The sequence below is a fragment of the Neofelis nebulosa genome, chromosome 1 (assembly GCF_028018385.1).
Source record: "Neofelis nebulosa isolate mNeoNeb1 chromosome 1, mNeoNeb1.pri, whole genome shotgun sequence".
NCBI lineage: Eukaryota > Metazoa > Chordata > Mammalia > Carnivora > Felidae > Neofelis > Neofelis nebulosa.
In genome coordinates this window covers 75,382,087-75,454,175 of record NC_080782.1, presented here as the reverse complement: position 1 = coordinate 75,454,175, position 72,089 = coordinate 75,382,087, and positions in this window count along the sequence as shown.

Below are 72,089 nucleotides of genomic sequence, written 5' to 3'. Positions count from 1 at the left end.
CATTGTGATTTATTTAAATTTGTGTCTACTGAACAAGCACAATTTCTGGTGCATGGCCGGGACTCAAGAATGCCTTGTTGAATGGATAAAATATCTAAAATGTATACATATTTACAAGGGGGAAACTTATGAGAAAGAGAATTGGTCATCCAAAACCCAAATTTAGACAGATAACTAAAACAAATCTATTAGCAAAAAGAGTTGCTGGGGAATCAGTAGAATTGGTATATTTAGTTTACATATGTAAACTATGTATGTATATGTGTGTTGGGGGGGCGGCTGTCAGCATGACAGGGTCAAGGACAGTGGAGGATGAGCATCCCATTGGGTCTGAGACATTTAAGGTAGACTTAACTTAGCAACATCATCCTAAAAATTTGTTGACTCATTCAACAAATATTTATTGAGTTTGCTTGCTGTTTGTACTGTTTTAAATTGCAAGGATGCAGCAGTAGATAAAGCAGGGCCTCTACTCAGCTCACTCTTTAGTCAATGAAAAAAAAAGTTTTGAAGGATAAAGAGGGTTCATTTGTTACAGAGACAACAGGAAGATATTTTTGCCATTGAAAGGACAACATTTTAGATCATCTCTGAAAAAAGAGATGCTTAGAGAAGAGTTTTCAGGATTTCCACCTAATTCTCTGAATGCTGGACAGATTTACCTGGAAAGAAATTATTCCTATTGTCTGACCAAACCCCCACACACTGCATTTTTAGCCAGTTTCTTCAGTCTATCCATAATGGGTATGAAGGTAAAGGGAAGATAAATGCTAGGATGGAATAAGGAATAGGAAAGGACTGTTTAACACAAAAGAAGAAATAGGAATAAACGAATATTACATTATATTTAGATTTTATTTCCAGAGCAAGTAGAAATGAGAAAAAAGAATTTATGAGAACAACATCCTGCTTGGCTAAGATCCCATGTGATTATATTCAAACCAAAGTATTAATTTTACACCCTCATATTTCTTTAGAATATTTTACTCAATGTGGTGAGCAAATATTTTTAATCTACCTTCTTATTTACTTCTCTGTAAAATTCAACATATTATAATTTTCTTTACCACTTAAGTGCAGATCTCCTTTACCATCTTTTGTAATTTTTATCTATTTTTCTTTTATATATGTGATCCCCAAAATATACTATGATTATCAATTTTGTGGAAAATTGTTATGTTTCTATTATTTTGTTTCTAATATTATGTTTCTAATATTTTCTAATATTAATAATATTTCTATTATTAAAAATAATCTTTCTCTTTTAAACATTAGAAATCACATATTTTTATATTAGAGAAGCCCTGAGATTTCTTTGGAGGGATGCTTGAAGCTGTCTCTTTATTAAAACTCTATCTTGACCTATTATTGAAGAAGAGACATATTCCCATATCAAAACTAGTGAGGTAATGGAGAATGTAGGAGACTTACTTCTTCCCCTGTTGAAGCCACTAATATATACCACATCTCTCAGTAACGTACGTTACTTTACCACCTTGATCACTCTACTTTCCATATCATTCAACATGGTGCAAAAAATAGTCATTTTCCTGTGCCACTTATAATTTTATTGCTTTGGTTTTCTAATTTTTTTATTTTGCATAAATGTATTTTAATAAGTTAATACAGCCTAAGACAAAATATCATTCTAAGACAAGGTAAAAATATGTAGATAATCTCTATGACCATTTTTTTTTCTTTTTGTACTTCCAAATTCACCAATTGGTTTTCATGTACTCTGCATTGAAATTAAAATCTTGCTACTGCCTATAAACCCAGTCTTCCTTCTGCATAGTCTAGTTTTATAAGGACAGACACATTTTTGTAGGTAGATTCATCAATTCACTGAAAATTGTGTAATTTAACAGCCTCCAGGCTGTGCAAATTTAGAGACTTAGGTATTCTTCAACTCAAGTGCAGTTGATTAACCTAAGGATTTAGTAGTTAATACAAGTTACACATTTGCACAGTCACTCCTAATGTTTATAAAGGTGTAAGGTTTGCATAACATTTGCATTGTTATCCTTGTCAATCAGCTTTAGCCATTCTTAGCTTGATAAGACTAGACAGGTGGTTGAGATATGTAGAGAAGCATGAGGCTGAGGAAAGCAGTTAATGTATTTGGTCACATAAGATAAAGTCAAATGCAGGATCAAGAATGGGTTCCTTAGTGACCACCAAATTTATTGGACATCATTTTTCATTTTAAAGTATTTGGACTATTAGTCTGACTCTTCATTTTCTCTTAACTGCAGTATTTTCACTAGTTGTGGTCCTACTTTGCCCTTTTCAAAAGTTACCTTCCTATGTGGTTGCTCTTTTCCTTTTCTAATGATAGCACACAAGAAAATCATTTAAGCCATAACCTCTAAAGCCACTTAATCAAATCTTACCTATAAAATGGAGTGTGTATTCTCACCACAGTACATTCACTTTGGCATTAGAAAAGTAAAATCTTAATTTTTAGAGTGACAGAGTTGAAAGGATTCTACCACAAAATGTGCATGATGACATTTACACAGCCTCAATGACACAACACTTGAGAATGAGAGCTCCAAGTCTCTTGACTGTGGCCCACCTGCAAGTCATTATAGACTATAAAATGTTTCTCAAGTCCTGACCATATTATTTATAGAGCTTGACCAGCCTGTCAGAGAATAATAACGGCATTTTATACTTCTGCTGTGCCCTACATCTCAATGTTCCTTACCAACATGAGTAAATTCTTGTATCACTTCTGTGCGGTATTGGATAAATATTATGACATCAAGTTTTACAGATGGGGAAGTAGAAAATGAAGTACAGATGTTAAACAATTTTATCCAATCCCAAGTCACTATGTAGCACTTTTCTACTGGCCATATAAATAATATCAAGGATCAACACTGATGTGTAGGAAAGTAAGGATGGGTGGAGGGAAGTGGGGCTCATTTAAGTAAATTGAATATAGAAAAGCCACAGTGGGAGTAGTTAAGCTAAGAAGATGATTAAAGAAAAAAAGAGGGATTAAGTCACTATGATTTATTTATAGTCTCTATCCTACTAACTTCCATAAAGGATTTGAAATTGGAGAATTAGGATGTCTCTTCTCCCCTAGGGTATTTCTGCAGGAAAAAGCAATGAGAATAGATACCAGGGAGAAAATTGTGAAGATTACTGATGAGGGATTATTGTTCAGTTGGTCTGATTATATTTTGTAAGAGTGAGTTTGTAAGATGGACTAAGGAGAGTTGATTGAGAATTCATATTTATTATATCTTCAGCACTAGCACTCTCATCTCCATACTTTTCTTTTTTTTTTTTTTTTTAGATTATTTATTTTGAGACAGAGAGAGAGAGAGCACGAGTGGGGGAGGAATAGAGAGAGAGAGGGAGAGAGGAATCTCAAGCAGGCTCAGCACTGTCAGCTCAGAGCCTGACATGGGGCTTGATCCCACAAACCATAAGATCATCACCTGAGCTGAAATCAAGAGTCAGACACTTAACCAACTGAGCCACCAGGTGCCCCGTCATCTTTAGTCTTTTCTTCCCCTTAATCTTTATTCACATCTACTCATAGCTGGTCACTTCCCCACTGTGTTTTATATCTATATTTATACATAGATATACATATATATTTAATAGTATATAATTAAATATTAATATACAATATAAGTAACATAAAGTTAACATTTATATAACTATATATTATACATATATAATGCATACATAGTATATATTATATATCTATATACTACTATTTTGTCTTAATATTTTTATTTTCTCAGAAACTCAGATTAAACTAAGATTCACTCCACATGCAGATTCCATGTGACGTAGTAACTATTTGGATAATTATGTCTTTATTATCTATCTCCGACAATGGACTTCATGACAGGAGTAACCATATGTCAAGTTTCCACCTCTACTTCTTTCTCTGGTACCACAGGGTCTGTCATATGATAGGTGCCTAATAAAAGTTAAAAAAAATGTTTTTTCTATTGTTTATTTATTGTTGAGAGAGAGAGAGAGACAGAGTGTGAGTGGGGGAGGGGCAGAGAGAGAGAGGGAGACACAGAATCTGAAGCAGGCTCCAATCTCTGAGCTGTCAGCCCAGAGCCCGCCCTGGGGCTTGAGCTCACAAACTGCGAGTTCATGCATGACCTGCACTGAAGTCGGAGGTGTAACAGACTGAGCCACCCAGGTGCCCCTCACAATAAAAGTTTTGTGAAAGAGTCTTTCACAGGGATAGAGTATACTGTGCCAGTGGAATATACAAGACATTCGTGGAAAGTAACTTTAGAATAGAGAGTAAAAGGGCTTTAAATTTTTTTTTTTTACCTATGGAGAAGCTGGGCTTCAAGTGAATAATATAAACAGTATGAATGAAACATTTGAAAGAAAGCTCTAAAATCAAATTAATATGGAGTTTATTATCATCCTGAGAACAAATTAAACGAGGATTCAGTTATTCATTTTTCTAGTGAATAGAGGATTAAGTGGGAATAGTTACTGCACAACAAAAAATGCACTGAAAAGAATTTGGTTCTATTTAAATACTACAGATAGTTTCTTGATTACTCTGAAGTATCATGGATATTTCCTTGATTGCTTTGTTTTCGGCAGTAGAAATTGACTGGCAGTCAAGATGCTGAACTTCGTGGAAGTTACATTTAACCATATGGAACCAGACATTACATACATAAACAAGCAATATAAATATGGTCATTTTGGATGATAGTATTACAAAGAAAATAATATAGTGTTGTATTAAGGAGTGACTAGAATAAAGATGGAGACAGCATTTTTAATATGATTGCTTGAGTCAGTTTCTCTAAGGACACTGCATGTGAACTGAATCTAGAAGGATAAAAAAGGAATTAGACACATTAAGAGCTGGGGGCAGGGGCGCCTGGGTGGCTCAGTCGGTTAAGCATCCGACTTCAGCTCAGGTCACGATCTCGTGGTCCGTGAGTTCGAGCCCCGTGTCGGGCTCTGGGCTGATGGCTCAGAGCCTGGAGCCTGTTTCAGATTCTGTGTCTCCCTCTCTCTGACCCTCTCCTGTTCATGCTCTGTCTCTCTCTGTCTCAAAAATAAATAAACGTGAAAAAAAATTAAAAAAAAAAAAAAGAGCTGGGGGCAGAACATCCTAGGGTGAGGGTGGGGTGGCAGCTGTCAGCACCAAATGCAGAGGACCTGAGGTGGGTAAGCTGTCACTGGCACGTCCATGTCATTGTAGACATAGTTGTAGAGAGGACCATTATAAAAGGAGGCTAGAGACATAGGCAGGAACTTTTCTTTGGCCTTGCTACTAAAAAAGTGTGGTCCACAGAAAGCTTTTAAATAGTGAATTTACGTGGTAGTGAGTTTATGTGGTCTAATTTACTTTTTTTAAAGGATAGCTCTGGATCTTATGATAAGAATGGAATGTATAATAACCACAGAGGAGGTGGAGAGAGGTAAGAATTTCTTGCAGAAATCTGGGTGACATTGTGGTGACTGGGAGTAGGAAGGTGGCATTACAGGCGGAGATGTATAGAAGTGAATATCAGTAGAACTGAGCAAGTACTGATGGGCTGGTTGTGCAAGAAAAATATTTAAACTAAAATATGTTTCATGGATACTTGGTGTAAGCAATGGATTAATGGTGGTATCATCCACTAAGATGGGTGAAAGTCTAAGAGAGGAACAGATATGGGAGTTATAACAAGGAGTTTGAATTGAACATTAAAAATATCCAGTTGGCCTTTGTTAAGTCAGGCTTTCCTAGTAGATAACTGTACTGCAAATATATGTTATGTAAGGTCACTGGACTGTGTAAGAATACCTAGAGGTGAAATGTAAGGAATATGTCAGACTTAGGCCCTGAAATATTCTAGCATATAAAGATATTATAAATACCTGTTACTTAAAATATGTTCCATGGGCCTACAGCATCAGCATCACATGAAATATTACTAAAATTATAGAATTGCCAGACTTACTTATAATCTGAATTTTTCAGGAAGTTATACTGTACAGCATTATATTATAATCAACAAAGAAGACTAAATTGGTATAATGATTGAAGTAGAAGGAATAACTAGGAACATGTAGTCCCAGAGATAGCAAAATAAGAAAAGGTTTTAGGCATGAAGAAGTGGTGAAAATTACGAAATGCCCCTCATAGGTCAGATAAGGTAAGAACAGAGACTGTTTTTTTGAATTTTATCCCAGTTTACTTTCTTGCAGAATCAGTTTAAAATTTTGCACATTATTATTAATTAGCATAAAGCATACTCCATTGGCTCTCATTAGTTCCTTTATATTGTTCTGCCTCTAGTACTAACTCATTATTCTCCTTCTTTCTTCAGAAAAACCTATCAAAAGAACTGATAAAATTATTGTCTCTGTGTCTTCATTTCTTATTTCCTCTTCAATGAATTTCAATCTGGTTTCTCTCCTTATCCTCCAGTTATGGAGGATAGAATAATTTTACAGCTGGACTGGTAAAGTTTAATGCTTCTTTTGGGAATCTTAGATATTTTCTTTGAATATGAAAAATATTAAAAAAATACTTTTAAATAAGTATTGCTAAATAGGCCAATTTTATGTTCATTATGGATATAACTTCCATCTCCACATAGCAATCATATCTGGGATTGAATGGCGCATCTATATACAAGCGTAGCATAAAAATGAGTTTAAATAATCACCTTCATGGTAAAGTGGATAAAATTAATACTGCACCAAGGGATCTGTCAAGATAAATAGAAAGAGGAAATTGAAGATGTTGACAGCTATATCTATCTGGGTCATGTGTTGATGGGGAATTTAGCAGAAGAAAAAAGCTAGAGTGTATAAAAAATAGTCTACATCATTAGGTGAAGAGCTGCTAAAAATAAGAAGAAAGGGAAAAAATAAAAAAAAAAGCTATATAATTCTACCATCCTGTCTCCTGCTGTGCAAGTACCACATGTCTGAAAGATGCCACTAAATGTTGGTTGAGAGCTCTAGCAAAAGGATGTAATCTTTAAGTAACTCAAGGTGCAGTGGAACAGAAAATGCACTCAGCCCTACTGATGTATTGTGCTTGGGCTGAGTTATAGTGTGGCAGTTATAGTTATAGGGAAGGTAATTAATAATTCAATTGTTTAATTTTTTTCCTTAAGTTATAGAGCTAAACACTGTTCTAAATATCAAGATTTGTAAGTCTATCACATAGCATTTAATGGCAAAGGAAAGGTATGTTTATCAACATGTTACTGGAGACAGCAGCAAATGCAAATTCCCAAAGTACAGGTGAAGTGTTGTGTGCATTGAGGAATGAGGAAAGGAATAATCATATTAAGTTTTGGGGATGAGAAGAGATCTCCTGAATAAGAAACCTGTAACAGTATGTGCTATATTAAGCAGAAGGAATATCCAGATATTGCCTAGAGGGTGATATTCAGAAACTATTAAGATTGAGAACACTCAGCTAGGCAGAGGAACAAACGCTTGGAGAACAGAAATTAGATATTAGAGAAAATAGGCAGGTCTAAAGTTCTGGAATCCATCAGAATATAAGAATTAAAAGATAAGGAGAAAACGTGGTAAAACAGACACGAAAAGAAGGAGCTCGATATTAAAGACAACCACTTTATTTCCCCACTTGTCTGAATAACTGCAGGGACAAGAACACTTATGTATCCGTAACTGGTTGAGCTTCTTATTGGAAGCGCATAGCCGAGATAATGGGGGTAGAGGCATATATGTTGATCTTACCCAGATCTCTGCCAGGTATTCTACCAAGTCTGAATCTCCACTTTTTATAGTCCCTGAGGATAAAATAGGTAACTCATAGTGAATGAAATTAGGAAGAATTATCCAGGTGGTATGGTAGGCCAGAATGATAACCCCCAAAGAGGTCCACATCTTAATCTCCAGAACCTGTGAATATTTTACCCTACACAGCAAAGGGACTTTGTAGATGTCATTTAATGTTAGGTATTTGAGAGTGGGAGATTATCCTGTATTATCTGGTGGGCTCAATCTGTTGACATGTATGAGGCTCTAAGAGCAAAGAACCTTTCCTGACTGTGGTCAGAGAAATGGATGAGACAAAGGAAGAAAGAGTCCGAGAGATGTGACTTTTCTGGCTTTGATGGTGGACAACAAGCCCACCAGCCAAGGAATGTGGGTGGCATCTAGAAGTTAGAGAAGACAAGGAAATGTATTTTCACCTAGAGTCAACTGAAAGGAATATAGCTCAGCCCAAACCTTGATTCTTTCCTGGTAGAATGCATGTTGGACTCATGGAAACAGATGATAAATTCATCTTGTTTTAAGCTAGTAAGTTTGTTAAAACAGCAATGAAAAATTTATACTAAGATTGGTTCACAGAGTATGGAACTTGGAGATTTTAGATAAAAAATAAAATACAACAGATAATCCCAGCTCTCTTGGAAGAAAAAATTGATAAGGGCAAATGCCTATCAAGAAAGATCTTATACCAGGTGAAAAAAAAAGCTGATAAAAAGACAAATCAATAGGTCAATTGTCATATCTGCCAATTAACCAACTATACAAAAGGTCAATAACTTATGCATCAAAAGTTTGGTATTATTCAGAAACTCAAGAATATTCACTTGTTTGGCATATGTGGGATATGACAGTGATATAGATGGAGAGAAGGAACTTACAGTTTATAGATGAGCAAGGCTCACTGCTGCCACCTGAAGTCACCAAAAACATGCCCTCTCCTACTCATTTTTGTGTGCTCTTACCTGTTGCATAGCATATCTGTTTATATTTCTTAATTGCCACTGCTAGAGGTGAACAAGCCCTTTAGTATATCATTCCCAGCAGTGGAACTGAGGTTAGTGTTGGCAATGATTATAGAGATTCTGATTTTGAACACATGATTTTAATATAGATTTTCATTTTGATCACACCATTTTGATGTTCTCAAGAATTGTCGAGAATTTAACTCTGCCTTCTACTTTAGATGAAAAATAAAATATTCTGACACTTGTTCTGCCCATTTCAAGAGGAGTAGCTGGAGGAATCTCTATATACTATGGGGAATGGTTTTCAGATAAGAACACATAGGTTCTTTGTAGTGAAGCAATGTCAGGAGAGACTGTAGATTTGGAGAATGAGATTCTTCTCTCATTTAGGGCTAGAGAACAAGAAGGTCTTCACACTTAAAAACAGAAAAGTATAAGATATGTTAACAAAAGAAATCCGTGTATACAATTCCTTTCTATAGGTCATAACCCAATTTGAAAAGCAGTTATACCAAAAGAGAAAGAGTTTTGAAACTTTTTGTGAAAGCATTCAGTATTTTAAAAAAATTGGTGCTCTATTTTGTGATGAGTGTGCATTAAAAAAACAGAAGTCAGCTGGATAATTCAATGAATGTAGATTTTTCCCCCACATTGTCGTGTTTCAATACAATTCACAGCTGTATAAATAATGCCATTCATAAGCAGAACTCAGGCAAATTCAATTCTGTTTCTATTAATGTGGAATGTGCTAAAATTTTCCACTTTTGTTTGCTTAAAGAACATGTATGTCTTGGCACACAAAAGCTCTCTTGTGTTCATATAATTGTAAAAAAAAGTTAAACACCCACCTCAAAATCCTAAGGGCACTAAGCAGTCATCCTTCCAAAGAGGTCTATATTTTCAGACATGACGTGTATTACTGATTGTGGAACAAAATCCACTGTATAATTTCTGTGGTCGTCTAAAACAGACAAAGCAGCTGGGAGAAAAATCTTACTGGTTACTATTTCCCCAGATTTTCTTTCATCTCCCTCTGAGGAATTTGTTTGCAGAGCATACACAACACCATCCAAAAAGGGAGGCTTTTTTGAATGAAACATGTTCTGTCTTAAGCGAGTTCTAAAGTGCTCTAAATGTGAAGCTTTAGAATCCGATGATACCTACTCCATGGAGGCCTGACAGTAAGTCATGTAATACATCGATGAGTTTATGGGTTTCTCGGTTAGTAGTTCCAGATGGTGTATCTGTGCTCTGGCTGTGCACTCTGTGTAAATCATCTCACTCACAATCAACAGATATCCAGAAGCACTTTAATTGGAAACATTTATTTTTACCAGTTATTTATAACTTTCAATAGAATCTCATTCAAGGACATGGAGCCCCTTGTTTTTCATATTAGCTGAGCTCTTTTTTTGGAGGGCAGGTTTTGACAGGATCTGTACTGCCTGAAATGATGTTTTCCTGAGATTTCTGTATGCTCAATATATTTGTGGTTTAGTCTTAAGAAATGCTGCTATCGAAGCTTCTGCCCCTCTCCACACCACCTTCTTGCCAACTCTTATTTTGGACTAGAGAGTATTCAAGTGAAAAGCATGTTTGCCATAGTTGAAAAATGATTGCTGTTAATGCCAGGGTTTTGGTATCAGCCCTTCAAACCACCATCATTAATCTTAATTAGAAAACTAAAGCAAAGGTTTTTACCATTTGCAATTAATATGGGACCTAATTTGGATTCAGATTCCAAACTGAACTCACTGTCTGCCTGTGTTGGAAAACGTGTTTTATACCTGCCAGTACCAATATTGTTTTAGTAACCAAGGAAAGAGCAGTGCCTTGACTGACATCAGAATAATCTGTGTCGACCATAAACATTAATCTTGTTTAGAAAGTCAAGCTGAACTTTGTCAAAGAAGAAAGGTCTAGGGGAAAAAAAAAAAAAAAGCAAGTTTACTTCAAGGCCCTACATAGTATCAAAAACACTGAGCTACATCTTCGAGTTTCTCCCACTCTACAGGCGGTGGATTTCGCCATTTGTAACGAAGGCCCTGTCCTCTGCTCTTATATTGTTCTACATTGTTTGGAGAAAACATATGACATCTGAGCTCTTCATCAGAAAGTTGGGAGACGTATTTATGATGCCCCTATGTTGAAATGATGCAAAAATTCAAATAAAATAGTAATTAAGAGAAAATACCTCTAAAGTGTCAGAGACATCACTTCCAACTTGGTATTTTAGGTTGGTTTTAATTTTAATTGAATTTGTACGAATTTACTAAATACAGAAATATCTCTGAAGAGATATTGGCTAAACTGTTTATTATACTAGAACTATCATTTATTTCACCTTCAAAGTGAACCTCTTAACACTGATGGTCTATTTTTTTTTTTTTTCCCTTAAAGTCTGTGTGTGGGGTTGTAAGGGCTTTCAGGAATGTTGAAAACTGAGATGCAGTGTTTGAAAGCTAAATGAAAATTAACTGATGTTCAGAAGATTTTATTTTCAAAAATGTACCAACTGCTATAGGAAACAGGTATTTGTATCCAGATATGTAAAACACACATATCTTGGTATTTATATGTGTATAAATATCAGCTTATTAAAGCACATATGTATGTGTGTGCATATATACATAATATATACATACACATATATTTTACTTGTGTTTTATAAATTTTTCAAATGTGAAAAAAGAAGGTTTAAAAAAGGTATACAGTAGTAGTCAAGTCAGGACCAAAATTCTAGTATCTAATTTTTCGTAAATCGATAACTTGCCTTTCAGTTTTAACACACCCAAATGAACAAAGCTAATGCTTGGTATTGAAGTGTTTTATCTAGTTTTATTTGGTTGGGGGAGAGGAGTGTGACTGCTAAACATTCTCCTAAAAAGGCTTAGAAATTTCTGATGCTGTTCTCATATTATTTCTATTTAACTAAACTTTTTGCATCTTGATCCTAATAAATAAAGAATACAAAGCGTAACATGTTTGAAGATGGATATTGCATATGTGTAAATTTATTATAGTAATTTATGTAAGTTTTAACCATATTTGAAAAGATTGATAATAAGACATTAAAAAAACATTAACATGGTCAATAAGTACTGATTGACAAGAATTAATTAAATTAATGGAAACTCAAACATGACATGTGATTCTCTGGACTTCAAAATATATCCCAAATATAAACCTTTCTTCAAAGCACATCCTTCTTACCACTCTCTTGAACCCAGAAACTTGCTGAATTCAGCCAAACATAGCTGAATTTTACTCATCACTAAACACCTTGGTAATATCAACATTAAGGGGGGTTGGCAACTGTTAAGAATTTGGCTCTTTCAAAGAGTATTCACTTTTGCCTTGTCAATTTCATTATGGGAATGGTGTTTCTCACAGTTTTATATAACACGGTTTTATGTGTGTATACAAATGACTTTTCAATGTTAGACATTCACCATCAGAATTCTATTAAAATAGTGCTATTCTGGCTCTGAAGGATGTTAGATGAATTAACATGGGGATCATTTATGTAGACAATATTCATTATTCTTATTTAGAAAGTCATATTTTCTGATGGCCATGAAAGGGTTTTATTTTGTTTCTGAATTCTCAGTTGGCAACTAAATCAAAAACCCATTTCCAATAACTGCCAGTACATAGCTCACATATTCCTATGCTTCATTTTCTTCAGCTATCTTATAAAGTGTAAGTGTGATAAAGCTACAGAATAATCTTCTCTTGCAAAGGGCATCAGTAGACACCTAGTTTGTATTTTCTTATCACTCTATGTTTCTCACTAAATACAGCATTGTCTTTATCTTCTAATCTCTAGTTGTAAACTCCTTCATTATAATCTGAGGGGAATTGTGTAGTAAACATGATGAATTGGGAAATGTCTTTAAAATCTGTAGTCTAGTGAATAACTCCAGCAGCAGGCTAATACTGGTAATAAATTTGAAAATACTTAACTGTGGAGTATATTACTGTCTGCTTTCAGTGGTTTTTTTTTTTTTTAGACTTTCAATCTGTAAGATTTTAAAATAGAAACAAAGAACGTCTCAGAAGAGATCTTGGCACTCCCAAAGGCAATCCCTGTTCTGCGTGTAGTACCATATGTTGAAAAACACTAGTGCCAAATTGCCTATTGTGGCAAGTTGTACATTTTTCTTTTTGTTGAGGTCTCCTTTTGAATCAATACTATTTTTTTGTCAGAGTAGGGTAGAGATCCAATTGATTAAAATATAGAATGTAATTGAAATAGTAGTACATTTTGAAGACATTGATGAGCTAGTCTAATATTTCTTGAAGAACACATTAGTAAATTAGCTCACAATTCAGTTAAGCATAATTATTCTTTCATTTAGGGTATTTTAAAATACAGTGACTCTGAATAAAGATACAGTTTTTCATATTAAACAAGCAAACTTACATTTGTTTTGATATCTATAAGCTTATTAATTCCAACAGATCTAGTGTTATGATGTGTAAATGCTTCAGAAATTTTGGGGAAAACCAGGTCATGTTGAAAATATACATTTTAAGTTAAATTAATTAAAAATCAAATTTGGGTTAAAAATAAAATGCTTGTAACACTCCTAAGCAAATTTGAATAATTTGATTCCACTCCTTTGAAAAATAATTGCTACTAATTTGGGGAAAATATCTTCTTGTAACATCTAAATATTGATGCTGACCTCTGGGGAAAAGGTAAGAAACAGCATGAAGAAAAAATAGAATAATTATTTCCATATTATTTTCCTATAAATATATGTCTAGAAATAACAGCAGCTTTGGAACAAGCGGGACCAAAATCTAAAACTGTTAAATAAGAGCATTGTATTGAGTGAAAATCATGCATATGTAATTGTTTTAAGTTAAAATAATACTCAGCATTTTTTAGAGTTCTCAATCCCAGGAGACAGCAGTGTGAAGTCTTGCAATATTTTCATTGTATGTTTTTTCCAGACACCACTAGAGGCCCCACAACTCCAAAAATAAATGAATGATTACATGGACTGCTAATCAAAGCATAAAATAAAATAGAAAGTTAAATGGAAAGATTACCACTGTCTACCTGGCAAGGTTTTATATTCAGGGATTTTCCTGTAAGAGTTTAGATGGCCTTTGTGAAGCTATCTAAGATTTGTGCCTTTTACTTCCTTCTCTGTCTGCAACATACTGATATGTTGCACACCCTTCACACAAACCCTCACGCACAGAATATATGACGTGTGTAAGTGCTGTGTGCACTCATCTATGGAGATTGTACACAGAGCCTTGAAAAAATATACCTCTGAACCTAATGAATTATCTATTAAGAAATTGAATTAGAAAAAAAGTACTGTATTATAATTTAGACTGCTAAAAATTTGCTTGCGTTCTTTTTATATCAGATTAAATAAGTGTTTACATTTGTGACAAAAATATGCCATTCTCTGTGTCAGACTTTACATTATGCCACAAACATATTTTTATAATAATTAGGTAAAGACCCACGGAGACGAGCTGCCTTCTTCCTCCGAGAGCACACCTCCTCCCAGATGCTACGAGAATAGCAAGGGGATACATGTTATATTGCCAGTAAGCAGGCAAGTCTTCTGGATCTCTTCTTACATCCTAAGTAAAATTAGATGTAGCATTTTCAGCCTGGTTTCTAAATGTTTTGTCTGCCAGCCGGCAGCTTGTCACCTTGAACAGACTTAACCAATTAATTCAGTTCTCTGGTTCCTGGCTAGCCTTGAATCCTAGTACGCTTTCATACCATCTCAGCGGAAGTTTAAACTGCGATCTTTATGGTGAATAAGTAGTGTCTAGGCTCTGAGAACTTATTTTATGAAAAGCCAGTAGCACCTGTGTTCATTTTTTATGGAAGACATAGTAATGTTACCAAGCGTTCCTCTAAATGCCTTATACTCAGCATTTGTAACAGTTTTCCTGATGAGTAAACCTAACTTTTCTTCTTTTTCAGCTAGAAAGAGGGTAGTTAAGAGAGGTTAAATGGTATTGTGATAGTGAACTAATCTCTAAGGCAAAGTGTCCTCAGATTTTTCAACTACAACTGTTCATATTGACAATTCATAAATGATGTTATGTCAAAATTAATAGATCAAAATCCTACAGGGCTTCTCTCATGTCCAGAACAGTGTAGACTTCTCAGGGGATATAAACACATGTAAAACCCAGTTCTACTTCCCAAGAAACTAACAATCTAGATACAAACCAAAAAATATATCTTTAATAACAATACAACCACATGCTGTTTTTCAGGGATACATCTGAAACAGTTAAAATAGACTGGTCAAAGATATAGGATAAACCAAATAACAAAACAGAGTGGCAATAGTATTCTTGAAAAGAATGCAAAGTAGAAAGTATTAAACAACAACAAATTTTTTTTATAAAAGACACTACTATCTTTGATGAAGCTCAAAAGTATTAATATTTTCCCTCCAAATGAGATAGCTTTATGACACAAGGATGTTATAAGTACAATAAAATATCAACAAAGAATATTCATGAGATACTTTGAAACAACGTTATCAAGGTTTGGAAAATAAAATGAGTTAAAAATAAAGCAGTATATTGCTGACTTGGGTAATATAAGTAATTGTGGGTTATGTAGATATCCTTGATATTTTATATGATATATAATTCTCTAGTATATGTTTTATATTAGATAATTATAAATTACATTATATAATTTATCCGTATCATATGGATATCCATTTATCATATGGATATATGCCTTGTTCTCATACCTAATGTATATTAATGTATTTTGTGTTATACATCATATATAACACATATCTGTATATAGTTATATTTTAGAGAAAAAATCTACCTGTCATAAAAATGGCATAAGAAAGGATTAATATATTTCAAAATTCAGATGCTATATGTTTCATTTTAAATCCCATTGGAAAGAACTATAAACTAATAAAACCTTTTTAAATGACATCTTAGCATTCATAAAAATTATCATGCATGCCGAGTAACTCTTACATGAAGACATATAATTGAAGAGATATTTAATTTTCATGTATTTTAAATACCGTAAATGTGTCAATACTGCCTAAATATAGATTCAAGTTTGCTCAAACAAGTTTCTTCTTAAATTAATAAAGTACTTCTAAAATCTGTATGGAAGTACAAAGGGCCAATAATAGTCAAACCTCCCCAGTAAAAAGAAATAAAAAAAGAAGCCGATTAGAAAAACCTATTATAAAATGAAAATATTAAGACTGTGCAGGAGTGATTCAAAGATAGAAAATTGTAGGGGCGCCTGGGTGGCTCAGTCGGCTAAGCGCCTGACTTCAGCTCAGGTCCTGATCTCGCGGTCCATGAGTTCAAGCCCCGCGTCGGGCTCTGTGCTGACCGCTCAGAGCCTGGAGCCTGTTTCCGATTCTGTGTCTCCCTCTCTCTCTGCCCCTCCCCGTTCATGCTCTGTCTCTCTCTGTCCCAAAAATAAATAAACATTAAAAAAAATTAAAAAACAAAAACAAAAAAAACAAAGATAGAAAATTGCCAATAGTAGAGAGCAGAAGATTGTGAAAAAGACTTCTATTTATGAGGAACTTTGCTTTATGATAGAAGTGGCATGCAGGTTATTGACCAAAGGTGTGACTATTACATGTGAGGACATAGAAAATGGAGATTTCTTAAATGAGATACAAGGCAACAATCATAAGTAAAGATTGAAAACTTGAAAATATAGAAATTAAAAACTTTAGCTTGCAAAAATGCATTTTAGAAAAAGTGATAAGACAGAACACAAACTGGACTAAGATATTTGCGGTTTATGTGAGCAACAAAGTATTAATTTCTAAATATATGAAGACTCTCAGAATCAAGAAGTAAACAGAATTGAAAAATTATTCAAACACGAGCAGGTACTTTGCAAGAAAAGTAATATAAATAGCTAAAAAAACAGACGTGCTGTCTCTACTTTATTAGTATCACAAAAATATGTCAAGAGAGCTATGAGACACTATTTTAGGCCCATTCAATAGGTGGAAGGAAGTTAAGTGTGACTCTACTGAGTTTTACAGTTGAGGTAGGTTACCGGGGTCAATTATGCTGGCAGGAGCATAAACTAGATAATCAGTGTGGGAAACAGTTTGGCATTATCTTGGAAATATAAGCTTTTACTTCTGTGATCCGATAGTTCAACTCCTGTTTATCGAAGAGGAACTCTTTTAAAAGTACATTAGGAAACATACAATTAAAGTTCAGAAAAGCACTTTTTGTAATGGAGAAAAAACCCTCGAACATCATAAATTCCATAAACAAAATGGAATAATACTTTCTAATGGAATATTATACATCGGGAAAAAATAAATGAATGTAGCTGTGTTCAATAACATGGGTGACCTTATTATAATAGTATTGAATGGGAAACCCATATGAGTTTAATAACCTTTATGTAAAGTTTCAAACAAGGCCATATAAATGGATTATCTATAATATACTTTAAAAAGGCTTTCTAGGGCGCCTGGGTGCCTCAGTCAACTAAACGTCTGACTCTTGATTTCAGCTCAGGTGGTAATCTCATGGTCGCAAGATCAAGCCCGGTTTCAGGCTCCACCAAGCCTGGAGCATGGAGCCTTCTTGGGATTCTCTCTCTTTCTTTCTGCCCCTTCCCTCCTCATGTGCACACACGTGCTCGCTCTCTCTCTCTCTCTCTCTCTCTCAATAAATAAACTTTAAAAAAGGCTTTCTAGTAATAAATGGTAGATGTGAAAAGACAACATAAAAATATGACTAGAAAATAAAAATGTAAAATATTTAAATACATAGTTAAGCAAAGGGTATAGTTTGATAAGCACACTTTTCATTTTTGATGGAAGGGTAAATGGAGATAATCTCCCTGAAAAGCAACATATTAATACCCAAATAAACTGAAAATGTTGTCTTCTTTGATGAAGTAGTTCTTAGACTCAGTTCCTAAAAATAACCTCCTTTTGTTTTTATTATTATTATTATTATTATTATTATTATTTTAAGATTGTATTTTTAAGTACTCTATACACCCAACATAGGGTTCAAACTTATAACTCCATGATCTAGAGTTGCATGCTCTACCAACTGAGCCAGCCAGGAACCTCCTTTTAAATGATACATTTCTGGAAAAAAAAAAAAAAAAAAAAGAGAGAGAGAGAGAGAGAGAGAGAGACAACCATATGAACGTTAAAATCCACATATTCTAAAGCAAACAAGTGCTTAGAAAAACAATTATAAAATAATGAGTAACATCTTTGGTTTGGGCTTTTCTGGTTATATTATTCTTCATTTTATATTTTTCTCTGTTTTTCAAATTAATTCTTCTGAATATTTGCTGCTTTAATTGTCCAAGAAAAAAACTGAGTTATTTTGGAAATGCACAAAATTTCTCAATCATATTGGAATAAATAGAAAAAAATCATTTGCATTTTGCAGGATTCAATTATGTTTTAAGTTCAGTGTAAAATGTTAACTTGTAGAACCTTGTTAATGAAGTCTATTAAATGTATAGTATACAGAAAGTTTGAACACAATAGTAGGCAGATATGGGAAATTCTGAGGAATGCCAAACCTCAGAGGAATTTTATAAGATCAAAATTTATCTAGCAACCATTCCCTAGGAAACCAATTCTGTTTAATTCCCTTTTTTTCCTTTTTACTTGAGGATATTGGTGTGAGTTGTTATTTTGCAGCAATTCAGATTTCTGGTTTCCATAGACCATTTCAAAATCAATTTTGATGGGTAGAATATTGCCAACATTTTGTTTTTTCAAGCTCCAAAAATGAAACAAAAATATGACTAACATCTCTTTTTACCATCTTAAAGCAGAGATTGTGTACACCTAAATAATCCCAAATAATTTTAGGCTCTGAAACACAAGACCTATTTTCCAGGACACTTTGTGGATCTCCCCAGAAATTAAAGTTTCAGTATTCAAAAATGATGTACTAGTTTAACATTGAAAATGATGCTAATAGTAAGTTTTAGAGTCATGACTATTTATTTATTTTTTCAACGTTTTTTATTTATTTTTTTGGGACAGAGAGAGACAGAGCATGAATGGGGGAGGGGCAGAGAGAGAGGGAGACACAGAATCGGAAACAGGCTCCAGGCTCCAAGCCATCAGCCCAGAGCCTGACGCGGGGCTCGAACTCACGGACCGCGAGATCGTGACCTGGCTGAAGTCGGACGCTTAACCGACTGCGCCACCCAGGCGCCCCTAGAGTCATGACTATTTAAAAAAAGCTTATAGTTTTGTCACCAACTCTTGGATTGTAGAGTAACTATGGTAAGAAGTATAGGGCTCTTGAGCACATTGTGGCAATTTGAGGTATATTATGTGTAACACACTACTTTCCACATTAGGAGGTGAGAGATATAAATCTTGATTTAATTGGAAACATCCTTTTCCCCTAGAAAAGATGATTCAGGAACCCTACTGGGGAGAGCACACTCACAATTCAAGATACAAAATGGACTTAGTGCAGTCACAGAAACAATGAGGAACTGAATCAACTGCAGGCAAATCATTTCAATTCATTACAAAATGAAAGTTAGGCCTGGACTATTTCATTTTGGATTGCTTTTTGCAATCTCATAATCTCTTTAATGGAAGTGATTTGTTAATAAAACAGTGGTAATGAAACAGAAGTATCTGTTTACAGCACTCCCCTTATATTTCTTGTGCTTATGCCTGCTTTCATTATTCATAGAGAGCAGTACACAATTTGGTCTGGTATATATCAGTAATAGAAAACCACTTACAGGAGGAAAGGAAAGGACATCATCAATAGAGTATAATCTTGGTTTCTGGAATCATTATTGCCCTCTTTGGAGTGCTTTTTCAACCTCAAAGGCAATAGATCTTGAAGCCAGCTAAAAGCTATAATAAAAACATATTTTAACTTTAGTCCTTTAAACAATATCTCTTTGATCTAAATGGGCTCTCTGCTTCAGCAATTACCACTTAAGTTTTTCTCATTTCTTGACTTGGGAACCTACATTCTAGTCTTATCCAATAGTAAAATTCGAGAAACAAAATTCTCTTTCAAAGATGTATGAATTATTTTTCTTTGTATGTCCATGGAAGTTTATTTTCTCTTCTGTTTCACCATACTCATTGATAACACATTAGGGTTGTTCATAATCTGCATAAAATATCTATGATTCTTGATGAAAACATAAAGAAAATAATCATAAACCCCAAATAATAACAATAAAAAATTCAATTCATTGAAAAAATTAATATAATTTTTGATTACCTATGAAAAAAATGACCAGTTATATTTCATTGGGAAAAAAATCCTAACTTATTATTCAGCTAATTTAATAAATGAATTTCAAATAGAATATTTTAAAAAGGTATTCATTATTTAAAATATGTTTTGGATTTGATAAATTTTCTCAATATGTATAGTAATACAGAATACTATATGAGGAGAAAGAATGTCTGAAATGCAATTCTTCAAGTGTATTGTAAGCAAGAATCCCTTTATAACACAATTCATGTTGCAATATCATTTTGTATACTGTAGAAAAGTTTGAATTCTCTTAAAACTAGTGGACAGTATTGGTAGAGGGGTAGTAAAAACTTTATCCAGGATATCAAGATAAGTTATATTAATTAAAACTGGGATGGAGAAAAGACTTCTGATTTAAAGTGTTAAGATTGATAGAGTTTTTTTTGAAATGGAATTTCTGAACTAAAAATCACATGGGAATTTTAAATTCCAGCATGATTCCCAAATCAAGGATTTTCCGTGTGGTAGAGGTCCAACCTTGACAGCCCGTATATAATGTTGCCTATTGGCTATGATGTGATTCCCAACTCCACTACATAACTGCTGACATATAACCCTTTCAGGCAGTGTCCCCATATCTAAACTAGGAATAATGATTAATTCCTACCATAGATTTTCATGGTTAAATTAGATAATTTATCAGAGCACAAAATCTGAAATAAACATTTGTTTAACATTAGCTTATCAATAGTAGATTTCAAAAGGTGTGAACACACCATTTATAATGGTGTTTGGGATACTTAAGATAAATCATTCAGTTCGTAAGTATTGCAGTTTATATAATTTTCAGCCTCCAGAACTTAAAATGTCATAGGCATGCATACAGAACTATCCCACTAGAATATCTGTGGGAAAAGAGGGGGCACTTGTCTATGGAAGAATAGTTGAACGTTCTTAGGAATCTTCTGCAGAATCTGCCAAATGCAAGTTAAGTGGCTTAAACCCTTCAAGTCATTTCCTATTGCCAAGAGCTCAGAGCAACATCAACAACATACTTTATGGGGCTCAATGTAAAATAAAAATGTAGGACCCTTTTCAAAAGGCAGGAAACAATTGCTAGTAAATGTACTAAAATATGAAATACAAAATTCCTTTCTTCTGCAGTCTTTCTGTCTCTTTCTCAACCTAAGATATAGATGTAGATATAGATACATAGTTTCAGTTTACTATTTACTTGCATGCTCTTTGGACAGGGGGATATGTGGGGGACTATTGCAGACATACCCAGGCACCTGGGAGTCCTGTCCCATGATTAAGGGGCTTGCCTTGTGTGGGGAAATAGGTTCTACTTACATAGAAGAATTTAAAAAAAGCTTGGGGGGGGGGATGCTGCCACCACGGGGCAAAAGCGCCCGAGGTTAGTGAGTGAGATACTGTAATGGGATCACGAGTAACTTGTTATATCACCTGCAGGAAATAACTTTCCACCTGGCGCCAAAGTACTTTGATCACAAACTCCACTTGCCTCCCAGACCCTTTGCTTACACTCACAAGTTAATCATTACTATCTGATTGTTTTCTTCAAATTCACCACGTGTATAAGATCTTGTATTCTTCACGTTCACCACGTGTGTAAGATCTTGTTTTCTTTTTTTTTTTTTTTTTTTAATTTTTTTTTTCAACGTTTTTTATTTATTTTTGGGACAGAGAGAGACATAGCATGAACGGGGGAGGGGCAGAGAGAGAGGGAGACACAGAATCGGAAACAGGCTCCAGGCTCTGAGCCATCAGCCCAGAGCCCGACGCGGGGCTCGAACTCACGGACCGCGAGATCGTGACCTGGCTGAAGTCGGACACTTAACCGACTGCGCCACCCAGGCGCCCCAAGATCTTGTTTTCTTCACGTTCACCACAAGGGTAATATCTTGTGCACTCAATAAATAGGGAGATGAAAGTCCTTGTTCCGGGCTCTTGTCTCCTCCTGGACATTAGCCTCTCTCATATTCAGTTCTGTGCCTGTTCTCTTGCTGGACAAGAGAGAACTGCAGATTCATAGTCTGTGACAGCCTGGTTCACCAGTTTCTGGGTCCCCACCTCCTGCCAGGCTCCAGACCAACACATTGAATCTCATAGAGCAGGGAAGTCATTCCACAATCACAAAGGGCACTGAGACCTCTGCCCCTGGAGGCATTAGCTACCTTGCTCAGGGTGAGTGAGAGACTCCTATGAAAAGTTCCAAGGTTTTGGTGTCTGGGGAGGAATGATCACCACCAAGTCCCATCATGACAAAGGCACCTGACTTCCATCCTCTGGATGCTCATGACCAGGATCTAGGTGGTGACAAAGGGCAGGTGCTATCATTGGGCAGGCAGGGAGAGGGAGTGGCCAAAAATCGGTCCAGCAGAGGTAAAGGGAGATAGGACTTCAAATGAATAGACATTCTAAGTCTCTGAGCTATGCTCACTTGCAAAGCACAAATGCAAAGATACAGTTATTAAGAATTTCAAGTCAGTGACCCAATTCACATTAAACCCCAAGTGCTGGGCCTTTACTGTGCATAGAGCCCTCTATCACTGCTCTGGTTACAAGCCGGTGAAGACTGCACTGTCCCAAAGGGCAACAATCAGTGAAGTTTGTACCGCCGGGCACCTGAGAAGGCAAATCTGATTATTTCTAGTGTTTAGGATGTGCTTCCCTGGAGCATTAAGAAGAATTGGGATGATAGTTTTTCATTTCAGTTTGAAAAATACCTGTTTTTTTCCCTCAAAGTTCTATTTATGAAGAAAACTCAAGCAATATCCTCTGCATGAGGATTCTTTGGAGTAAAGTCTCTTTGGAGGTATATGCCAACCTGATCATTATTTGGCTTCCCAGCCAGTCTAATACCACTCTTTGGAATTGACCAATAGGGAGGTTTGCGTTTATTACCCAACTGATTTGCCTGACCGTCATTCCCACTACACTCATTAACTAACATGACTAAATCCTTTTCCTCCTGTTTCAGTAGATAGCCTATTAGGGTTCTGTGTATGAATTAACTAAATAAGGCCCTCCCCAGAATTCAAAGACAAAGTCAGTTGAAATTGAAACAATTAGAAATACACATAAAATATGTGAAATTAGGTAGAAAGACTTCATGGGCACTAGTTCTATTACTTTTCTCTTTAGAGAAATCTGTTCATTGTCTCAGCCCTCACACACTTCATACTGAGGGTGAGGATGAAAACGCATCTTCCACTCATGATCAAAAGGCCTACTCTTGAAAGCTCAAGACATTGTTTTCTTACATACCACCCACTCTTACCCAACCATTTCCATATGTTCTTTTGAGAATTTGACAACCAAATTTAACAAATTTTGAGAATTTGACAATGTGACACATAAGGGGCCACACAGTAGAGCAGTCATAACGGAAAGCTTTTTCAGTTGTGAAATCTGGGAACCCATTGCTCCGCTTTTGCATAGTTTTCTGTTTCTTTGGATTTCTCACAAGCTTGCTCTCACTACATTTGCTGTTCGACACCCTTAAAATTCTCAGTCCTTGGCTTTGTTTTTTTGGATGCCACTAATCCTTCCTGTGTCCCCTTTCTTCCCTTTACCCCCTCAACGCCTTGGCCCCTCCCCTTAATCCTACCTGATTTCTCTTTCATCACAGCCACCTTGCAAAATTTCAACTTTGATTCTGTTCACACCATCTTTCTCTGTTTCTATGTCTTGTAAGTGGCATAATGAAAGGGGGAAAAATCTAACTCTAGGATTGAGTTTTACTTCAAATTTATAGTTTCACGTCTTTTTTTTTTTTTTTTTAATTTATTTTTGGGACAGAGAGAGACAGAGCATGAACGGGGGAGGGGCAGAGAGAGAGGGAGACACAGAATCGGAAACAGGCTCCAGGCTCCGAGCCATCAGCCCAGAGCCCGACGCGGGGCTTGAACTCACGGACCGCGAGATCGTGACCTGGCTGAAGTCGGACGCTTAACCAACTGTGCCACCCAGGCGCCCCTAGTTTCACGTCTTTAGCTGAGCAGGAACTTCATCAATCCCCAGGAATTATTATTTACTTAAATTCAAAGATGAAATTATTTACCCAGCTTTTTCACCCATTCCCTGGATGTACACGTGCACATTGTTGTCGCTTTCCTCACGTACTTGATTATATTTAAGCACTCATCCAGCCAACTACTTTCTTACTTCAAAGAAGAGCTAGAAGCTATTTGCCAAAATTCCATGTACTTATTTCTCCTTCCTTTTCAAACTCCTAAGTTACATATGTGTCTACAAGCCGTTTGTCTCTCCATTCAAACTCTGGCTTGAAGACTCTGGTCTCTCCTTGGGTATTGTGCTCCATTAATCATTCTTTCTATTTTTTTTTTTTTTTTTTTTTAAATTTTTTTTTTAATTTTTTTTTTTTCAACATTTTTTAATTTTATTTTTGGGACAGAGAGAGACAGAGCATGAACGGGGGAGGGGCAGAGAGAGAGGGAGACACAGAATCGGAAACAGGCTCCAGGCTCCGAGCCATCAGCCCAGAGCCTGACGCGGGGCTCGAACTCACGGACCGCGAGATCGTGACCTGGCTGAAGTCGGACGCTTAACCGACTGCGCCACCCAGGCGCCCCTCATTCTTTCTATTTTTATCTTTAACGATATTTTATCATTTGGCTCTTTTCTTCTAACAAATAAACAATTGCTAATTTCCCCCACCTTGTAAACAGGGAAAACAAAAACTTCATTTCTCACACCATTATACTCTCTACAATCCTTTCTGTCTCTAGTTTACAGTAGAAATTTTTGAAAGAATGTTCTATATTGGCTATCACAATGCTTATATCCCACTTATAAGCAAACATTCACTTTTACTTTATTTCCAAACATACTGTAACTGGGGACTCCAAAAATATCTTAAGGACAATTTCTTGTTGGACTCAACTTATCTGAGGTATTTGGGATCACTGATTACCCCTGTCTTCTTGATTCTACCTTAAACTTTTGCTATTCACCCTTGATCAATTTTCTTTTATTGTTCTATGCTCCATGACCACTAATGCTTTGTCTCTTTCACAGGCTTCTCATCGTTTTTTTCTGTTTCAATATGGGAGAATTCAGGATATCAACTTTATCCCCCTTGTCCTTCAATTTAAACATATGAGTTTTGGGCTCCTGCCTCTAAGATTGAGTAACAGGGATAGAGTTTACCTGCCTGCCTAAACAACTAAAAATATGGATGAAAGTTGATGAAACAATGCTTTTTACAAACATTGGACATCAGGCAGAGAAAGACAGTGAACCATGAAGGACAGGAAGCAAATGAAATGGGCACAGATTACCACATTTTACTGACTACAGGAGTTTTCAGGTCATAGTTCACTAAAGGGGTACCCAGAGAGTCCAACAGACTCACTGAGTTGAAGAAGTAGAGCTGAGAATCTGAGGACACCAAGACAACTCAAGTTCACATGTCAATACCGGAGAGGAGGTGCATAGATGGACAGCAGAGGAAATTTTCAGAGGGTCCTCACTGAGTCTTTATCAGAGTAATAATGATTGGCAGATGTTTTTGAGGAAACTCCTTAAGTCCAGGAGAAGAATTACCTTGAAAGATTTGAAGAAACAGTAACTAGAGCTCCTACAGGGCTGGAAAGAATATCTGCTCTTCAGCTAGACTGGACAGCTTCATAACAGAGGTGTGACACTGAGAAGAGTACTCATAAAGGTCTTGTCTCGGTAGTGAGGAATTATGATCCCAAGTGTAAATGCTGCTCTGATCCCACTTAACAAGCCTTACGAGGAAGACCTGGGAGGACTTAACCATTTACAATGCGTTAACTGTTAACAAAGCTTGACAGTAATTACAGGAATACTACTCAAGTAAAATTCACAATGTGTGGCATATTTAAAAAAAAACGATGAGGCGTGTGAAGAAGCAGAAGAATGTGACCTGTAAAGAGGGGGGAAAAACATTAAATTAAAACCAATCCAGAACTGATACAGAGGTTAGAGTTAAGAAACAGGACACTACAATACTTATTTTAATTGTATCCCATATCTTGTGAAAGAAGAGAGGTTGATCATGTTGAATAGAGAAATGGAAAACATAATCAGGACTCAAAAAGGACTTTTAGAAATAAAAACAATGTCTGAGAAAGAAAATTACTGGAATGGATTAATGGGATACTACATATTACAAAGGATAATATAATAAATTTGAAGCTATAGGAATTGTCCAAAAAAAAAAAAAAAAGAAAAAAAAAAGAATAGAAGATAAAGAACACATAGACCTATGGGACAGCTTCAAGTAGTCTAGTATATGTGTGATTGAAATTCCTAAGAGAGAGTGGGAAACAGAACATTTATTTGTAGAAATTGTCACCAAAAATGTTCCTAATTTGATGAAAATAATTAACTCACAGATCCTAGTTGCTAAGTAAACCCCAAACATATACATGTGAATTTCAACTACTGCATATTTGTGGATGACTGTCAACTAGGCAAGACGCTTCTTTTAGATCGCTTCCTTTTTTATGTAATGGACAGCCTATTAAATATCTTTATCTGGATGTCCTTTATATACTTTAAAGACAAGATGGCTAATTATTTACCTATTTGTTTGTCAACCAACATTTATTGAGATGCTGTTATGTTCCAGACGCCACAACAGGGATCAGAATTACATAATGAAAAGAGTAGTTCCTGACCTCTGGGAGTCGACATAAGACAGATGAAATATTTAAGATGCAACGTGTTAAATTCCATAATGGTGATGACTGAAAGATAAAAAGTACCATAGATGAGGCCAGGACTGAATCGGAATGGGAGAATCAGCCAAATGAAATTATTACTTCAATTGAATGCTGAAAGCTGCGCATTGATTATTTTATTCAGAAGGTCCTTTGCGAGAGGTCAGCGGTGGGACTTTGCGAGTACCGCCTCTTCAGACCCTGGCTGCATCAGCCAGCAGGCGGCGCGTTTCCCTGCCCGGAAATCCTTCTGCTCCCGCGAAGGCCCAGCTGCCGCAGGCTGCGACTCCTCTCCCGGTGTGTGGACAGGGTGCCCGGCCCCTGGGGTTTAGGGGAGAAAGGCGAAGGCTGCTTGGGGGCACTCCGAGGGAAGGGGACTTGGGGAAAAAAAAACAAACAAGGAGCCAAGAACCTCGCCAAAGGACGGCCCGGGGAAATATGGGGAGGGGGCTGAGGAGACGCGGGTAGGTGGATACGAGCTTCTGAGGGAAGGCTTTTAGAGACGGTGGTCTTGGCCTGAGATTTCTTAGGCACTTCTTAGCCCAGGCGGTCCTGAGAGTATGGAAGTGAGAAAAGGAGTCTTGTGTCTGGAGAGACGTGGCCAGTGGCTGGGAAGATTCCGGAGTCCGAGGGTTGTGGGGGCGGGGTGGGGGTTGGGAGAAGAAATGTGTTAAAAAAAAAAAAAAAAAAGTTATGTGTTACTTACTGGAAGTGAATTTATTAAAATAGGAGACAGAAGTCAGATTACAGTAGGATGACTAGAGAATAGGTATAATTGGGAACAGGAAATACAAATTACTTTTTCTCAGTGCGTGGCCAAGTTAGCGATAGGATGGTTACGAGTTTAGAAATGGGATAATCACCAAACCAGAAAGTAGGGATGACACTTAAGGGGAGAGCCTTAATTTTGCCTAAACATCATGGGACGGAAAGTGGTAGTGATCCTCTGAATCAGAATTCTCTTCCTTGCAACACCATTGCCCTACTTTTCCCCTACCGTTATCCTTGTGGGGCCACGTGACTGATGAGCGAAATTTGGGCAGGAAATATGCACACACGACCAGATATGGGCTCTAAAATCTCTTAAGGAATATTCTGTATTTTTATTTTTTTTAAAGATTAAATGAATTGGTGAAATGGTGGAGCACAGGATGGAAAAAGCCTAGTCTCTTAACCACTGTGTGGAAGCTCATCTACTGACACGGTACTGTGACGTGACTGTCTTCAAATTTAATTTCTATTTCTTTAAGCCTGTGGATATTTGCTTTGCAATATTTCAGGTTGTGGCAGTTTTCACAACCAGAGCTTGTAAACTCTTTGAAGGATTTTAATAATTCCTTAACATGTTTTATTGGGATGTCCAAGGATATTCTTTTATTTGCTTGTGATTTATTTCCTATGGTTCCCACAGTCCTCAGAGTTAACATTTGTATAGTTGGGTGCAGAGACAAGCCAGCTCCATGCACTGCCCCCACCAGGAGTCACTCCTTTCCTTCCCCTTCCTCCTCTGCTATCCGTTGTGTCTGCAGCTCCTGCTGTGGATCTGCACCCAGGTCCTTGCCAGCCTTTTCTCCCAGAGCCCCAAGAGTCCTGGAGTGCCCTAGGCAGGTGCGTGCTGCTTGGATGACCTCACCTGTGCTAGTTGCTGCCACGTGTATCTTCTTTGCTCATAGACACTCTCCACTGTTACCTAGGATGTCACTTAGAAACTTAGGTCCTAGGATAAAATTATTTAAGAATGTCGAGAAGGCCAACAGAAAAGCATTAAACCAAATGTGGGATCCCTTTTGAGAATGGAACCTTATACAATTGAGTGTCTTGCCCAGGATGAAGCCACTATAATTCCACAGGTGGTTCAGGTGTAGGTATTCTGATCCAGAGCTTTATAATGTCAGGATTTCATTCTATTTTTCTGCAATTTTCCCTGACTCTTCACTCTGAGTTCCTTTATTAGTTCTATCCTTTGACTAGCTTCCTCCTTGGAAGAAAAATGGGTAGAGGAGATCCAGGTTACTTATGCATATATTATGTACTCCTAAGCCAAAGTATGTTTGTTCCAGATTTATCATTACATGTCTTGAGATTTTCACCAGTTAATTAGGCATGGGTTACATGGTGTGCACTTAGGGAATAGGCTACCTGATTGGCTTAGTGTAGCTTCTGCGCTTCACCACTGGAGAGAGGTTTCCCCAAACCAATGGCTCCCAGCATGGAAATTGAAGATTGTTGGGAAGTGGGAATTCATACTATGGAAGAAATCAGAAAAGTCTACCACAAAGGATTTCTTGAGGTAATGACCACTGACTGACAGATTAGAATACTTTATCCTGGGAGAGGGTGTGTAAATATGTTTCTTGTTTCCAAAGCCTTAACTGAAATTGTAACTAGTATCATATAAGCTACTCTCTAGGTAAAAATAAAATGGCAACTGTTAAAAAAAATGTGATTAGAAAAATCTGTCTACTTAGGGATATTGAAAAGAAGCACTGTACAAAGAATGTTCAGTGGGGTGCCTGGGTGGCTCAGTCGGTTAAGCGTCTGACTTCGGTCAGGTCATGATCTCGCGGTTTGTGAGTTCGAGCCCCGTGTCAGGCTCTGTGCTGATAGCTCTGAGCCTGGAGCCTGCTTTTCTGATTCTGTGTCTCCCTCTCTCTCTGCCCCTCCCCTGCTCATCCTCTGTCTCTCTCAGTCTCAAAAAAAATGTTCAGTGTTTTTCCAGTACTGCTGGAGAAAGATGTGTCAAGATTTCACATGACCAGTGCTAGTTATATTCTATATTTATGTATCTCTGAAGATACGAAGAATAAAATACTAGCCTGATGTGCATATCCTTGAGGCATTGGCAAAATTTCCTATAATTTTTCTGTGATTAACAGATTCTTACATAATTTTGTTTGCATACTGGAGTTACACACCGGGAGGAAGTGGTGTGTACAAATGAATAGTAACTAATAATAAGTTACAAATCTAGCTTAGAATTTAGAATAAGTTTTTTAAAAGAGTTCTTAGGTGTCACATCTCCCAGGAAACAATGTTTTTGAGGAATTGAAAAACCAAAGAAAAGAACAAAATTAAAACAAATATACAAAAGGATCTTGATGATGTTATTAACTTGTATAGCTGAGGATCTGACCCTTGGTAACTTCATATCTTTGTCCATTAATTAATTAGCTAATTAATACCACACATTTACTGCGCACTCTAATGTTCTCAAATTTGTGCTGAGATGCAAAGATAAGCGTAATCTGATTTGATCATCATCCCCAAATGTCTTGTTTTCTCATGATCTTAACAAAACCTAGCCATTGTTCCTCATTCCTGTTTCACCACCAAATTGCGAAAATGCTGATATATAAGTTTAGCTATGATTAGCTTGATTTCTTCTGGAGAGTGGTAATGAAATACATAATTTTACAAAATGTTACTATGATATTTCTCTATCTAGAAATTTACTTTAAATGGGAAAAACACATGGAATGGAGAAAAATTTAATGTATGTGCTTTGATTATTAAAGAATGCAATATATAATTTGATTAATTTCAAAGGCATTTTTTACTGTGATAGCTACTGAATTTCACATTTGGGGGCTTTGTTATTATAAAATAGATTAATAGATTATAATTCTCCTCAAATTTTTGGTTTGAGCTTTCAATTAGTAGGACAAGCAATTACTACTGTTGAATCTGGCAGCTAGCCACTATTTTTAATTGAAATGGTATTTTGCAAAATAAAGAGCATGAAGTTATCAAGGAAGTGGTGTTGATGTGTTAACAGGAGTGAGTTATAAGGAATGGCAACTATATATTTTTAACATGCTAAAATTTTTCCAAATTAAAAGTTGGTAAAATCGTTATGAATGTTGCAGTAAATTCATTTATTTCTTGGAGAAACTTGAATAATATGAGGGCACTTGCAAAGATGCTTTTAAAAAAATGTTTTTTAATGTTTATTTATTTTTGAGACAGAGACAGAGCATGAGTGGGGGGAGGGGGCAGGGGGGCGCAGAGAGAGAGGGAGACACAGAATCTGAAGCAGGCTCCAGGCTCTGAGCTGTCAGCACAGAGCCCGAAACGGGGCTGGAACTCACAGAACGGGAGATCATGACCTGAGCCGAAGTTGGACGCTTAACGGACTGAGCCACCCAGGCGCCCCAGTAAAGATGCTTTTTATTTATTTTTTTTTCAACGTTTTTTATTTATTTTTGGGACAGAGAGAGACAGAGCATGAACGGGGGAGGGGCAGAGAGAGAGGGAGACACAGAATCGGAAACAGGCTCCAGGCTCCGAGCCATCAGCCCAGAGCCTGACGCGGGGCTCGAACTCACGGACCGCGAGATCGTGACCTGGCTGAAGTCGGACGCTTAACCTACTGCGCCACCCAGGCGCCCCAAGATGCTTTTTAAAAGAGACAAACAGGGGCACTTATGTCTGGGTGGTTTAGTCGGTTGAGCACCCGACTTCGGCTCAGATGATGATCTTGCAGTTTGAGAGTTCAAGCCCCACTTGCTGTTGGCATGGAGCTTGTTTTGGGTCCTGTGTCCCCCCCCCCCCTTGCCCTCTCTGTCTTTCAAAAATAATAAATAAACATTAAAACAATAATGAAAGAGATAAAATTATCATAACAATAATATCACAGGAAAGCAGGTACTTAGTTTAAATAGAAATAGCAGGTCTTCAGAGTTAGATTGACCTGGATGATCCTATATTGTACCTCATTTAGGTGAATAACCATGATTAAATACCATAAACACTATGGAGCTTCAATTCTTTCATCTCTAGGAACTTGATACCAGTTTTACCTTACAGATTTTTTGAGTGTATGTGGTAATTAAATGAGATAATATCCGGAAAACACACATGCCTGTGTTTCGTGTATAGGTTTGCAATAAATGGTACATGCTGTTTTTATGTTTGCTTATCAGGGGCATGTTGACAGAAATGTATAGAAAAACTGCTAACTTGTATGAAGAAGTGTTACATTCTACTGACTTTGTCTACTAATATGTATCAGTGTTCAAATATTGCAATATACTTCCCTCAGTTTTTTTAAATGTAGCTTCTTCTCATTTTTTTTTTTTAATTCATCTAGAATGAGTCCAAATTCAGTATCAAAATCTTGCCAAGCCTATGAAGACTATGCTGACCTCTGAAATTTAAAGAAAGGTTATATTGTTTTCTGTGCAAACTATGGGCTATACAAAAAAGAATGATTGATTGCATAATCAGAGTAACCCAAGTCAATTAATTATAAACTTATTAATTAATTCACTTATTTTTTTCAACAAATTGTTGTGACTGTTATTAGCAAGGAATAATTTGGAGCATTGGAAGTATAATCTAGCTAGTGAAATAGTTTTTAGCCCTGGTCTCACTTTAGAATCATATGGGAACATTTATAAAATACTAATGCCTGGGCGCTATACCCAGAGATCCTGATTTAACTAATTTGTGGGAAGCTCAAATATTTTTAAAACCTCTCCATGGCAACTCTAATATGTAGCTCTGCTTGAGAACCGTATGTTTTAAGTAGTGGTTCTGGAGCTGCCTGGGTGGTTCAGTTGGTTAAGTGTCAGTCTCTTGATTTAGACTTAAGTCATGATCCCAGATTCCTGGGATTGAGTCTGGCATTGGGTTCTGCATGGAGCCCGCTTGGGATTTTCTCTCTACCTCTCCCTGCCCCTTAAAAATAAATAAACAAACATTAAAAATAAATAAATTAGTGGTTCTCAATCTTGTGAACAATTGTAATTTCTAGGGTAGTTTCAGAAAGATACTAATGTCTGGGTCCTGTTGTTATGGGTGCAAGAGTCTGCCATGTGTGAATGGAGGTCTCAGTCCTTGGATTTACCTAGGAATCCCCACTGGAATAAAGAAAGCAGGAAGAAAAGCAGCAAACATAAACCAGTTTATTAAGGCAAAGTACACTCTCCAGGTGGGAGATGGGGCAGTTTCCAGGAGGTGGAGCCAGCCCCTAGGTTGTTTTGGGATTGGATATTATTGGATTTCTTGGGGCTGGGGAGAGCTGTGACGTACAGTGGCATGGTTTCTCATGGAGGATGCTTCCAGTCATTTGGGGGACTCTTAGCACAGGTTGGGAGGTGAGTTGACCCTATAAGATTTGTACCAGAACCATCATGGCAGCCTGTCTCCATCTGGGCTGGAGCTGTACCCACAGTGCAAATGCATTCTAAAGAGTCTAGGGGTTATTCTGGAGAAGAGGTGGAAGAGGAGAGCACATGCTCCACACCTCTTGATCTGTCAGCTCCACGGTCTTGAAAGCCCCACAGTCAGGATGTTGTGCCCCGAGGCTTTTAATGTATACCTTATTTATCAGGATCCTTGACTCTAGCTCTAGTCTCTGTCATTCCCTTTCAAGGACTTGATACTTTGCCTTGAGGCCTTCCTGCCTCTGCTCTTGTCTAACTTCTGTCTAATAGCATCCTGGAAAATTTGATGTTATTGGCAATTTTCTTATGCAGACAAAGTTGAGAAGCACTGATTCAGGAAATGAGCAAAGAGGTTATGAGTGTAAAAAGAGGCTAAAGTTACTGACATTAGGGGTGTCTAGTTTGGATGTCAGAGAAGACCTTTTTGAGACTGTGGTCATTAAACTAAGAACTGAAGCATGGGTAGGCAGTAGGCATTAATGATATGAACCTGGGAATGGGGACAGTTCTTGAGGGGGAATGATGTGTTTAGAGGCCCTGAGAATGCAGAGAATAGCGAGGTATGAAAAGCAGGGAAAAAACTGGCATGAATTGAGGCAGGGAAGGTTGGCTGCTGGATTTAGTCAGGAAAGAGTTGTAATCAGTCTTCAATTTTGTTAAAGTTATTCCACCCATACTTTAGTTAATGGGTTAGAGGGGAGCAAAATGGTTGCAGATTCATTGGGAAGCTCTTATGGTATTGCAAGAGAGAGATAATCATGAATTAGTCTAATGTGGTGAAGGAAGAGATGGAAAGGTAAATGGATTCAAGAGGTGGAAGCATTAGGATCTGCTAATTAATTAATTGGGGAGCAGAGAGAGGAAGAGGGTGGAGTGAAGGATGCCATACAAGTTTCTGAATTATGTCACTGAGTGGCACATGATGCCACTTGAAGGGAAGCTATTGAGTAAAAATGCATTTGAAAGGAAAGATCATGCATTTATTTTAATTGGGTAACCTTTGAGTTATAATATAAATAAGTACATAAAAAGAGGCAAAAAAAAAAAAAAAAGAAAACCTAATCATAATTAAGGTTAGGTATAAAATCTGTACTCTCAGAGTAAAAAATATTTTAAAAAATCAAAATAAAGATATTATTGAAGTTTCCCTAATTGTGAAATGACTAGGGTTTCTTCTTAAAGGGGGGAAAAAAAGCAAATGGCAGATACTATAGTCTTTCTTTGAGTTTTGCTTCCATTCCATTCTTTTCTTCTTTTTTGTCCTATTAAGTAGATACAAGTAAACAATAGCAAGCTAAATTTATCTGTTCTTTGGATCGAGTGGATAATATTCATATGTAGGTAGTATTATGAAATCCTAATTAATGTACTTTTTATTCTTGTTCATTCCTGGCAGTTCCTTTTTTTCCCCTTCATTTTCTCTGCTCATCTTCACATTTTGTTTAGCTTTATTAAGGTATAATTAACAACTAAAATTGTAAGACATTTAAAGTGTAGAGCATGGTGATTTGATATAGGTATACATTGGGAAATATTCCCCTACGTTGAGTTAATTAACATATCTATCACCTCATATGATGTGACATTGTTTTTTTTGGTGAGAACATTTAAGATCCACTCTCGTAGGAAATTTCAATTATATCATCAACTATATAATTGTCAAGTATAGTTATCATGTTAAACATTAGATTCTCAGATTATCTTCACATTTTGAATCCATAACATTTGTTGCTTAAGGCAGACTTATCTTAGAACAAAGGAGGCATTGCTCAGTTTTTATTGGAAAATCAAAGATTTTTTGCTCATAGTATAGTAATGATAATGCACTGGTTTATAATTTGCTCAAATTCGTTATTCTAAAGATCATTTTTTACAAATCTTTTTTCTGTATTAAGGAATTGAACCTTGTGAACGTTTAGTGTAGAATTTATAAAACCAACAGATAATAAGGTAAATGTAGGATGCTAATGCAAGAGCCATTGTCCTGGGCTTGGGAGATCAATTTATAGGAAATTAAGAGAAGAGATTCAAGTATATGTACTCTTGGTGTTTGCCTGGGGAAGACCTTTTGCCACATAGCTATCTCTAGAGTCAAAATCCTTTGGAGGAGAGGGTTAGGGTCGTGATAAAACTACTCAGGTAGATTTGGGAGAATCCCAGAGAAAAAGACTTTTTACCTTGTTTCCCATGGTATAGTCCATTTCTATTAATAAAGACTTGTACCAAGATGAATCTAAGTTAATGGGCTTGAAGAAAGCCTCACAGAGAACCATACCTGTCAGAATGGCTTTAAAGAAAAAACGACAGCATCTGATTCTCCATGAAAGTGATGTTGTAGTCCTAGGATAGAAGTGAGTGGTACTCAGAAGAAACTAAATTTGGGGATGACAATGGACAGCAGCGGAAGACACTAGTATCAATCAGAAGACATTGTTGTAGCATGTCTTTTTTCGACTTATGATTAAATTAATTAATGTATAAATTTTCATTGAGATATAAAACAGAAGTTCACTGATCTTAAGTGCACAGCTGAATGAATTTTACAAATGTATATCCCTGTATAATGAACTGCTCTGGTCATTAATACATTTCCTCTACCACTGAATATTCTCATGTGACTCTTCTCATCAATAATCTACCACTCCCAAATAATTACTGTTTTATCATTTTTCATCGACAGATAGTTTGGCCTGTTCTTGAAATTCATATAAATAGAATTGTACAACAAGTTCTCTTTTGTGTCAGGCTTCTTTTCCTCAGAATAATATTTTGAGGTGTATGTATCCATGTTTGTATCCATGAGATGTATCCATGTTTTGATGTATCCTCATTGTTTTTCTTCTCAATTTCTATATAGTATTTAATTCTATAAATATACTACAATTTATTTATTTTTATTCTCCTCTTGATGGGCATTTGGATTATCTGCTGATATTCATACTCTTGTGTAATCTTCCCTAGAGTGTGAGCTAGACCTAGTGATTTGTTTCTGATGAACAAAATATAACACAGCTGATGTGATGTCACTTCTATTAAGTTAGGTTACAAATGGCTGATGCTTCTGTCTTTTTGGCACTCTCTCTTTATTGCCTTATTGTTTTGTATGCACTGATGAAGCAAACTGCCATTTGAAGATCTGGGGTAACCTCTAGCCAACAGTTAGCAAGAACTAAGGGCTTCAGTCCAATAGACAGGACCTGAAAACAACTACCTCATGTGTTTGGAACCAGATCATTCAGTGGTGAGCCTCTAGGTGATACCAGAGCCATGGTTGATACTCTGATCGTAGTCTTTTAAGACATCTGGAAACAAAAGGCCCAGTTGAGCTGTGCCCACATTTTGGACATACAGAAACTATGAGATAATAAATACATGTTATCTTAAGTCTGTAAGTTTTGGAGATAACTTGTTGTGCAGCAAGAGATAGCTAAATTGAGTTGGCTGTATTGTTTTTATAACTGTTAAGTTGGTTAATAATATTGTTCAGATCCTTATGAAACAGGCATACAACTGGACCAAGTGAATGAAAATATGTTTCTCAAGACTTGGGCATCAGACAGTCATATATAATGATATTTGAGAGATGGGAAACTAATGAGGTAAAGCTGAGATTGCCTAGTTTAGTGGGAAAAACATGGCAGCTCAAGTCCTCAGAACAGAGTAAACATGAGGATAAAGGAACATAGACAACTTTGGAATCTTCAGTGGTTTCCCCTTGAGTGTTCCGTGGATGCATTAACAAATGCATGTGATAAAACTGTGCTAAGTCAGGGAGAGGGCCACCTATAAAAAGTAGCGGGAATAGTGTCAGAGCTCATAAAAAACCAGGAAGAGTGCCTGTTTCTAAGTCCAACTGTGAATAATCACAGTTCATAGGGCACTGATTAGAAAGGTCAGGTCTTGCCTCTTGATAATAATTAGCTTTAGACAAAATACTATTTTGGGTCCACATAACAAATTTCCAAGTATTTTACCTATGATCTAGAACAGAGCGTGACATACCAAATTTATAGAACTTCCTTCCTTCCTTTCTTCTTTTCTTTTCTTTTCTTTCTTTTCTTTTCTTTTCTTTTCTTTTCTTTTCTTTTCTTTTCTTTTCTTTTCTTTTCTTTTCTTTTCTTTTCTTTTCTTTCTTTCTTTCTTTCTTTCTTTCTTTCTTTCTTTCTTTCCTTCTTTCTGGATATGAAGGTGTGTGTGTGTGTCTTAGCCAAAATCTGATGAGGTAAAATTCACAATGTCTTTCATCTAATGAAACATTTTGAAGTATGCAAAAAAGAACCAAGGATATATGGTTATGAGGAGAAAAAAAATCAGTTGAAACCTACCCAAAACTGACATGGATTTTAGAAATAACATGCAAGGACTAAAGCAGTTATTATAACTGTATTCCATAAATTCAAAAAACAAAGGTAAGTTGGGCATTTTATATGGAGACAGAAGTTAAAAAATGCATGAGTGAAATAAACTGGATGAGATTAATAGTATATTAGATATGGAAGGAAAAATATTAGTGAATTTGAAGACATGGTGATAGAAACTATCCAAGATTAAATGCAGTGGGAAAAAGGAGAAAAAATGAACTGAGCCCAAGAGACCTGGAGAATTACGAGTGGTCTAATATATGTGTATTGGTGAAAACCAAGACTTTTTTCAGCACCATTTTATTCCCAATATTAAGCACAGAGCCTAGATTATGGTAGGACTCAAAAAGTATTTCCTAGGTGAGTGCAGTGAATTAACATTTAAAGTGAGTAAACCTTATGTTAAAATTTACTGATTCAAAATATATTTGTCAGGCAAGTGAAAGAGAACCAAATTCCATTTTGTGGGAAATACTAAATATTATATATTACACACACACACACACGATTGCTTAAACAGATTTTTAGATCAATATTTTTAATCTCTACTAATCAAATCTAAAAGTTTGTAGGGATGCCTGAGTGGCTCAGCTGGTTAAGCATCCAACTTCAGCTCAGGTCATGATCACAGCTCATGAGTTGGAGCCTCACGTCAGGTTCTGTGCTGACAACTTGGAGCCTGGAGCCTGTTTCAGGTTCTGTGTGTCCCTCTCTCCCTGATCCTCCCTTGCTCTCACTCTTTCTCTCTCTCTCTCAAAAATAAACATTAAAAATTTGTTTTAAAAAATTTGTAGATACACACACACACACACAGTTTTTATATATTGACTAGTTAAAAGAGGGAGACAAATACACAGAGAGGAAAGAGTTGACATTTGAGCAGCAGATACAGATATAGACGTGCCATAAACATGCAAGCACTCACAGTAGAAATACGCATTTATTCATAGAATAGAGACAAATTTATTTATTGTATGATTGCAGTAAGAACAGGAAATTTGAAGGCAAGTATGAAATGGATCTTCCCTAATATTCTTGTGAACTGTTGACTAACATGGCATTTATTAAAAGTCATTGTAGTCTCTATCCTGTACCAGTCAGTCCTGTACAATTGGTCATTTTAATCAAGAGTCTGTGCAGATAGCACTTCCCTTTAATATATAATACCTTTAAGAGGTAATTTAAAGGGACTCCCTAGAAATTTCTTTTATAAACAAAAAAGACCTAGTACATTTTTTATCAGATTCTTCTAATCTGAGATTACTGCTAATTGAAATCGGGGGAAGGAACTAGATTCCAGTCTTTACTACTTTCTGAGAGTGGAACATAACTCCCATCTCCATATGTATGGGCTGCCATAATGATTTGCCTTTCAAAGAGTATAGTATAGAAAAGAGGGGATAGAATGACTTTACAGTGCAGAAGCCTGATCCTTAATTTGTTCTGAGATGATAAATTTATCAAAAAAGATAGAAGACATGACTAATATACTTAGTATAGAAGAGAGGAATAAGCATATGAGAAAGTGAATGAGCAAACGTTAAATGAATAAAATCTAGGAAACTTGAGATTCCCTAAGTTTATCAGTTTTTAAATATTTAGCTTCTGTTATGTTTTGTATACCTAAGGTTTTATTTGTGAGCACATTGATTCATTTCTTACCAGTCCAGGTTGCCTGCCAGTAATTAAGGACTTTAGGACTATGGAACAGATTAGGTAAAGTATGTATTTTGTACTCGCTTTGCCTTTTTATGCTTTAATGTTTACACTGAAAACATATTATTTCAAACACTGGTGATTACACTGGATATTCAGAAGTGAATAAGATAAATATATGCCCTGACTTGAAGACTCACAGGTTTTGGGAGCAAGATTAATGCATAAACAATGAAAGGGCAATGCACTATGTTCTAGGAAAAGACAAGGGAGAGAGTGCCTAAGCATTCTGGGCTTCCCAGCACAGTCTTAGAAAAGCCGTAATCACTCTTGTTTCTTATTTAAGTTGTGAAGTCACTCTTACTCAAAACCCTGCTGTTTTCAAACCCAGGGATGTTTCAGCATCTTTCTTTTCTTGGTCTGTGATCATTTTTTTCTTAATAAAGTCATAAGACATTAATATAGAGATAGTAAAAGCGATATTTAAGTCCTTCTATTACATTTTCCTAACTCATTCGAAAGTCCTGTGTGGAGTAATCTGAATCAAATGTCATCTACCCTCTGTTTGAGCACCTTTAGGGATGAAAGCCCAATATATTTCAGAGTAGCCTAGTCCACTGTTATAACTACCCAATTATTTAAAATGTTCTTTAACAGTAATTCTTAGTTTTGCTTCTAGTCATTTTTCATTTATTATAGACCTGCCTTTGTTTCTTTCCATCTTTAAATGGAGGACATTAATAAAAGCACGTATGTAATTTAAATTTTTAATTACTTTGCAGGTACAAATGTCAGAATAAATTCATAAGCGTCAATGAAGACATATTTTATGCAGCTTTAATGTATCACAAATTTAGTAGCTATAATTTTAGTGGCATATCATTAAATATTATTTCTCAACTTGTGGAAAGTATGTTTCAGTTAACGTTAGTAGTTCATAAAAATTTTTAAGACTATCTCCAACTCATTTAAAAAATGTAATTTTGATCAATAAAGAAAGTGCTTTTAAATGGCACCATAAAGAGTAATCTAATAGAACTAGGTTAAAGCAAATGAAGTAGTTAAAAAATTTTTCTTTGCCTGAAAAATTCATTGAAGAATATTTATAGGTTTTAAGCATGTCATTAGGAAGTATTATCATTAGGGATATAATAAGAAGAGATACATTTAGAGTGTATATTTAGCTATCAAAGAAGGTAGAATGAAAAATATTTGTGACTTGAAGACTATTTCGCTTGTTACATCTATTAAAAAGTAAAAGAATGAAACCAATAATGTGTGATGTTCGATTCTATTCTAATAAATAGAATATTAATTAAAATAATAACCAAAAGAGAGAGCATGGAAACTTTGTTTCTTCACATTTCTTCACATTTCTTCACATGTTTGCAGTTAGTGTTCATATTGTCTACAAAGTTATTCACTTCTAATATTCCAAATGAATATTAAACTCTCTGCATTTAAAGAATAATTGTATACCTTTTGCAAGATTAAAACATAAATTATACTTGTTCTTAATTTGACGTAATGTTTATTCCCAATTTTGACCAGCCAGCCCTCTATATTCCCTCAAGTTGTTCTACACTCTTGATATATATAGAATTGAAGAATGTCAGATGTGGTCAGTAAAATACTACTAATTCTACTCATGTACTTCTAATAGTATGAGTTAAAATTTATTCTCTTTTTATTGCTATCTTTCCAAACTCCTCTATGTTTTGAAATTCACAAGTCTGTTTTCACAAAAGTAGTTACTTTGTCTGGTATACCTCTCATTTCTTGTTTAAGTTGTGAAGTCACTCTTACTCAAGACCCTGCTGTTTTCAAACCCAGGGATGTTTCAGCATCTTTCTTTTCTTGGTCTATGATCGTTTTTTTTTCTTCATAAAGTCATAAGCATAAAACTATGCTCAATTTAGTTGCAATTATCTTTACCATGAATGTAGACCTTTACTCTCATCTAAATTTATTCTGTTGACCTTATATTATTCACTATAGGAGATATATCCCTATATCTATATGCATCTTTATTTTTTATTATATATATGTATGTATCTATAGACTATATCTATACCTATAGAGGATATATGCATCTTTATACCCTCTATAGGTAGAGATATATTCTAAAGATACATTCTATATATTCCTATAGATATAGATATAGATATATTCCCTGGTGAATATTATCATGGTTAACCTTATGTGTCAACTTGACTGAATCACGGGGTGCCCAAATATTTTACTATGCGTTATTTTGGGGTATTTCTGTGGGGGTGCTTTTACACGAGATTAACATTTGAATCAGTGAAACAGATTGCCCTCCCCAGTGTAGGTGAAGTTCTTCTAATCCTTTTAGGGCCAGGATGGAACAAGAGATGGAGGAAGGGAGAATTTGCTTTTCTCTGCCTCAGTGGGTTCACCAGGACAGAGGATTCTTCTGCCTATGGATTGAGTTTTACACCCTCTGCTTCCTGGTCCTTAGGCCTTTGGACTCCAACTGAATTATACTACCAGTGTGAATTACATTACTACTTTCCTGGGTCTCCAGCTTACAGATGGCTGATAGTGGATCTTCCCAGTCTCCATAGTCATGTGAACCAATTTCTTGTAATAAATATGTAAATATATTTTAAGACCTTTATATATTTTAATGCTTATTTTATATGTAGTAAGTTATTACATGTATATTTTATGTATATATTTATGTATATATGTATTTTATATATGTATATATATCTCCTATTGGTTCTATTTCTGTTGACAATCCTAATAAAATATATACTATATATATACATATGTATAATATACACACATAAATAAATATATATGTCACACCATATATATATATACGTATATACATATATACATATATACATATATATATATATATATATATATATATATATATATATATATGAAATGTTATCTATCTGTAATAATCCATCATTTATCTATATCTATGTTCAGGCTTCCAGGCAAGCTTCAGTAGTGAATTAGATCAGTGACTTGGGTCAAAAGTTTACACAAACAAACATAAAACTTAAGGGATAAAAACAAAAAGAAAGGAAAATTCCTGAAATCATTTGTATAAAGATGTCATAAGTTTGTTAAGTGGAAAGAAAAATTAATGTTAGTAAAATATATATAAATTATTTTAGGTAATTAATTTTCCCTACAAGCTTGATTTGATTTTCTAATAAGACAAGAAATGAAATTATTTTTTTTTTCATATTGTTTCCTGAAGACATTCTAGTACTCTTTTAGTTAAAAAGACCAATCATATTCCATCTGCTATCCAAAATAATATGGGGAACAACCCAGAAAACATTATCATACTATTATTTCATTTTTGACTAGCTTTAGCAAAAAAGCCAGAAACATTATGAAAGCTCTCAAGGTCTCTGGAAAATCTGTAGGAACCATGATGTCAAAAGTAACACTGGAACTTCAGATTCACCAGGACTCTTCTTCCCATCCGTCTCCTGTATCTGCTTATCTATTCTCAACTTTATTTTGCAGGAGTTTACTTCATGTGATTGGGATGATGACCATCATTAGCCACTCCCAGTTTAATCATTTTCCCAGAAAAGAAAGCATTTCTTTTTGAGTCTCTTCATTTGGTCCTGGATTTTGACTAGTATGCCCTGTTCCCAAACCAATCCCTGTGTCCAAGAGAAATGAGCTAATTTATTTTGAGTAGTCCTGCATCAATATATATACTAGGGAATTGAGCAGTAAGTTTATAATCAAGAATAAAAGGATGAGGAAAGGTGCATCAGGTGGCCAAAAACAATAGACATTACACTCCATTATATATAGTAATACTGGATGTAGTGTGTCTAAATCTGTATTACTGAGTCTGGATAACAGATTTAATAAATGCAAATTAAAGCTTGAATTAAGAAGCAGTATTGTGATGTGAGACATTTATTGCACCAGAGATCATGGGTCATAGATCCTAGGTTAGTTCCTTAATACTCATAAAGTCATGGACAAGTCATCTAAATATTGTGTGGAACGCCTGGGTGGCTTAGTTGGTTAAGCGTCCAATTCTTAATTTCGGCTCCCTGCATCGGCCTGTGCCTGACAGTGTGGAACCTGCTTGAGATTCTCTCTTCCTTCTCTCTCTGCCCCTCCTACATGCGCGTCTCTCTCTCTCTCAAATAAATAAACTCAAAAAAATAAAGTATTAAGTACTGTGTTATATTTTTATTTTTAAAATGAGAATTTTACTGCTATAAACGCTAAATTTTCTTCAAAGTATCTTTGAAAACGCTACTGTGGTTTAGAAAAGACTAAGTAAAATGATAAAAAGGAAAAATATTTATAGACCTGAACAGTTATATCTGTCTATATAATCACGAATATGTGTGCTGTCTTCTCTGTAATTCTTCAGTGATATTTTAGAAGGGCAGAGACTATTGCATAGTTACATAGGTAGGTAGATAGGTAAATAGATAGATATGCCTCAAGATAAAGACTTACTCAAAATTGTATGTTAAATTCACTTAAATAGTTTTTCTTCTTGCTTTAACTGTTAGACCCTTGGGACTTCAGCTAGAATTGTAAAATTTTACCATGCTGAATTCCAATTTTTTTGCTACTATATAGAGTTTTGAATAAAATCTCAATTCCCCTCAGACTATGTACAGGTTTACTCTGAACTGTACAAAGCACTCCTCATCTGTAAAGTAGCACCGGCCAGACTTGCCCTATAATATGCAGCCTTCCATTTCCAAATTTGTTAAACATTCAGAAGCCATCCATGATAGGAAATCTGAGTGATCTTCACTCTTTATTTGTCTCTAGTATCAACTTTTTTATATTACAGAAAGGAGGAATTGGTACATTTGTATCCTCCTAAGCTCCTTTCCCAAATATTTTATCTTACCAGACACCCAAATGCCAACTCTTCCTTAATGCCTGAATTATCATTGTGGCTAGACAATTTACCTGGAAGCTCACAACTTGTACAAATATCTAGAAAAGCAGAACCAGAAATATCGTGATATGGGATATTATAGACAGAGAGTCTAGGGACAAACTTTTCCTACCTACCAAAACTTCCCCTTATCCCTTAAATACCAATAAGGAGAGGAGATGGAAAGGATAGATAAGATCATCAGTAATCATCACAGAATGACTTTCCCATGCATTCACAAGAAAATAAGGATAATCCTATTAGGGCCATTTATTGTGTTTTCATATGACAACTAAGGACCATTTTTCCCCCCTGTTACCCTGTGAAATAATACTGTAATATTTTTCTCAGAAAATCTCTATAGCTAGCTTAACTGGCACTTAAATGAGTACTGACATGATGGCTTCTCAAATTGCTATTTATTTCATTTTCACAATTATGTTAATGACAGGAAAAGCTATGCTTGTATTACAATTATTTAATAGGTACATTAAACTACAGAACATATAAAGTCTTTGTAGTCATTGTCATTTTCCAAGAATTCCTAACACAATGAAGAAGATACAACAAAAAACCCCAGCCAATGAATTCATAGGAACCTGGTTCTAAATCATGGCTTTATCAATTTCTAGCTCTTTGACATATGGAATTTACCTGTTGTTAGGAATCTGTATAATAAAGATTGCAGAACAACATAGCAATTGTGTTAAGAATGTAATATACTGTCTAGAATGTTAACTTTCTTCTTTCCCTTTCTAGTGCTGTCATAGAGAACCCAACTCTCTTTCACTGATTTCTCCCCAAATACCCAATTATTATTTTAAAATTAGAGAAGAATGTTTCTTGTGTTTTTATGCAGTCTTTATATTAAGAGGTAATATATTATAATTTACTGTGCACCAATGAAATTATTGCCTTAAATGGGGTGATGTAAATACCAATAAACTTAAGCACATTTTCTTATTGAGAATTCATGAGGAGAATATGTCCTCATGAAATTGCCTAAGACTGTACATGTGAAACCAAGTTTCTCGGTGGAATTGCATGTTTGACTGAGAATAGGAGGTAACTGGTAACCAGTACTTCCCTTCTTTCTTATTTTACTATTATAACATGTCTTAGTTCCTTATACTTTATTTTGGCTAAAATTACTATGCTCACTCATACCTCAGAACTTTTCTGTGTTATCCTTTGGGGTGAAAGAAATAGAGTTATGTGATATGTGTAAACAAGGATTAATTTAAGCTTAAGCAAATCCATACTTTCCTGTGTGAGTGAGGTTTGCAGAGTACTGTATATCTGATGATGTTAGATATAGTTTGGTATCTTGGTTTTTGATGCTCACATTTTTTTAAAGCTTTTAGAAAATTATTTTTGGTATGCAAAATCACACACAAAGAGAAATAAAAATGAATTGATCAGCAAGTCAAGTTTACTTTGAATTGAATGTTAAAAAATGTCTCTTATCTATTAGAATAAAAATTACATTTGATGTGATTCTAAAAGGCATCTCTATCTTTGTAAATGGCGGTTGTCTTGCCTAGAGATATATGTTGAAACAGTGCTCATAATTTGGGCCATCATGTTCATTTTGTTTCCCAGCATTGTTCATCAGTCTGCAGCACAACATTTATTTGGGGCAACCTGTGAACTCTAAAGTAGGTAAGTTTAGTCTTAGACATACAGTGGTGTGTGTGGGGGGGTAGTGCGAGGGAGAAGCCTAACATACATGTGGCTAGAAATGACAGAAGAGGAAATCTCAAGCAATCATACTCATCCTGGGTTTAAGTTTTGGCTATTTTGTGGTTAAAAAAAATAGTTTGGGGAGATTGGACTTTATCCCAAATCAATTTACAACCCTCAAAAATTTTTAAAGTCTTCTCAGAGGGAGACATGAATTTGACACCTCTATTAGAGCTAAACTTCTGAGAATATCAGGAATCGACATACCAGTTAATAAAGAGTGAAAAAGAAAATCCAATCAATGCAACATCAAGGTTTGGGATGAAATAGAGTAAGTTGGGGATTTTCTTTCAAAAGGCTAATAGCAAGGTAGTGTTAACTTGTGGGATGTTGACAGGTATTAGAAACTGGATTGTATAAAAGAATAGAAGATAAAATAAAAACAATAGAGATCATGTTTGTTTTTGATATCTCTTGAGTGAAAGAGTAGAAATGCTTGAAGTCATTGAAAGTCTTGCCTAGTCAAAGCGTAGAGTAGATGACTGTAGACCATAAAGGGTTATAACTTCCACAGAGCCAGAAAATCAGAAGGAGAAGCAATACTACATGCACAGTGTAAATGAGTTAGTTTGTCTGTGAATATGAGCATAGTCTGTCCGCAATTAGAATTAAAACTATCCTATTTGAGCGCCTGAGTGACTGTCGGTTAAGTCTCCGACTCGTGATTTCAGCTTAGGTCATGATCTTAAGGTTTGTGAGTTTGAACCCTGTGTCCAGCTCTGTGCTGACCGTGGAGCTTGCTTGAGATTCTGTGTCCCTCTCTCCCTGCCCCTCCCCTGCTTGTGTGCATGTGTGCTCTCTCTCTCTCTCAAAAATAAATAAACATTAAAAAGAAAAACCTATCACAGTTGGAGCTATTGAATGGTTGGGATTTAGAATGGGAAAAAATTAAATATTAAGGTACACTTAGAAATTATAGAAAGTCCTTGAAGTCTTGCTTCCCATAGAAAATTGTACAAACTAGAAAAGAAAACAGGAGTTTGACTACAGGTAGGCTAAAATATAACACTTAATTTAGTCAGCAGTTAGGTTTAATTGTAAAGGAACAAATTGAATGGTTCTTGAATTATCCTGTAAGAGTCTAAAGCTCTAAATAGAGTGTAGTTTGTGAAAAATTTTCAGAAACATTTCCATGTATATGCTTTTTTAAAAGAAAGGTAACAAAGATATTTAGATTAGATATAGATTGAGTAGAGTTAAAAATTTTGTCATGGTCCTAAAAAAAAATCATTCTGGTTTCAGCAATTTAAGGAGTTTCTCTCTCTCTCTCTATACATATATATCTTTAAAAGATTTTACTTAATTAATCACTGTTTGACCTTTACTGTATCCTAGGTATTTTATTCCCAAGATCTATAAAAAGTAACAGCATACCTATCTGGCTATTTTGGCCTTATTCAAAGTGGATTTTTTCCTTTTATTTTATAGGTATCGTGAATTTGGGACCATTATTCTCTTGATTTTGTTACTTTGGCAGGTTCTGTGCCCAGGTTTTGTCCACCTGGCTTTGTTCGGGTTAGATTCTCAGAGGCAGGAGAAAAAAAACAAAACAAAACAAACAAACAAACAACCCCAATGTAATGGCTAAAATAAAGACCAGGCATCTGCTGTCAAATAAAGTGAACATGGAATAAATCACCCCTGCCTGTGAGTCAAAATTTTAACTTCCCTTTAGTTGTCTACAGAGCACAGAACAGCACCTGAGATGACATTATGAGATATTTTTGTCAAAGAGCACATTGCCATTTGATATCAGATGTCAAAGCATTTATGCTATGCCTGAGATTTATAAGACTTACGTTAAATACTGTTTGTTATGATCATGGGAGAGTTTATTTTTTTATTATTTGCCTATCAGCCATTATTTCATATTTTCTGCTAAGTTTATTTTTTAAAAAGTTTATTTTATTTATTTTGAGAGTGACAGAAAAAAAGAGAGAGCAGAGGAGGTGCAGAGAGAGAGATAGAGGGAGGGAGAGAGACAGAGAGAGAGAATCCCAAGCAGCTTTTGTGCTCACAGCAGGGCTCAATCTCACAAACTGAGAGATCATGACCTTAGCTGAAATCGAGAGTTGGCCACTTAACTGACTGAGCCACCCAGGCGACCCTGTTTTCTGCTAACTTTATTGAGAGATTTTTAGCTATACAAATTACCCTTATATAAAAATGTTTAACAAGAAGTATTGTGTTTTGCTAAGTCGATTTTAGGAAAGTCATCCAGTTCATAAAATAAGAAAATAATTGAGTCATTTGGCAGAAAACATTCTCATTTCAAAATGTAATTTTTGCTGAAGTAGAATTGTATCATCCCTTGTCTTGAACCACTTAAAATAATGTAGTGATATGACCATTCAATTTTCACTAACACCATTTGGACATCTATATATATGGAAAGTCCTTTTTTAGACATGGTGAGATTTAAGACGATGGCTAAGAGTAAACCCTCCTGTGTGTATCAGGAAAATAATATATGTGTACCCATATGGATACTTAAAGGCAGACAGTTTAAATGACATAATATAGAGGTTCTCAAAGTTTATTTCTTGGATCAGCATCACCTGGGAGCTTACTGGAAATACACATTCTCAAGTTGTACCTCAAATGTGCTAATTCAGAAACTAGAGGGTGAGCCCAGAAATCTGTATTCTAACAAGCCCTCAAGATGTTCTGATACATGATCCAGTTTGAGAGTCACTGTGCAGTATATTTATAAACAATATATTCAGGAGTAAAAGAGAGAATTGTTCTTTTTTATTGAAGGAAAGACATCTTGAAGAGGCAACTTTTGAGCCAAACTTTCAAGGGAAAGTAATACAGCAATAAGGTTTTATTGAATACCTCCTATGAGCTGGGATATTTATTTAAATATTAAAATAATCTATGAGATTACTTTCATTTTGTAGAAGAGGAAATGATCACAGATTTTGGCGAGATTGCTCAAGGTCACAAACCTAACTTTTGACCAGGACAGGAATTGAGACTTGATCTCAGTGAGCAGAATATATAAGAAAAAAAAAATGTTACTAAAATATAGTTTCCTCAGCCTCATAAGGACTCTGGTAGGAATAATTCTAAGATGGACCCCAAGCATCCCAGCCTCTTCTATGTCTTCCAATTATTCATTCAAGCAATATATAGGTACTGCTATAAAAGGATTTTAGAGACATAACTGAGATCCGAATCATTTGACCTTACAATAGGGATATTATTTAGGTGGATCTGGCCTATTACATGAGACTTTTAAATCTGGGTCATGATGTCAGAGAAAGACAAAATCACAGATTTGAAGCATGAGAAGGATTTTACAAAGTCCTACTTGTTTGCAAGTTGGTTGTTAGTAGTTGGCAATGACCCGTGGTTGATAGCAAGAAATGGGAGTCTCATTCATATAGTCACAGAGAAATGAATTCTGCCCACAACTAGTTATCTTGGAAGCACACTCTAGGCTTCAGATGTGAATTGCAGTATCAACTGAAATCATGATTTTGGTCTGGTAAGACCCTGAGCAGAGGGCCCAACTAAATTAACTGGAGTCTTGACTCCCAGAAAGTGTGAGTTCATAAGTTTTTGTTGCTTTAGACGGCAGAGGTTGTAGTAATTTGTTAGGCAGTGGTAGAAAACTAATACAGATTTTGGTTACCAGAGGTTGTAGGCTGATATAATGAATGCTAAAAACTTGGGGAATACACAGTTGGAGATGGCCGGTAGGGAGAAAATGGGAGAAATTTGAGGCATGTGTAAAGGAAGCCTAGATTTTCTTGAATGTACTGTTGGAAGAAATACGGACATTTAAGACATTGATTGTGAGAGGACAGAAGTAAATGAAGAACGTGATAAAGAAAGCCTAAATAGCCTTGGACCGATAGTGAGTCAGAAATTTAGACTTTAAGGATGCTGACAGTGAGGGCTCAGAAGGAAGTAATGAATATGTTATTGGAAACTGAAGGAAGGGACATCCTTGCTTTATCTTCCATTCACTTGCCGATCACCATCATTAATGTCAAATGCCTTGTTTCTTTTTTTTTTCTCTTTTCTGTTCCATTTTGTTTTATGTAGTTGTTCTTGGAATTCACTTTGAGCCCAGAATTATTTTAACTTAATATGTAGCTTTTAAAAATATTTTTATTCATCCTTGGATTCTGTCTTAATTTCATTTTATACCTTCATGTATTTATTAAGAGAAACAGTCTTGAGATTTTATTTTAGGTTATATTTTGGTATATTAGGTTATATTTAGTTATATATATTTGGTAATATATATATATTATGTATATATTAAATATAGGAATTTTGGGGCATTCATTGGAACAGATAAATACTCATTGTTTCACTTGTATTTGCTGTAGTCAATGCTAGTACAAGAACTTGCATGCAAAAAAAAATGATCTTTCTAGGTGCTACAGAGGTATAGTTCATATTCATCTCGTATATAAACCTAGTGCCAGCCTAAGAATAAGAGCATATTTTTCCTGAATTCAACTCACCCATCAAATCCATCACCATGTGAATTGGTGACCAGATTTTTTTTTGCTGAGAGATGTATCAGAAGGGAGTATAAATTTAAATTTGACTTGAGTAAAAACCAGATGACATTTATAAAAGGGCTCCTGGATGCTACTGGGGAGGGAAACAAGAGTACATAGACCTTTAACTGTCACATTATATACAATAGCTTATTTCCACTACTTTAAAGTACCACATTGCAGACTGATTTACGTTCCTAAGAGTGTATGCATGGGAACTTCACTTTAGCAAAGATATGTTTCTCAAAATTACAAGGTGGCATTTACTTTCCAGATGAAACCCACTTGAAGGGGGTCATCATTGCAAGGTAAACTTAATTTCTTCCTTTGGTTTGAGTTCTTTCTATGAAGTCAAAGTTGTTTAAACTTCTCGATAATGTTGGTAACACTAGACTTGATTTTCTGTAATTGTGTGATCTGTGTTGTGGAATATAGTTGATTTTCTCTGCATGATGAATGATGGAATGGAATGAATGGAAATTTCTGATGTAGGTAAAATTTCAGTGTTGAGAGAAACAGAGATGGAAGAAGGGAGAGAGAAAACTGTAAGATAATTTAATTATTAAATATTTCTTCTTAACCGAGTTTTTTTTTTTTTTACAATATAAAATAGAACTAATATCTATTGGTAGTGTAAATTTATTCAGAATCTTGCCAAGTGAACATTTTCTAAATTTTGTGGGTTTTGCCTCCACAGTTAATAATCTTTGATTTGGTCAAACCATTACCTTATTATTAATTGTGCTTTTGGTAGATATATACATAGGGACACTTCAGTATACATGCATTCTATTTACCATGTGAACTCTCTGAACCAGCCCTAGAAATGTCAACAGACCTCCTAGAGGCAGGAAGTGAGATTCATTTCAAATTTAAACTACATTAATTCTGAATGAAATCAAGCCTATTTTCACATTTATTATGGTAACCTGGCCTGAGGAAAAAATTGCAAGTTTTTAATAAGGGCATTTCCATTGGTTTCTTTCCATTCCCAAAACTCATAAATCAACTCCTGTCAGTCATTATAAATTTGTCAGTTCTTATGAGTAAATATGACAGCCAAATACTATTTAAATCTATAAAGTTATATCTCTTTTAGTGAGTTAAATACACTGTTGGCCTCAGTGATGCCCTTTTTGTTTTTTAGAGTTTATTTTTTTCCACCTCATTTAACTATCTAAAACAACAGGAAGACTTTACCCGAATTGACTATATTCCAAATACCAGCAGAGTATTTCTTTGAATGGTCTAGCTAAAAGTGAAATTATATTAAAATCATGATAGAGAAAGTGGGAGAAGCAAGATATTTTATCCAAAGTTTTTTTTTAAGGATAAAAATATGTATTGAACTATATTGTAGAAACAAATGACTGCTACTATCTTCAAAACTTGCACTTCAAATCCTTAACACCTTTGCATACACATGGTAAACATTAATTTTGGGGTAATAAAAATGTGATTTAATACCACATCTACAGCTTTACGCATATTCCAAAACTCTCAGCAGACTAATTAGAAGTATCACATTTTATGGAATGAGCATTCCTCCTTATTTTCTTGGCCTCTAACTACTGTGTAAAATTTAAATAAAGGATGTGTGTCTGCAGCTGAGGGAAAGGAGGAGAAAATGCTAAATAGAACTGCAATTAGGCTAATAAGGTGAATGTTTTGGATCTATAATTTTTGCACCAACAAAAGTTCTTTAGAAGGGTCACAGTGAGAAAGTGATGATAATCAGACAAGTAAGATATTTGAACATTACAGAATTTATGACAGTATCCAAGACAGTCACTCCTTAGGCCAGCTGAATAGATGTTAAGAAACAGTCAATAGCACTAATTTGTGCCTATTATTTCTTACTGCCAGTCATGTAGCTCTGTAATTGAAATGCTCAGTAACAGTTTTCTACCTAAATTTTAATGATGCCCTTTATAATTCTCTTTTTAATGCAGTTCCTGAACTTTAGAAAGGTTCCTCACTGCCAAATGTCAGTTCACTGTGAAGTGCTGCATTGGAAAACTGTGCTTAAAAAAAAAAAAAGAAGTAGTATTCATTATCACATTGTCCATTCAGGTGCTAAAATCGTTGATCAGTTTTCTTTTATTAAAAAAATAGTAAAGATTACTTAAAATTGTCTTCTAATAAAAAAATTGGAATGTGTAAACTATATAAAAAGAATATTTTTAAAGTAATACTCTCAGTTAATTTATTAAATGACACATGACTGTCATATAAACAACAATTTTATACTTAGAGAAACTCTAAGAGTTATTATTATAGCGTTCACCTTTAAACTTTGCCAGATAAATCGCACTGATAGTCACTTTTTACCCAATTCATACCTTCTGGGAAAGAATTTTCTCTTTTCTTATTTATTTTGGAATCACAAGACCCCATTTTGCTTTTTTCTTATATTGTGCAAAATCATGTGAAACTAGAATTCCTGATATATGTACAAGTTACTAATTTAAATTTGGTAAAAGGAGTGCTCAGAGAGCAGGAGACCACCAGAATTTTTCAGAGTAAGTAAATCATTTACTTTGCTGTTATTTTAAAAGTTGATGGAAAATTGGCAGTTTTATAACCAAGGGTCTGCACTGAGCAAATATAGTTTAAATTTTGTTGGAGAGTCTGAATAGTGTTCATCTTTTGGACATTTGGAAATTTATTAAGATCCCTAAAACTAGGAGATCAAAATTAAAAGCAAACTACAGATTTATTTATTTACTTATTTCAGAGGAAAGATGTATTATAATGTATTTTATTTATACCTATTTAACAGTTGTGTCCATTTCAATAAGTCCAAAATGACTTATTGAACAAAGGTACTTACGTCTTTTAGGATTCACAGCTTTGAAGAGATTAGGACCTTTAGATTTGCTTTTCTTGTGGAGCTCTGTCAGAAGTCATTTATGGGCAAATTATTCTGATTAGGAATAGATCGTTTCTCAGGACTGCCATAAAATAAATCTAAATGTCTCAGCTGTGTTTCTGGTCAAGCAACACCCTCATTAAAGAAACACCACACAATTGCTATGTTGGCAGCCCCAATTTTAAACACCAGTCTAGGCTGCATGCAAAAGAGAATAAATTGCCTTCTTATTCCTCTAACAGTCTGTGGTGTTGGTAATTTAGGATTGAGAGGCTTTCTGAGAACAATGTCCAGAAGCATAAACTGCTTCTCCCATAAGAGTATGATACCTGTGAAACAGATGTCATTAACTACAGTTCTCAATTTTTCATGTTTGACAGGCAAAGCCAAATATTTTAGGGATTATGTAACCATTCTTAATAGGTAATAAGTGAAAATACTCCCAAGTTAAATTTCATTTCCCAGTTTCAGAGGACTTCATTATCCTTGGTAAAACTAATAAGTGTAATGTGAGAAAAAAAGAAAAAAAAACTGAATATGAACGCTCAAGACACTAAAAAAATTAAGATTTCAGTGGGGCTTCAGTTATGTCGTAGATCAACTGCAGTGCTTTTTTGCAGTGCTGATTTCAGAATATAGGCTCTGTAACTTATGTTTTTAACCAAGACAATCCCTTAGGGTTTGAAAATATGAGAAACTGGTCCTGCCAGAATGCAGACTGCTTAGAGGTAAATGTTCAGTATCAAATTCACCCTTATTTTTAAAATGTGGTTTTGGGGTACTTGTTTACCACTTACTATGCTATCTCTAGTTGCCATTTGTGCTGACCTCCTTTGAAAATATGGAAAATTATATATGTCTCAAAGCTAAGGAAAAACACCAGAAGTGAATGAAGTAATTTGTTTTGCCATAAAATTCCATTATGAAAGCTGAGCAAATACTAATCCATTTAATTACCTATGCATATACCATGGATTCTGTAATAAAGGCAGAAAATGAACAAAGTGCATGTGCATAAGATAAAAGTAATATACATTTTGTATAAAGTTTTATGCTAGTAAATTGACCTCACTGACTTTATCCTCTTTATCATAATGAGGGAATCACTGGACTAGGACCTTTGAGACACTTGTAACATTTTGATTCTTCGTTAAGAAGCAGAAGAAAATGTTCAGTTCACCCAGCAGACATTTAATGAGCACTTACTCTGGTGCAGTCTTCATGTGGGACCCTTAGTTGCACAGTGAAGGAAACAGAGTTTCTAACTCAGATTTGCCTCTAGTCAAGAAGAATACACATATTTATGTAGATTAGATTTCACTTTCAACTCTTAGGGACTTTCCAGCTAAGAGCAGTGACACAAAAATCAAAACAACTAATCAAAAATCTACAAAGGATGCACCAAACATAAAACCAATAGCAGTTTCAACATGAACATTTTCTTTTCTTTCTCCCTTCCTCTCTTCACTACAACTTTCTCACTACATAAATAAAATTACTTAAAAATTTTCCAGTTGAGAAGCGGAAGTAATGAAAATTAGGTAATTCATCTGGTCTTTCCAGAAGCTTTTAACAAGTGTGGGAGAAGGAACCCAGACCTCTGGCATTTTATTGAATGGAAGAATTGAAATTAGAAGACTGTGCCCTGAATCTGGCCTCAACACCTCCTATTTATGTAACCTGTTTCTATAAGCTGTATGACTTTGGAGTCAGTTGGGTTTGTAGCACCATAACCAATTCACCTGTAAAGTGGCCTATGATATTTTTCCTTCCCACCTCACAAGATTGAAATGATGAATTAATGAAATAATATACATGAGCAAACACAATTAGAAATATTCAGTTTTGTAATGGATAGCTTTTAATGTAAAACATCCCCCTGATGTTAACTATTTCTCATATTAAGAAATGCTAAAAATTCTAAATGGTCAAAATATAGGGACCAAATATTTTAATAGACTTGGTTGACATTATTTTCACTTATAAATATTTCACTTATTTTTTTTTGAAGTTTATAATCCCAGGCAGCGCTTAAAACACCCTGATTTATACCTTAAGATTAAAAAAAATGTGTTGATATTTTGATGATTTCTCCCAATCTGATTAGTGATTCTAAAATCTGATTGATAAAGTGCAGGCTCTAGCAATAGAAGTAAGCCCTGCAAATGGAATGGTCTTTCAAAGGAGCATGAGTGCCCAACTATTGTTGATGTCATAGACCATGAAAATTAAAGCCAAAGAATTTAATTCCAAAGTTGGAGAGCACATTCTAATCACTGGGTTTAATTCGGTTGTCACTGTAGTTATTATATGAGAAAGATTTATACCACCAAGGTAATATATAAGTGAGAGTTGCTTGGCTGATTAATAGAAGAAAGGCATTTACTAAAAATTGAATTCTTATGGTTTTAGAGGTAAAGTCTGGGCCAGTATGTATTTGCTATATTAGCTCAGCTGTGTAGACACTTTGGCTTGTTTGTATAATTGATGTAATTAATTTAGAATTACATTTATCATTCTCTTCAGGGAGAAAACAACATCTATCTATTTTGAAAGTCAAGATGCTGGTTCTAGACACTTTTTGATAGTTTTGGAGGCTTCTGTGTGACTCAATCGGTTAAGCATCCAACTTGGGCTCAGGTCATGATCTCTCAGTTCATGAGTTTAAGCCCCACATTGGGCTCTCTGCTGACTGACAGCTCAGAGCCAGGAGCCTGGTTTGGACTCTGTCTCCCTCTCTCTGCCCCTCCCCCCACTCCTCATATGTCTCCTACTCTGTCTCTCTGCCCTCCATCTCTCAAAAATAAATAAACATTAAAAAAATATAAAAATAGTTTTGAATGAAGCAGTGGGATTGCTGCATTTGTCTGTCCATGTGTCCCCCAAAAGGCTTTGTAAAGCAACCTAAGACAAACTGCCATCAGTGAGTGAAAGAAATTTCACAAAGAACTTATGAAGATAGTGTTCAAAGGGTCAGCTGATGTTTGACTTATGAATCTTGTTTGGAAAATACCAAAGGAATGAGTTCATGTGAAAACTCCTGCCTTAAGCCTTTCTTTCAAGATACATCAGTGAGTTTTTTAGACAATGAATAAAAAGAAAAGGAAAGATCGGAAAAGGTCATTTTTGCTTCGGATCTGGGATATAATCCTTTTATCAGAAGAGAGGAATTCTGACAAAAATTTAAAAAACAACAAAAAAAGATTTCTGGTTTGACAGCACAGCTCTTGCACTCCAGGTTGCAGTGTCTGAGTGAGGGCAATTTGCTGACATGGAGGAATACTGGTCTAGACAGTTGGTTAGAGGGTGAAAATAGCAGGTGTGGTAAAGGTGGCAGCTGAATATTAATTGCCCACAGGATTGTATCCCACTTGTTCTCTTTCAAATACAAGCTTTGAGCCATGAGATGACTTTCAAGGACCATACTGCTTGCTCTCTATGTTCAAAGCCACTCAATCATATTGAAAATTCTGCAAGGTGGTGAATATTGCTTCCTTTCTCAGATGCCCAGAACTTCTACTCAGATTTACTTATCTATTTATTTATTTTTTTATTTTTTTAAATGTTCATTCACTTTTGAGAAGCGGAGACAGAGAATGAGTGGGGGAGGGGCATAGAGCGAGGGAGACACAGAATCCAAAACAGGCTCCAGGCTCTGAGCTATCAGCACAGAGCCCTACATGGGGCTTGGACCCACGAACTGCGTGATCATGACATGAGCCAAAGTTGGTTGCTTAACCGACTGAGACATCCAGGCTCCCCACGTATCTATTTTTCTTAAGAAGTTATTAGTATTAATAAACAGCTATAGTATTAATGAACCAAATACCTTCTTTTAATTTTCCTTTTGAGTTTTTATCTATTTTATACCTTTAAAGTTTTTTTTTAATGTTTATTTATTTTTGAGAGAGCACAAGTAGAGGAGGGGCAGAGAGGGAGGGAGACCCAGAATCTGAAGCAGGCACCAGGTTCTGAGCTGACAGCACAGAGCCTGATGCAGAGTTTGAACCCACAAACCATGTGATCATGACCTGAGCCAAAGTTGGACGTTTAACTAACTGAGCCATCCAGGTGCCCTTCATTTTATACCTTGCAACACAGAGTAGTAAGATAGAAAAAAACACAAAACAAAACAGATTTTATAGTCATAAAATCAGCCTTTGAATCTTTGCTTTAGCATTGAAAAGTCCTTAGATTTTCTGAAGATCACACAATCTGAATTTCAGTTTCTTTTTCTATAAAATGGGAATAAGGATGTTAAGTGCATCTTAGGAGAATATGTATTAAGTAAAGTAGAATTTTGAATTTTCTTGTCAGTTGCCTGGCAAACAAAAGTTGTCCGATGAGCATTAGAGCAATTCACTTCTTACAGAAGGTATTACAGACACTTCTGATTTTATCTACCTAATTACTTAGAAGTTGGCTTGCTATCTCATGAGTATAAGAGAAACATCTTATATCTCATTTTTCTCTTTGTTCTATTCAACAACTTGAAAGTGAAGTGTTCATTCACAATCTAATGTGAGTGTTTTTAAGGATGACAATTTTGTGCCCTGCTTGTTTTCTCCTTCATTATATACTTATTTTTTAATGGAAACAAAATAGTTTATTAAGTTATTTATTCTAATATATTTAGAATTAATTTGACAAAATTTTCTAATGCTGCTTAAAAAGTTAACAGCTGTAGGCAACAGAATTCCATCTCACATTTTCATTTTACAACATCACAGTGTAGCATATGTGATCTCCCACAGTGTGGCAAACTTGTCAACAGTTCATCAAAGAGCAGATACATTCCTCATGATAGGGAGAAACAATTAATCCTGGGACTGAAACAACTATAATTTCACTGCTTTTTTTCCCAATGAGCTTTAAGTGTTATTTTATTTTTTGATTAACCCAATGAGGGTAATTCAGAATTTTGTCTTTATTTTTCAGTTCATGGAGGTGAATATTATAAAAGGACCCAACTTAAAAATTTATGTAAATATACTGTTGAGTCTTTATACACACTAAATGAAAACCACATATTGTGAAGGTAGTGCCATCAATGGTAAAACTGTGGACTACAGAATAAAATAAAACTTTAAATATCACTAGCTGATTCATTTGGGAAAGTAATTTAACATCTGTAGGGTTCAGGTTCCTCATTCATAAAATAGATAATGATAGCGGTATCCATCTTATAAGGTTGGCTTAAGAATTAAATGAGATGAAGCTTGGAAGCACTTAGCACATTCTGGGACATTATAAACACTTGATAGGTGTGCTTTGTTTTTAACGTGATAATATAACCATATCATTTTTATTCATATATATATATATATATATATGGGAATTTTTTAATTTTCCTTTTGAGTTTTTATCCATTTTATACCTTTAAAGATTTTTTTTAATGTTTATTTAATGCCTCTCTCTCTCTCTCTCTCTCTATATATATATATATATATATATATATATATATATATATATATATATATATATAATGGAATAGGCATTAATCTAGTTAAGTGTTCAGTTGATATTAAAGGCCATAATTGTGCTGTCTGCCTTTTTGGTAGTAGTGAGTTATTAACTTCATCTTCAGTTATAGTAGAGGATATTGGCATTCTAGGGGTTTGGTTGGATGGCAGAACCCAGAATTATCTGCTAGCCAGCTTCTTTCAAAATTCAGAATGACATGAAGTATCATTTGCAAAGCATTCTTATGCAAGCAAGCAAAACTTGAATCCAGTCAAGCCTGCAGAGTTATTTTATACTGTGGATTTTTTATATGCACTTATTATTTTAAAATATACAGTAACATTAAACTTGTTTACAGGTAATGAAATTTGAGTTGAATTTGGATTTTCTAAAGTCTATGGAAAGTGTAATAATATCTAAGATATGGTAATAGAGGGAGTGCAAGGAATAGAAAGATGGGCACATTTAGGAGAAATAGAGGAGTTCCGGGAACACAGTATTGACTTGCAGGCATTATTAGACACACGAGCTGAGCAGGTTTGCTCAGAGCCATAGAGGTTATTACACGTTTGATGGCTCCATAGAAGGAAGAACAAATACAGGTACAGAGGAAGGGAGTTTATCATAAGGACATTTGGTGACATGTTGAAGTTGAGGTGCCTGTAGAATATCTGGGGGGAACTTGAAATGGCTTAAATTTGGAGAATGGCTTAGGCTGAACATAGAGCTAGTACACAGATCAAGCAGCAAATTAACTGATGAGTAAAACATGTTCTAAATATGTTGAGTTTTTTTGGATCCCACACAAAGGTATTGGTTCTTCTGCAAATACCTCAACTATTTGTAGCTAATAAATAATTTATTATGAATATTCTTTCTTGAAAAACTTTATTTTCTTAACCATTATTTTCTGTTACCATATTGGGAATGTCTGTTCCCACCGCCCTTTAGCAAAGAAAAAGTAATGCTTATTAAATAGGTTAAATTTGGTGAGCATACTTTGAAAAATAATTTTTGGTCAGTTATCAAAAGGAAAAACAAACTAATTGCTTTACTGAAATGAAAATATTTTACTTTTTCTTCTTTCTTTTAAAACCAGGTTTTGTTTCTCTTGCCCTCCTCCTGTAGAGAAACAGCAGGGAGTAGATTTTTTTAATACGAGAATTCATTATCACCCTTGTATTACCTCCCTGCGGTTTCTGGAAAAATGCAATTCTGACTACAATCCCTGGCTGTGGTGTTTGTCTATGCATGTTTTTAAAATGATCATAGCTATTTTATGTCATCAGGCCTCTAAATTATACTCTTCAAGAAGTTGCTCAACTTGTTTTCCTCATCTTTTATCACGGTAAAAGAATTATAAGTCCATGGTTTCTGTGGCAAAATTATTTCTGCATTATGGAAAATAGTTTTTTTCATTGTATCATTTATCCTCCTCTCCTCAAATTAAACCCAAATCAAAGTTATGTTATGGTCTTAAGTATTAATAATTCATTACTTAGTTGAATTTAGAAATGGAATTTGCTGAGGTAGAGTAGAAGAAAATCTGTGTGGAAAAGAAAAATCAACTCTTATGCTGGAGAATTTGTGGTGAAGAAAAACTAATAAAAAGGATTGCAAAAAAATTTTTGCCAATAAGAAGTACAGTTGAAATAGTTGGAAGTTCACTAAGAGTAAATAAGCCCTGAGATTAATGTCTCATACAAGTAAAGTAAATTATTTTTTTCTGGTTACCATTTAATTCATTTGAAAATAATTTACTTTATATACCAGCATAGCTGGTATACCTTAATTGCAATATGGGCATATATAAGTAAGAGTCATTTTCAATGAGAAGAAAAATGAATTACAGGGATGGGAAAATGAAAGTGGAGCAGAAGGATCCTAGGCTTGTCTCATCCAACGAGCAGAACTAGATAATTATCAAATCATCCTAAATCCCTGAGAAATCAATCTGATGACTGACAGAACAAACTCCACAACTTAAAGGAGAGAAGAGGCCACATCAAAGATGGTGAGGAGTGCAGAGACATGGTTCAGGAGAGAAACAAACTGTGGGTGTTGTAGAGTGCAGGAAGCTTTGGTCACAGAGGAGAGAGAGTGAGAGTGAGAGAGAGAGAGAGAGAGAGTGGGAGAGAGAGAGAGAGAAACACACAGGGAAACACACAAGGAGAACATTTCCCCAAAGCTGTTGGCTTGGAAAATGAGAGGGCCCACATCTCATGAGTTCTTGTAACCCTTGGGACTTAAAGCTAGGAGTTTTCAAGGTTGGTGGGCTTGGCAGGGGTAGACCCCAGAGGGTACTGTACTGCTCCTGGAGAGAAGGTAGGCAAAACAGCCTGGGAGCAGACAGCATGCAAACAGCGATCTGAAGAATGCTGGGGGTGTGCAATGGAGAGATTATTTGCTCTTCTTGGAGAGCTTCCCAGAGAAGCAGCATTCACAGTAACACCTCTTCAGGAACAAAGGAGGTTTTCAGCTCCATTTTCCTCCCTTGTCCCTCAGCATAAACACAGAGCCACCTGTGGGAAGCAGCATAGCATTTATACTGGTGGCCCAACTTGCATACACCAAGCCCCACTTCCCTGTGCTGTGGTTGAACTGTCCTTCTCAGTTGCTTGCCTCAGTCCCAGTATGGCAGGTCCCTTCCTCAGAAGACCAGCACAAATCCCTGCCCACATAATACCTCCCAACCAGGGAATTCTTCAGGGCGTCAGCTCTGGTGGAGGTGGTGGCAGGTCTCATTTCACAAGCAGACCAGAACACACCTGGTTAAAACCAGCCACATTTAGGCTGGGGACCAAACATTGCCCACAGCAGGCAAGGAGATCCTCTGCAGATGACTGGCCTAAAAGATAGAGCTTCCAAACAAACAGCAGAGTGCACACAGCACACACTGGAGATACCCCTGAAGTGCCAGGCCATGGGCACTACATGACTTCTTCTTCCATAAGGCTATTATTTTCAGGAGCAGGAGACATAACTTGCTTTCCTAACACTGAGAAGAAGGCAGAAACTTAAAATGTGAAGATGGATTTATCCAAAATGAAAGAACAATATACTGCCATGGCCAGAGATCTAAGTGAAACAGATACAAGTAACATGCCTGATGGAAAATTTAAAGTGACAATGATAGGGCTACTCACTGGGCTTGAGAAAAGAATAGAAGACTTAAGGAGACTTCAGAAGATTCCTACTGCAGAGTAAGACGGCAATAAATGAGATTGGAAATAGACTTGATTCAGTGCACATTGGGCTAGAAGAAACAGAGGAATGAGTTAGTGACCTAGAAGACAAAGTAATGGAAAGTAATGAACCAGAACACAGAGAGGAAAGAATTGTGCAACACAAGAATAGAATTAAGGAACTCAGTGACTCCATCAAATGTAATAATGTTTGTATTATAGGAGCCCCAGAAGAAAAAGAAAGAAAAGGAGGAAGAAAATATAATGGAAGAAATAATAGCTGAAAACTTCCCTAATCTGGGGAAGGAAACAGATATCCAGATCAAGGAGGAGCAGAGAACACCTATCAAAATCAACAAAAACAGGCCAACCCCAAGGCATGTTGTAATTAAATTTGCAAAATAAACTGATAAAGAAAAAATCTTAAAAGCAGAAAGACAAAAGAAGTTCTTAACTTACTAGGGAAAACCCATAAAACTACCTGGAGATTTATCAACAGAAACTTGGTGAGCCAGAATGCAGTGGCATGATCTCTTCAAGGTGCTGAATTGGAAGCATTGGCAGCCATGAATTCTCTGTCCAGCAAGGCTATCATTCAGAATAGAATGAGAGATAAGAGTTTCCTGGACAAACAAAAACTAAAGCTGTTCATGGTAGGCAAACCAGATCTCTAAGAGATATTGAAAGGGATTCTTAGAATGAAAAGAAGAGACCAAAAGTGACAAAGACAAGTAAGGATAAGAGAAAACCTTCAGAAAAATGACAAAACGAGTAATAAAATGGCAATAAATACATATTGATTAACAATTGTTTTGAATGTAAATGGACTAAATGCTTCAAACAAAAGGTGTCAGAATGGAAAACAAAACAAAACAAAAACAAAAAAAACCAAGACCTATCTATATGCTGCCTACAGGAGACTCATTTTAGACTTAAGCACATGTGCAGATTGAAAGTGAGGGCATGAAAATTGATGTAAAAAAAAAAAAAGCTGGAATAGCCATACTTATATCTGACAAACTAGATTTTAAAACAGAGACTGCAACAAGACACCAAGGAAGGCACTATATAATCTTTGGGGGGTACAGTCCAACAAGAAGATATAATTGTAAATATTTATGTACCCAACATGAAAGCACCAAATTACATAAAACTATTAATAAACATAAAGGAATTGATAATAATAGGAGGGGATTTAACACCTCACCTACATCAATGGACAGATCATCTAAACAGGTAATCTATAAGGAAACAGTGGCTTTGAATGACTCACTGGACCAGATGGACTTAACAGATATATTCAGAACATTCCATCCTAAAACAGCAGAATACATATTCTTTTCAAATGCATATAAAACACTCTCGAGAATAGATCACATATTAGGTCACGAACCAAGCTTAAACAATTACAAAAATATTGAGGTCACACCACACATCTTTTCTGACCACAGTGCTATTAAAGAGAAATCAACCACAGGAAAAAATGTGGAAAGACCACAAATACATGGAGATTAAACAACATGCTACTAAATAATGAATAGGTCAACCAGGAGAAAATAAATAATAAAATAAAATAAAATAAATAAAATAAATATAAAATATAAAATAAAATATAAAATGTAAAGTAAAGTACATGGAAACAAATGAAATTAAAACATAATGGTCCAAAACCTTTAGTGTGTACCAAAAATAGTCCTAACAGGGAACTACATAGCAATACAGGTGTGTCTCAAGAAGCCAGAAAAGTCTCAAAAGAACAACATAACTTTACACCTAAAGGAGCTAGAGAAAGAACAATAAATGAAGCCTAAAGCCATCAGAAGAAAGGAAATAAAGATTAGAGCAGAAATAAATGATATATAAACTAAAAAACAAAAACCCACAAAAAAACCTCACAAAAAAACCCAATAGAACAGATCAATAAAACTGGGAGCTGGTTCTTTGAAAAAATTAATGAAATTGATAAACCTTCAGCCAGACTTATCAAAAAGAAAAGAGAAAGCTCCCAAATAAATAAAATCACAAATGAGAGAGGAGAAATAATAGCACAGAAATATAAATAGGTATAAGAGAATATTATGAAAATCTATATGACAACAGGTTGGACAACTGGCAGAAATGGATAAATTCTGAGAAACATATAAACTACTGAAACTGAAAGAGAAAGAAATAGAAAACTTTAACAGACTGATAACCTGAAAAGAAATTGAATTAGTAGTCAAAAAAGGCTCCCCCCCCCCAAACCCAAAGAAACAACAACAACAACAACAAAAAATTAAACTTAAAATCCAGGACCAGATGGCTTCACAGGCAAATTCCACCAAACATTAAAAAAAAAAGAGTTAATATCTATTGTTTTCAAACTGTTACAAAAAAAAAAAAAAAAAAGGAAGGAAAATTTCCAAGTTCATTCTACAAGGGCAACCTTACCCTGATACTAAAACCAGAAGAAGACACCATTAAAAAAGAAAACTACAGGCCAATATCTCTGATAAACACAGATGCAGAAACTCTCAGTAAAATACTAGCAAACTGAATCCAGCAATACTTTACAAAATCATTCACCACAATCATGTGGGATTTCTTCTGGGTTACAAGAGTGGCTCAGTATTTGCAAATCAATCATGTGATATACCACATTAATAAAAGAAAGGATAAGAACCATAAAATCATTTCAGTAGATGCAGAAAAAGCATTTGACAAAGTACAACATCCATTCATGATAAAAGTCCTCAACAAAGTAGGTATAGAGGGAACAATAAAGGCCACATGTAAAAAATCCACAGCTAATATCATCCTCAATGGGGAAAAATTGAGAGCTTTTTCCCTATGGTAGGAACAAGATAGAGATGTCCACTCTCACCACTTTTATTTAATGTAGCACTAGAAGTCCTAGAAACAGCAATTAGACAGCAGTAAAGTCACCGTATACAAAATCAATATGTGGAAATCTGTTGCATTTCTATATACCAATAAAGAAGCAGCAGAAAGAGAAATTAAGGAAACAATCCCATTTACAAGTGCACTAAAAACAATGAGATACCAAGGAATAATCCTAACCAAAGAGGTGAAAGACCTATATTTTGAAAACTATAAAACACTGATTAAAGAAATTAAGTGTGCTACAAACAGATGGAAAGACATTCCCTGCTCATTGATTGGAAGAACAAATATTGTTAAAATGTCTATAGTACCCAAAGCAATCTACACATTTAATGCAGTCCCTATCAAAATACCACCAGCATTTTTCACAGAGCTAGAATACAATCCTCAAATATGTATGGAACCACACAAGACCCCAAATAGCTAAAGCAACCTTAAAGAATAAAAGCAGAGCTGAAGATACCACAATTCCAGCCCCAAGTTATATTACAAAGCTGTAGTGATCAAAACAAGATGGTACTGACACAAAAACAGACACATAGATCAGTGAACAGAATAGAAAACCCAGAAATGAACCCACAACTATATGGTCAGTTAATTTTTGACAAAACAGGAGAGACCATCGAAAGGGAAAAGTCTCTTCAACAAATGGTGTTGGGAAAACTGCACAGCAACATGTGTGCTTTTTTTATACCATACAAAAAAATAAATTCAAAATGGTTGAAAGACCTAAATGTGAGATCTAAAACCATACAAATCCTAGAGGAGACCATAGGCAGTAATTTCTTTGACATTGGCTGTAGCAACTTATTTCTAGATATGTTTCTTGAGGCAAGGGAAACAGAAGCAAAAATAAACTATTGCAACTTCATAAAAAAAAAAACAAAAAACAAAAAGCAAAAAAACAAAACTGTACAGTGAAGGAAACAATCTAAAAGGCAACCTACAGAATGGGAGATGATATTTGCAAATGACTTATTTGATAAAGAGTTAGTATCCAAAATATATAATGAACTGATGAAACTCAATACTCAAAAAACAAATAATCTAATTAAAAATGGGCAGAAGACATGAATAGACATTTTTTCAAAGAAGACATGCAGATAGCCAACAGACACATGAAAAGATGCAGAACATCACAGGTTATCAGGGAAATGCAAATCAAAACTACAATAAGAAATCACCTCACACCTGTCAGAATGACCAAAATCAACAACAGAAGAAACAACAAGTGTTGAGGATGTGGAGAAAGGGGAACCCTCTTGCACCTTTGGTTGGAAGGCAAATTGCCACAGCCACTATGGAAAACAGTATGGAATTTTCTCAAAAAGTTAAACATAGAACTACCCTATGACCCAGCAATTGCACTACCTGGTATTTACCCAAAGAATACAAAAATACTAATTCAAAGGGATACATGCCACCCAATGTTTATAGCAATGTTATGTATAATAGCCAAATTGTAAAATCAGCCCATGTGTTTGATGATTGGATACAAAAGATGGTGTATATATACAATGGAATATTACTCAGCCAATGAAAAGAATGAAATCTTGCCATTTGCAATGATATGGATGGAGCTAGAGGTTATTATGCTAAGCAAAATAAGTTAAAGACAAATACCATGATTTCACTCATATGGGGAATTTAAGAAACAAATGGGAAAAGAGGGGGAAAAAAGAGAGAGAGGCTGTTAACTATAGAGAACAAACTGATAGTTAACAGAGGAGAGATGTCTAGGGGCAGGAGATGGGTAAATAGGTGATGGGGATTAAGGAATGTACTTGTGATGAGCACAGGGTATTGTATGGAAGTGTTGAATCACTATATTGTATACCTGAAACTACTATTATACTGTAAGTTAACCAACTGAATTTAAATAAAAGCTTAAAGAAAAAGAGTGATTCAGAGTAGGTTTTCTTAGCTGTTTCTCTCCTTTCAGTATGTACATTTTTTTTAAAACAAAATATTTAAGGGAAAACTTATATTTACAGGTGTTAAGGTCTCCATTTAGTGAAGTGATGCCTAGAATTTTTCCTTCAATACAATCTTGGTGGCTGCAATATTTCTCATGTATTTTACTTTGACATGGGACATTTAAGGGTGTTTAAAAACAAAAAGAAGGTAGAGTAGATTAATAGAAGCAGTACCTTTTTGTTTTTGTTTGTTTTTAGAAGTAGTACATTTGAAGAACTTAAGACTGTTATTTTTGGTAAGTTTATAAAAAGAAAGGAAGGAAAGAGGAAAGAAGGAAGGGAGAAATGCCTTAAATTTTTTGAACATCAGATAGAACAGTTATGTTGCTAAAGGCAGAAATTTTACTTGATAACAGTTTAGTTTGCCTACTGTAGTACATTTTTAAGGGTGAAATAATGTAACTAAAATGTCTGGATTTAATTTTTGAACTCCATGAAAGACCAACCTGACAATATGAATGTGCTAAGAACCTTAGAAGGAATTTTGGGCAGAGATATTTCAGGAACATGAATTCTGGTGAGGCAAAGATATAGGTGTGGGTCAATAACATGGAAATGGAAGGCCTTATTAATTCTAAAATTAAATCTGTTTAGGAATTTTGAGATCTTTGGAATTAAGATTAAGGATACCAATATTGTTATACAGGACTTTTATAAGATCTTAACCACAAAAAGAATACATAATCTTAAATTTCTATCATGATTTTGACTATCAAAGTACAGGCAGGAGTATATAGTTCCATTAAGAAAATGCATCTTTCTGGGGTGCCTGGTGGCTTAGCTGGTTAGGCGTCTGACTCTTGATTTTGGCTCAGTTCATGATCTCATGGTTCCATAAGTTCAAGCCCCACATAGGGCTCCATACTGACAGTGAAGAGCCTGCTTGGACTTCTCTGTCTCCCCCCTTCCCTGCTCTCTCTCTTTTCTCTCAAAAATAAATAAACTTAAAAAAAGAAAATTCATCTTTCCATAACATTTCTTATATTCACATGTTCTGATATTATGGAGTTAAATACAGTGATTTATCATGCCATTCATTATTATTGAAAATAAATTTTAGACCCCATGGTAGTTAACAAACTTCTCAAACTTGCAAACTTCTCACGTTTGCAAGCTTTATACTTTGTAGCAAAATACTTTGTAGTAAGTATTTTCTTTCTGACAATATAAGAACAGTCTCCATGAGGCTTCATTCTCTGGGCTTCGCAGGCCAAAACATCATATTCAGGTCTCATTTTCAATGAATTTAAATTTTCAGAATAAATGGCACAATATTCATAATAGGTAGAACTGTCAAGATTGTCACGGTAAATGAGCCTACAAATGAGTTCACAAGTGACTCAAATACTAATCATGAAAAAATGGTCTTATTGGTTACTGACTCAGAGAATAATAATTCTATTAACCATACCACTACAAGCAAATTCCAAACTGTGGTACGTGGTCTCCAAAAATGGTCCTCAATGAACTGTACCTCCTAGTATGCCCTCTGTTAGTTCACTTTCTCTCTGAGATGTTTCATGATTTGCATTAGCTGATACTGTATGAAGTAATGGTGGTATGCCAGCTCTGGATGATGTCTTTAAGAGGATGGGCAACATTTATTTGCTCTTGGAAGACTCACTTTTATAAGCCACCATGAAAGAAGTCTCATTACACTTCTAGAGAGACCATATGGAACTACAGAAATGTTAGGATAAATAAGGAATATACCGGAGATGGTTCGTTACTTCTAATTGCACTGGAAAATTGGAGCAAAAGAATTATAAGCTCAGGACTTTAAATTCTCAACTCAAGGAAGAGACCAGAAACCATTTTCAACTGCTCCAAACAATATCACTATTTCCTATAGTTTCATGTCCAAGATTTGTGAAAACCAAACTATTACTAATAATCCAGAAACTATTTTTTAATGCTAGGAGAAGCTCAGTATTATGCACAATGGTCACCAAACAAATGGAGAGAGAATAAATAAATTCTTGGGAAGAAAGGCATGGTTCAAAACAAATATGGTAAAAAGTTAAAAAAAAAAGAACTGTTTATAGGTAAATACACTCTGTCTTAATCTTAAGAAAAATGGGGAAGGAGAAAACATATGGCACCTTTTATATAAGACTTTAGAGTTATAATTTTGACTCCTTTGATTTAAAGAGACTTATGGAAAACATATCTTTTATATATGACAATAGCTTTGGTGTTACTTTTTGGTTTCTTACCTATTTTAATTAAATATTCACTTTAAATATATTTTGGGGAATGTTATTCTAAATTCAAATGATTAGGGTTTTAAGTTCTGCCTCCAGTCATGGTAATTCAGTTATGTTTTTAAAAAGGAGGAAAAGTCATTTAAGAATCCCTTTCTCATTCTTATTTGAAAATAATTCCTCAACTCATATTTTTTGATGATTATTTTTAAGTAACAAGCAGCTGGCATTTGTGACCTGACATGAAAAGCATGAAAGTTGGAGCTTTTAGCCACACTTCTGCAGAAATCCAGCTCACCATAATCTTGATGGAAGGATTGGATTTCTGCTTTATTAGCTTTTCCTCAAGAGATAGACACTTGGCTATTTACTTCCACTTTCACCTTTGGGGGTGTCATTGTTGTTGCTTCTGGGTGACATTAACGACCTGTTCAGCTTAAATTCACCAAACTTTCAGAATGCAATTTAGTATCTGCTGAAGCCTTAAGGTAAACATACATGTGAGACAGTATTTCATACTGGAGTAGTCCCCATCCACCTATGTTATGAAGAGTGATCTTCTTAGAGGTAGTTGCACTCTATTCTCTAAATTGTTTTTAAATTTCCTTGTGGCTGACTTAAGTCAATAGAGCAGTGTAGTGCACCATTTGAAAAATCTCCTGTCTCACTTCTCAATACTCTCCATTTTTTTTTTTTTTTCATTTTAAGCAAGAGAACTCACCGTCATATACTGTATAGTTATCTGTGATCTATTGGTCCAACTCTGCTGGATTAATGCCAGATTTCAACACTTAGCTCCCCACTGGCAAACTACTTTCCCACCAGTGGTTAAAAAATGATCACTTTTACGCTTAAGCACACACATTGACATCTCCCGTCTTGAATTCCTCTGAAAAAGAAGAAAAATAGCTAGAGAAGTCTACCATAGCAGCCCCCTCTGGCAGGGATTCGAAAGTAAAAGAACATTTTCAATTTCAGTCAAAACTAACTGGTTCAGAAAAGTTCAGGTACTTTAGAAGTTAACACAGAGCTCCCTTTGGTCCCATCAGGATTGATATTCCTATCTGCCCAGTTTGCTTTTACTCACTTCAGCTGTTTTGTTATTACTTATAGAAAATGTTGCCTCAGCTGGAAAGCAGAATGATATCAGAAACCATTTTTAGAGGAGTTTAATGATGATATTTCAGTGGGACAAAAGGAAGAGAGTGCCCCCTCAGGATTTCTTTAAAATCCTTAAAGCTAGGTTTTGAAAAGAACATGATTGGAATGCAGCAAGGAACCTATCCTTAACAATCCTCTTCATTGAATTGCTTCCTAGTTGTTCTTTAAATGGCAACCCTTCATAGTATAGGGCATATTTACTTACTGGAAAAATGGCAACCTTCTCATGACACAAAACTATTAGTTTCACACAAAGAATTGAAATAAATTATTTTTCCCTTACCTATTTTAAGATGAAGTTTTAAGCTTTGGTCAAGAGATTTTTTATGTTCTTCTCAAGGGTAAATGGGATAAGAAATCTTGAAATTAAAAAAAAAAGTGCCAATTGACTTTGAAAAAAATAGTTCATTTTCTTGAATTTGAAATTTTTGTGCTTTCCTTGATTTCTTAAGCAAACTGAATTGTTAGATTACTATAGGTTTTTCATGAGTTAACATACAACGGATTAAAAATACTATGGTATTTTAATGAGGCTTTACGTGAAATAAAGTCCAAAAGTTTTCTTAGATATCCATGAAGGATATCTTAATATCTAAATAGAAAATTGGTGCTTATAAAAAATTAGAATAAAACCAAAAAGGGTACAACCAACAACAAGGAGAGATGAGTACAGAAAGGTGTTGAGTTAGGTGTTGGCTGTGTGTGAGTGGGCTTAGGATGATAGAGGTGCTTAAAGAAACAAGTGCTGAAGTAGTCACAGGAAGAAAGAAAGAACTAGATTTCATATTACAAACTGTATCTTTTTTTTAACTCTTTACAATAAACAAGTGGACATTTCTATAAAGGGAGTGTATAAGCAAACAACCCTCATAAATCTATGTTGAAGGAGATGAACACATATAAAGGAAATATGGAAAAAGAAGAAACTGAGTTTAGGAGTAATGAGAAAAGGAGATACACAAGAATGCTGTCTTTACAGACGAGACAACAATCAGGAGAAGGAAGTCATAAACAGTTATAGCTGTAGTGCAAAGGTCAAGGAGGATGATAACTGTTGTGTGGCTAGAGAAAGATGGGAACTGAAACAAATCAGTGAACTTTGTGACAAAGAGGTTTTTGTTGATCTTACAGCAATTTAAGTGGAGTGGTTGATGGAAGTTAGAAGAGATAAAGGAACAATCAGGAGCAATAATTAAATACTGCTATTTAAGAATTTTAACTGGGAAAGGAGGGATGAATAATAGGATAGCAATCAGAAGAAGTAATGATAGAAGAGGATTGTGTTTGTGTATGTGTGTGTTTTGATATAAGGTATTTTATAATATTAAAAAAAAAGGCTTCTTACTTGAAATAGAAAGAAATAAGGAAGAACTAGAAGAAGCTGAGACAGTTGCCTCTTAATATGCTAGCTAGAAGATAATTAGAAATAATATCCTTTAAAATTAGTAGAAAATGTAATAAAGCACCATAGTAGTGAGGAGTTTGCCTTTAACTCTGAGATCATAAAGACAGATGAGCAAAAAAAAAAATTGTGGAAAAAGGGTGAAGATATAGATCTGTATATAGATATATATATGAACACACATGGAATGGTTTGGGGGTTTTTTGTTTGTTTTTACTTTTCAGTGGTAAGATCAAGTATACAGAAAAAGTCAAAAATTTGTATAGCAAACACCCTTATACTGACATACAGTTTCTACAACTATTAACAACAACAACAATAAAAAACAATTATTAACATATTCCATGAATTATTTTTCTGTGTCTGTGACTCTCTTTCTCTCTTCTTTCTGTAGCTGAAAAATTTCAAAGTAACTTGAAGCTATAATGACATTTCATAATTCAGCATTCATCTTCTGAATTCATCACATATTGATAAATTTAAAGTCATTCCCTAATATTAATATCCAATTCGGAATTTTTTTGATCACGTTAATGGAGATTGCAAGTGAAAATAGAGACAAGATGTTGGGGATTTACCAGAGATCAGAAAGTTGGAATGTTACTTACAGACTAAGATGGAGTAAGTGAGGACTAACAAGTGAAGATTGGAACAGAATTGTAGTTTTGTGGTCTAAACATTCAGAAAGATATGCCTACTCTGTAACTGAAGAAAGTAGACAGATGTCTATGTTATGTGAATTTTTGAGTGCAAAAAATTCATCACCACTTTCCCTATCCCATATTTCTATCCCTGCCATAGTTCTTAAACTTTTCATGTTATATATTACTTTAGGTTAAATGAGTTGATGGTGTCTGTTAGAGTGAAA